Genomic DNA, 72,089 nt, shown 5'->3' with positions numbered 1-72,089 from the left:
GACTGAGGGTAAGGAGAAAGCAGACAGAGGGGAAAGTATAATATTGCACAGTATAAGTAGTATTCCGAGATCTTGTCTTCTATGTATATAGCACTACAAATAACTAAGTGCTGGTATGAGAGAAAAAATATTCTTTCATATATACATGCATGAGAATGTATATATGACAAAGAATGAGAAACAACATATCACCACATAGCACAAAGTAAATTGCAGTTGATACATAGATTTTTTTTTTACAGGGAACAGAGAAAAGACTATGAAGGGACAGACTAAACTGCTTATCATGCTCACCACCTTAACTCTTTATTCCTTTTCTTCTAAATGCACACAGTTTAAGTTGCTATGTGTATTGCTTCATGTACTTTTCACTGGTCATGTTGGCAGGTAAACTTGCCCTGGAATAATTGATTATGTCACCTGTAAGTAGCTCAAAGGCCAATAAAAAGATTTTTGCTCTTTTCAAGCAGTGATAACCAATATGATGGCTTTTTCTAAATCACTGTTTTAATGGTTTAGCCATTTCAAAATATGTTCAACTGTTTTGCTGTCTTGTTTTGAAGCTCGTTATTTCCCAGCTGGGAATATAGCAGGCTGTGGGCTGAGGCAGCTGGCAGATGGACAGAGAGGAAGAACTGCCATCCCTCAACAGGCAACACCCACACTTGCTAGGGAATTGGTTTCCTCAAAGCACAGCCCCAATTTAGGTTAGCTGGCAGCAATTCAGTTTTGAAGAAGTCCTATGATACCCAGTGTTAAAAGAAACAGAATCAAGAGCTCCAAGATGTATTGCTACATCTCACCCACCTTCAGAGCAGCAAAACCGCTACAATACATGATAGATTAACAAAAACTCTACCACAAATGAAGATGCTATTTTCCCTCCTCACACTTCATTTTCTTATGTTTTAAGCTATGCACATTCAGAACTAATGGAAAAACCCACACAGCTAATTTTCATTTTGGCATGATAGCTGCATCAAATGCTTGATACAGTGGAAATACCAGCTACTCCAGTCAAGCTGTTTGTTTGTTGTTTTTTTTTTTTTTTGGGGGGGGGGGGGGGGGGGAGGAGGAGGAAGTCCAGGCACTCTTTTAGAGGTCTAAGAAAAGAAGTAGTCAGAGTGGACTTCTGAGTGATGAAACATGGGGATTCCCAAGGGCTATTTTAATTGGTGCTATCTACAACAGCAGCAATAAAAAGGGCTTATTCTGATCTTCCACTTCAGAAACTGACTACGCAGCTGGGAAAGCGAGTTTCTTGTGCACATGTGCTCTGCGTTCCAAAATACAGAAGAAAGTGCTCACAGTGCACATGGGACTTGACTGTGCAGTTTTCAGAGGCAGCAGAACAAGGGAGCGGACTGGATTTCCCCAAGGCTGGGCCATGGGCACCGCTGCTGGACCAGCACCTTGGTTTTGGCTGGGGTCTGGAGCCCCATCCCCGCTGGCCTCATCCCCTCCAAGTGAGCCCTCGCTCAGCTGGTGTCAAACTGTGTTGACAGTCCAGAGAATGGCAATGGCACTTTTAAAAACAGACAAAAAAATCAGATAGCAAAATTCCCCTTCCGCTATCACCGACCTGTTGGCATAAAAGAAAGAAGAGTGCTGTGCCTTCACCAACATTAGCCACTACGAACGAACAAAATTCATGACTTCTCTTAGAGATTTATCCTGCAGTAAAGTTGGTACTGCTAAATTATGGTAATTATTTCCTAATGACAATTTTTAGACTGCTAGTAAGATCAGTGCTTTAGGGGCTTCTGTCTGTCCAGTCAGAAGGCAGAAATTACAGGCACTTTAGGCAAGTTGTTCATTTCTCTGTACTCTCAGGGTGGTTGCCAGCTGTAAATAACCATTTCCATGTTAAGCAAAAGGCCCAGTATATCCCAGAGACTTTCTGGGATTTACAGGGACTCATCACAACAGTATTCACTTGGCAATCACACTGCATTGTTGGGGCTGCCCTACTCTTCCTCAAGTGAAAGCTGCCTCGACAAGAAAATAAAGCATATTAGCTAAATTAAAAGAAATGAGCACTGGGTCCTCCTAGGCAATTTTCAGTTATGCTCTAGGAATACCATAGTCCTGTGACTAACTGCTCCCATGCAACTGACTGTGTCAGCATTGCGTACAGATTAAGAAATGCACTCATATGCTGTAAGTTACAGGACTAGAGCCTTAGACTTTAAATCCTTCAGGACAGGAGGCCCCTTTGAGCAGAAGTTATATACAATGCATAATAAAAGCCCTATGCACAGCATAATAACAGCCTACTATGTCTACTCATTATTACTGATGATCATATTATAGTATTATTAACAATTTGCTTTATGCCAAAGTTTCCCCAGAAAGCATCTGGACTGTTGAAGACACTAAAGACTTTTCCTTTGCTATCCTAACCTGTGGCAAACACTAAAACACTGTAAAAAAGCAACACACCAGCATTTGTCATCCTCTTATTAAAAGGTACTTTCTTAGGGGGAGGTTAATCATTTAACAAGCAATTTAATTCACCTCATCAACCCATTTTGCTTGGTCTTCTGGCAGCTGGCTGCTCCAGGCTGCTATGCCAGCTCCATGCAGCCTCGGTGTCCCCAGCTGCTAGAGCTGTCACCCGCTTGGCCCTGGGCACCGGCCCTGCCACTGTCCTGCAGAGCACCATCCCCAGCACATCGCTCACCTGCACCAGCAAAAGAGCTCCCAGGCACTGGAGAGGCGAGTGGGAGACTGATCCCATCAACAGCCTGGATGCAGCCACATCGTTTTGGGAGGTGGGAGGGAAGAACTGTATGCACGCACACTGGACTATGTCAGTTAGGCTCAAAAACCAGGACTTGGCCTGTTTTAGTGACTGCCACGGATGTTGCTTGTGGGTCTCGGTGCAGTGCAGTGCTCTCGCCTTCCACCTCTTCACATCTGAGCACACTACCACCCTGACCGGAGCCCTCATCTTCCCAGATGTCCAGACCTGGGACACAAGTCCACATTTCAGCTTTTTATTTCCCCCCACAAGCACAGCAGAGGGAAAGCTTGCATCTGCACTACAACCCCTTGAACAACCTTTCAAGCAAGCTCCTCTGCAGAATTGGGGGAATGGGAACAGGTATGGCTGCATGTCTCTCACCCGAACCTACCACCAGCAGTCCTTGCTGTAACATCACACAAGATGGCTCTAGGGTCCTTAACAGGAATAGATTTAGAGGGATGTAGGGACCCTCACACAGCCAGTTTGGGATTGCATCTGTCCTCATTTAAAAAAAAAAACAAACAAAAACCTCAAGAAAATATGTTTGCATGTAGCAGGAATCTACTTTCAGCAGGTGCCTGAGCCTGGGCTGCCCTTGGAGCAATGCAGGGACACCACATCATACAGGTGATAGTCAGCAAAATGGACAGGTAAAGCAAGAGCATGTTTGGGGGGCACAGAACTGCAGCTCTGCATCCCACCTGCTGACATCTCTCCCATCTGATCCTTCCAGCACCTGCTCTGATTTTAAAACAGTTAAAATTGATCAGAATTTTTTTACCCTCCCAGACCTTTTTCATAAGTCTTCCTTGATCAGCACAAGCAGACCCCTATCTTGTGCCTTTGCTGGGAAAAGACCATTTCTCTAAAATTTAGAGCAACTCTCTTCCCATGGAAGAGCACTGTTGACTCTGTAAGCATCAGTGTTCAAGCCCAACACAGAGTAAAAGGATGGATTAAGCAACAGACTGCCTTTCAAAGAGAAACCTGTGGTTTGAAACAGGTAAGTACTCAGACCCCCAGGAGCAGTTTATACCCAAGCTGGACATAAATGCATTTTCTAATCCAATGCACTGTATTCTACTCCTAAACTTATTTTAAAAATTATAGAAAGGAAAAAATGCTTTAAACAGCCATTATAGACTGTTAAGCATACGTTAGCAAAACAGTATTGTGCCTAAAATACAACCAGAGTCCTATGAAAGAATCAAGGGAAAAGTTAACAGCACCAGAAAGAAAACTCACTGCTGTGGAAATCGGTCATTAGCAATATGGCAGTACTACAGCAGTTCAGCCAGATGTCCAATTTGACTGTCAGCCTGCTGGTTGTGACCATTTTCAGGATGTGGCTGGCTGTAATAAATCACTTTTTTTCTTAACACTGTAGGTTAAATCCTGATCACTCTTAGAATCTGTTACCAGTAAAGAAATAGCATACTTGAACAGTAAAAATAAACTGTTACTCACAAGGTTCAAGATGGACCTATACATTATTTAGTTATCTTTTCAATAGTATCCTGAATTAAGGTTTATATGTTGCTTGTAACTAAGAGCATGTTAACTGCACATGATCAGAACATTTGTTCAAGCTTAGTAAAAAACCAATGGACTTGATTAATAAGTACCTGCTGAAATACTCTCTTTAATCAGAAACCTCATGTCAATTGTTTTAATACATCAAAGATCAGAAGAAACGGAGATTCACCCATTAGCTTATTAGCAGCATTCGAACCTTGTCTGCTTCTGCACTACAAATGTCACTCTGGTAGATTAAAGAATTTCTTGGTTCCTAATCCAGATGTTATTTTTTTCAAGGAGCTTTGAGGAAAGGAGGGCTTGTAGCTAGTGGAAAGGTCTTATCTGTATTTCTAAGTGGATCATAAATATATTGTGTGCCCTGGGGGAGCTCATGCTGTTGGTTGCTTCACTTTCCTCAAAGAAACTGAGTACATCTTATTTACTGTGGGGATTATTTCGTCAATACCTGTAAACAAAAGAAATCTTCAATGGAAGATAAGACCCAAGTACTATTCCTTTCCTCTTTAGAAAATGTTTGGAGCATAATGATACAAAGTTACATTTAAAACAGATAAAATTTTATAATTTTGCTTCTGAGTAAAGTATATTTTCCTGACTTGGCTCCGTTCACTGATGTTGAGCCTATGTGTCAGCCTCAAATTAAAGTAAACTCACTGTACCATTGACGATATGGCCACCTCTATTTTTAGGATCATCACTCTAACGAAGGCCAAACCACTGGGGCTGCTGAGTGGTGGCCCATGTGATGCAATGGGGCCATCTATAGCACATTACATGGGAGGCTACACCTCTGTGTTAGTCTCTCAGCTTGTGCTGTAGTCAGACAAAGGGTGTTTTGAATGCTCTAAGGACTGTTTTTCAGACATACTCTTCTCTGTGCAACTAACAGGCTCAGATGGCTCCATCTGTAATGAGACTATTCTCATTAGAGTATTGTCTCAAGGTAGCACGCTGCAAATTTACTGTTCTGATGCAGTCAAAAATTTGAAGTGAAATCAAAATGTGAAATACCACAGTAATGTTTAATACATTTCTAGTCTGCCACAGGGCTTCCTGATAGCAAGTAACGGGAAGAATCATGGAAGGGTTAAGGTTGGAAGGGACCTCTGGAGATAATCTGGTTCTAGATGATGGGTCGGGTCAAGAGATAGGTGCCTCTGTCCCCTGCAGCAGGGAGTCACCTGTTTGCATGGACTCACCATTTCTTCCAGGTGGTCTTGCATGGTTTAGGATCAGGTGGACCAGATCCTTTGCCTGAGGGCATATCTGGCTCCTCTTCAACTTTGAGGGTGGTGAACATATTTTACAGTTGTAAGCCCTTACATGGGGCAGGAGCCTCTCTCTTGGTGCCAGAGGTCACCAGCTTCCATCCTTCCCATTCCCCAGCAGCTGCACTTACCTTAATACTAGGGGCGGACACTGCCTATTTCTCTGCTGCAGTTGCGGTGTGGGGTTCTTCAAGCTGCTGTGTCTCAGAGAAGACCCCATTTATCTCTCTTTCCATCCTCTCTGATGCTGCACAGCCTGCTCCCTTCCTCCAAGATGGCACGCATCCTGTGGGACATCAGAGAGAAGCCCCAGGTACTCCCTGCAGCCCAGGACTTGGAGGGCTGCATCTGCTGCCCAGACCTCAGCCTGCACCAAAGCCTCTGCCCTAGCAGGGACAGCTGGGCAGACTGCCCCATGGCACGTCACCCCCATAACCAAGACTATCACAACAGCACAAATCCAACCAAGGTCCCCTTCTTCATGCTCTGCTGCAAAACCCACCACCTCTAGGAGCTGTGCTTTGGGCCACGGCTCTTTTATAGTCCTCTCCTGAGCACTGCCTAAAGGGTGCTTCGCCCCACCACTACCCTAATTGGAGGCAGCTGCAACAAGGGCTGCAGGCAGCTAATCATGCTCGTTAGAAGCTGCTAGCGCTTCCTCGGCCCCATACCCTGGTGGTTCCCCTTCCCTGGTCCTTGCCCGGCAGCAGCAGGCACCCTCCGGTTTCTCAGAGGGTTCCCAGGCATACCCAATGGTCCTGCAACCTTGTCCCCCAAAGGTCCAGAAGCTCCCAAAGCAGAACGCAGGGACTGCTGCCCAAACAGCTGCCTCTATGGTCTGCACCCAAGAGTATCTCGCTAAAATCTCCAGGCACTTGTTCCTAGAGACCTTTGTGTGCTCTGTCTTAAGTATGCGTTTAATCTGTGTGAATAACCTAAAAATGTATCATGTATATATATGTAAATGTATTTTTTATATATATATGTAAGTCTAATATATATATATACACACACATTTCAGGCTCCCTTACGTGTTTGAGATGTAGGCAGCCTCAATCACTGATTGGTGTCCCCAATATGTTCAACTGCCCATCGTCAGAGCCGTGCATAAACATTTCAGGAGAGCGTGCTTAAACTCTCTTTGTGTTTGGGACCCAAAAGACAGCTGGGTATGCAAAAGGTGAGACTCTAGGGAGTTTAAACATCGCAGTGTAAGAATAACTGCACTGCGTCAGACCAATGGTCTGTCTGAAAGTGTCCTATAGCAGATGCCTATAGGGGAGTGTGGGGGCAGGGCAAGCAGGTATAGGTATTTCCTCAGCCTCCAGAGGTCTGTACAGCAGAGAGGGTCTCCTTAACTCACTTTATAACCCTTCTGCCCAACCATAGATTCAGGCTGGGATGTGTTAGGATTTATTCACAAATTCAGCTTCTTTGACCACCAGAATCATTCAGGGTTTACTGACAGCCATTAAAACCAAGTGAGCTACATGTTTTCACTTTTAGAGCTATCCTTAGGGTATTTAATTAAGAAGAGGTTCCTGACCAAAAGAATGATCATCAGATTATCTTTCTTGAAAGCACTGCTGTGAAAGAACGTAATTGCTTGCAAAGACTTATCCTGTAACACATTTTTCTATTATAAAAGCCATTTCCCTTCACATTCCAGGTATTCTGCCAAGGAACAAAGGACCATAGCTGTTTATATGGCTTTTTTCCTCTGTATAGTGTTTTAAGATGATTTGACAAAAAACATTTTTTTGCTTCTTCATTAAAGCAGAAATTAAGCTCTTGTCTCTCATGAAAGGCTGTGATGACCAGGTTAATACAGAATTGTCAGTCACTTTCTTGAGGACAGAGTTAAAAAAGGAGAAGACTCAAACTGCTTACATGTGTTAGTTTGTTTGATTTTTATTATGCTTACTTAACTTAAACGTGTAAGGAACACCATGGAGAAATCCCATCATCGTTAGGATCCAATTCAAAAAAATCATGTTTGTAGAAACAGCATTATTGGTGTTCCACTTGCCTTGCAATTCAGTCATTTGTCCGTGATGCTTCCGCATGTCACATTCATTAATGCATTTCTCCTTTAACACATCTGTGAATTGCTATTATTCACTTGTTTATAGCTGGAGAAATGAGGTCCAAAAAGAGCAGGCGATCCACCTATAGCCACACAGAAAGTCTCTGCAGCGTGAACCTCAACCGTGGTCTCAAGCTAATGTGTTAATTAACTGCTGGGACATCCCAACTCACCACCCACCAGCACTGAAAACATGCTCTTACAATGGAAAGCCCAAGCTACTCTCTTCACAGACCTCAACCGAGCTGTCTGACAAATAGAATTTCTGTTCCACAATGAAATTCCGTCATTTTCAACTTTGAGTTTTTATATTACTGTTTAATACATAATACTACTCCTCTTGTTCTCCAGAGTGCGGTACAGTGGCTAGCGGTGTTCCCAGACCTCCCTCCGGTATACATCAGTAGCTGTGCGTTCAGCTAGGTTACATTAACCTTGGCTTAATCCATCACCATCACTTGGGTAACAGCACAGTTATTATCAAATACTCAGTGTGGTCTTCTTTCTCCTGGAAAGAGATTTTTACTTTCTTAGATGGCCCCTTGGCTGATATAATTCTATAGAGCCTGGAACAATATGTTCTTCGCTAAATTTGTTATACAATAACCTCAACTACATTGCATCAGATCAATGTCCAGTTTCCCTCATTTATGCCCCCAAAACAGTGCCTTTGGGTAAACTGTGTCTTTCATCATTCAGCGTTTGACAACGGCAACTTTATTCACCACACTGAGAAGGAAACATTTTGGTTACTCCGTATAGAACAAACATTCTAGAGAATTATTCCTAGATTAAGCATTAGGAAAGCTGGTAATGAAAGGTCTTGTTTCACTGGACAACTAATTACACTTGCTGGGGATGGCAGCTTAAAGAGTAATGTAAACAAACAGCGATGCAGCAATTCCCTTCAGGACACGCCATGTGCAATTCTGTAGTGAACAAAGTCAGCTGAGACCCTCTTGGCCAAAATGTCATTAGTGACATTAAGAAAATGCCAGCGCTTGCTGATTTATGCAAAGTCCAGGGACTCATCAGAACTTGAGAAAATGTTGCCTATAAATTTTAAGCTCACTAAAAATGCAGTTTCATATAGTTTTTGCAAGTATTTTTGTCATTCCCACACTTCAGCCTAAAACAAACAAAAAAATGTCATGATTTCTTACTTGATTCAGCCACTGAACTACAAATACAATTATTTACACTGGAACAGCAGACTTCATGCTGTAAGGGTGCTAGAAGATTAAAAAAATGACCTTTTTTAACAGTTTAAATCCCACGTGCCTCTACAGGGAGTATCTAATTACACCAATCTTTCTCGTTCACTCACAGTTTGCATGCACACACTTTAGCACCTTTTCTCCCTGCCCTTGGATGAATCCTGAATAGTTCAGACCACCAGCAGCCCCCAAATAATTTGTACAAGAAACATGTCATTATCCCTCTTTTGTGCCACTGAGGTCTGCGTCACTGGCAGAGCTGCAATACTCCGGCTAACTGCTATAAAGCTAGGTAGGGTTTTTATTCCTTAATTTTGGGTGGCCACAGTGCAGTACCTCTATCTGGGCCAGGTGTAGGATCCACCTAAAGCCGTCGGTGGAAAGTGGAGTCACACCTAGTCTCCACTGTCCTCACAAGACTCCACGGGCTGTGGCTGGAGCCCACGTAATTCTCTCAGGTGCAGACAGAGGTACCTCATGCCCTTGGGGGACACAGCAGAGCATCCCACCTCCCTCCCAGCTGCTGTTTCGGAATGGCAGGGGTATGCTGGGGGCCCCGTGTTGTATCTGACTACACGTCATCTCAGGTAAAAATCCTAGGCTTCATGCAACGTGGATGTGGGGAGATCATCGCCATTTAGATCACTGGCCTTCTCCTGTCCCAGTGTGAAATCTTTTACTGTAGACACGGCCTATGCTGTTTGCTTCCCTAAAGTTAAATAAAAAGTATCCCATCTGCTTCTGCTCTGTTGATCTTATCAATCATATATAGCCACAAAGTGATCTAGAAAGGTTTTTCACACCTATTGTTGGAGCTGGTTTGTGTGTGCTGTGTAGCAGTAGCAGAAATGCTGCCGATGCCCTACCCTCACTAAAACATGCCTATCTGCAATCAGAGAAAATTGAACCTCAAAGCAAATTTCCAAGTCTTTTTTTTACTCAACATTCGTTGTATTTCTTTTTGACTTCATGTCATGGCTTACTCCATTCTCCTCTACATCCAGATGATTCAGTTCTTCCCAGATTTCTTTACATGCCTCTAAATTGACCACTGGATGTCTGACCATACTGCTCCCACAGTTAACCACACCAGGGACTTGCTGGAGCATCTCTCAACCCCTGGCCTTCGCACTCGTTTCCTTTCTAAAAAAACCCAAAACAGAGTCGAGGAAAAAACTGGTGCATGGCTTAGCCCTGTACTGGAACAGATGGATCATGCACCCAGACCCAAAACTTCAGAACACTTCACCAGACTGAAACTCTCTGCTCTGGTTTTTGGAATGTTTTCCCCCATCAGGCACTAGAGCTGATATTGGAAGATCTTCTTTTAAGCAGAGAAGAGAGAACAGTTCCCTGCTTGGATACACTCCAAAGGTAAATTGCTTTATTCTCACCTATAAACCAGATCTTAAATGGGGATGGTCAAACAACTCTAAGGGCAATCCCTTCTTCTAGGGATCTCAGGCCAACATTAAGGTCCAGTGCACGAAGAACTGGGTACAACAGAGTAGCAACAGAGTAAGCAAACTCCATTTACAGCAGCCTTTCCAAGGAGCACGGTTTCTTCAAACAACTTCATAGCATCTAAATATTAAGAAGGCGCACAACGTAGCTACTCATACATAAATTAAAATAATTTGGAAGACTAGCACCACCAGCCCATATTTGTCTCGACAGTCTTGGGTTCATCTTGTCTGTTCCTGAATCATTTTTCTTTACATCACAAAATCTGGAATGACTGAACATCCTTGCAAAATCTGTGACTATTTCACTAGTTGCTACAGCTTTTCCTTATTTTCAAAAAAATGCCTTTTCTATTCAGCTTCTACAACTTTAAGCAGAGGAACTGCTCTTCTTTTCCTTTTCAATTTTCTTTGAATGTCATTTACCCATGATTCTGTTAGGAATAAAGCATAGTTAAATGAATTTCTTTTGTCTGTGGTTAATATAAGCAGAATTAATATAATTGAGATGGGAGTTCCAAATCCAACGTGCCTTTCAATGCCTTTCAATTATGTTTCATTAAAATTACCCTATGTCATTGGTAACAGTTATGTCAGGTGTATATGCCAAGGAGAGAAGCCAACTTCAAATGACAATTTTCTACCATACCAAAAACATAACATTTCTGTAACTACATTACTGAGCATCTATATTATTATTCATCAGATGCAAATTTCTTTATGTCATTCCAGAGTAACTAAATGCATTATTCCTTAACAAAACTCTCGGTTGCACCTCTCAGTTTGTGCACTATTTGCTTACATTGTTTTAAGTTACAATCAGTAACCCTCTACATCTTCGCATTCAAATGAGAGACTATTTTCGGGACACTGACAGGAATTGCACATCACTTAATTCTGCTCTAGTAATATTTGAATCATTTAGGGGAGTAGTCATCTTGACAAAAACTGTGCAAATCTGATCCAGTCATGGTGCGAGGAATTTCTTTCCAGAGATGTCAAAGCCATCAGAAGCTGTGTAATTAGCAGCATTGATAATTTTTTGATTTCATGTTGCTTACACTTTTATGAAAATCTTTGTAAGAGCTCTCCATAACCTGTTAACCAAAGTTGTAGACAATTAGATTGTATGCATGCAAAATGAGTTGTTCATTCTATTGTTTTCTCTGGTTTTATCACCTGAATCCTATTTCCTCTGAATCTTGTGATTTTCTAATTTTGTTTACTGCTATGGTAAATGTTCTCTTTTAATTACTTTCTCTCTACAAGGCACACAGACATCACTGAAAAGCTCAATACAGAGAAGCTTTGCAAGCTATTCTAAGAAAAAAACCCTGAAGAAGATCCGAAATCCAGTGAAGTCTGTGAAAAACCTCCCTCCCCCTGTCCTTTGGAATGGGTCCTAAATGAGGTGCTGCACTTTTGTGCCAGACTTCCCCTCGCCAAAGGAAAACAACAGTGACCTGCCTCCAGCTTTTGTTCCTTGCAGAAAGCACTGGAGAAGAGATGGTAACACCTCGGCTTCCCCCTCAAACACTCCAAATGATGAGCCCAACACGTTTATGCAGGAATGTACGTGAGCGCTTATACGCCAGCCCTGTTCTTAGAGACTCTCACTGTAGGAAAATGAGAAAATAAACTACTTAACTGTGCAAGTAATTTCAGCTGGAGCCGATTATCCATCTGCTAATACAGTGCAGCCTGGAAGCTTTGCCAATGACAGATTAAGGTCAAACGAATGATCATTCCTACGAGATACACTCCTCTTCCTAAACGTATTTTTCTTTCATTATGTTGCGAAATGCTGATCAAAGAGCCTATAATAATGTTATATAAATTTCTTGTAGTGAAGCTACAGCAAGTTTCTGGAATCACACAGGGGTCCAGACAAGCCAGGCAGTATGTTTAAGACAGAGACTCTGCTCTCAAGAGCTTACAGGCCAAAAAGGCAAACCACAGGAAAGAAAGTGCTACTATTTCATTTTACAGGGGCAGAACTAAAGCAGAGGGCTTGTGGGAATGGGGCAAGCAAGGTTTGCAGACACTGAAATAGCAGTGGCAACTTGAAAGCCTGCATCCAGTGACAGGGTGAGGCTGAAACTCCCCTGTGATATGCCTAAGAATATTTTCCCTGAACTTCAGTTTGTGCTGGCTTGTTTTTTGCAAAAGTACTTTTTCTAAAAGGCTTTTAAAGATCAGCTTGAGACAGCTTTGAAAACCCCAACCTGCATGGCTGTGCACACACACAGACACACACAAACTGCATGCAGCTGAAGAAAAGGTCTTAGCACAGAAAGCGTTAAGCAAACCGAGTGACAGGGACTGCTACTTCTGCAGCCCAAAATAAAAGATGTCAGAGACGGACAGGTGATCAGCAGTATTTAATTTTATGACTGGAAGGTTACACAAAGGTAATTGAGGCATGTTTCAGATTCAGACACAGGTCTTAAGTACTAAATAGGTAAGCCTCGTTCACTCAAGTGCATTGCTCAAGCATTTTAAGTCTTTGCACAAGCTGTCTTGTCTTTTACCACTACTCTGACCACGGGTAAATGCTCTTTCCTCAAAGCCAGCCACAGAATCTGTAAATTGAGGATTCTAACACTGACCTCTTTTTTTTTTTTTTTTGTGTAGAGCACTTTAATACCTACTGATGAGAAATGCTGCCTGGAAGCTGGGTACCGTTACGTAAACCGAGCATCCTCATGCCAGTAATCCGCAGATGTCTCACAAATTCTTGTGTAATGGACTGGCAGGCGTGGTGCGTACGTTGCCTCCTCTTGAAGAAGCTGCTTTGCGCAGAGGATAAGAGCCTACTTAGCCTGTCCGCAGTAGCTGAGCTCCGACGGTGCTCCATCTGTGCCGCACACGGCACAGGTAGGAAAAACAATAGCACGTCACTGCCTAATTAGGGACTGCAGCGCAATGCCAGGCACATGAGGAATCATGATTAAAACCGTTTCGAGCTATGCTTTTGAAGGGGCGGGGGGGCTGGTAAAAATAGGAGTTTGCTGAAAGTGAAGGCAGTTTGGCAGAAATTTGGATTTTTTTAAGGTAGTTCAGAAACTATTTTAGTTCCCATTTCTCCTCAACTTTCATATTTCCCGGTAAAAAAGGGAGAAAAAGGGAATAATAGGAGAAGTGAAGTAAAGTCTGACTTTTTAAAGAGACTGGTTCACTGTGAAACAAATTTTGTCACACACTAAAAAAAACTTTTTCAAAGGAGATGAAGCACAAAGAGACAGGGGTCATGAGCTTAGAGCACACTGCTGGAGGTGCTTAGGACCTGGATTTTGTCAGTGCATATAAGGCAAACAATTTAAATATATCTAGATACCTAACACACATGCCTAATTGCCTTCATCTTTCCCTTAAGAATTTCACAGGATGCTCGCTCTCTGCAGCATAGGTATGTTTCAGTTGCAGCAGTGAATGCTCAGTATTTTTGAAAAAATGGATCAAGGGCTTTGAAAAGAAGTAATCAAGACCCTCTGAAAACCAGGAACACACAGCTAGTGATCACTAGTCAGCTTGGTTCAAAGGGCTGAAAGACAACACTGCTGGGAAAAAGAATTCATCATAATATTTATGGAAAGTCAACTTTCAGAGAGGACACCAGAGTTTTTTAACATGCCAGAACAGCAGACTTGTCCTTTCTTTTTTTCCCTTCTTGAAAGTAGCAAATCAAATTAGGGTAAAAAAAAACCCAAAGTCATAAAAGTAACCTTCCTAAAACCTAAGAAATTTTGCCTGAGCATTTAAAACTTGATGATTTTTTAAGTAACAGAACAGGGTTCCTTATAATGGGCAAGTGTTAAGCTGTCTTCATTACCTCAGGAACCAAGAGGCCGAATCTCTGTTATGGAAGGCTTGATATTGATCTGAAACTGCAGAAACTTCTCCCTTCAAGTCCTGCGCAGATCTACAGCTAATGAAACCTGTTCCCCACTAATGAAAGGCTCATCATATGAAATCACTTTATTATGTCCTTGGGCCACACATGAAAAGCTTGCAATACAGGAACTGAAATTAAGGGTAGATGCAGAAGAGTAGCCAAGAACTTGTTGGGTTATAGATGTTGGACTGCCTATTATTTCTGAAGATTATTCTGCCTATATAGCAGAATAATGGGGCAATACAGTGTGGGAGTGCCTGTTGTACTACTAACCCATAAATATGTTCCTCACCAGAACTGTCAGCCAGGTGTACTTCCAAACCCCTGATTCCTAACCGCTGAATTTCAAAGTATGCAGAATTTTTACTAATTAGTAACTAACTTGTGAACTGTTGTGGTTTAACCCCAGCCAGCAACCAAGCACCACGCAGCCACTCACTCCCTCCTCCCAGTGGGACGGGGAGGAGAATTGAAAAACAGTAGTAAAGCTCGAGGGTTGACATAAGAATGGTTTAAGAACTAAAGTAAAATAAAATATAATAATAACAATATTAATAAATAATAATAATAATAATGGCAATACAACAAAAAAGAGAGAAATAAACCCCAAGAAAAGACAAGTGATGCACAACGCAATTGCTCACCACCCACTGAGCGATGCGGGAGCAGCAATCCGCCCCTCCCGGCCAACTCCCCCCAGTTTCTGTACTGGACATGAGGGTCTGTGGTATGGAATATCCCTTTGGCTGGTTCGGGTCAGCTCTCCTGGCCGTGCTCCTTCCCAGCTCCTTGTGCACCTGCTGCTGGCAGAGCACGGGAAACTGAAAAATCCTTAACTTAGGATAAACGCTACTTAGCAACAACTAAAACATCAGTGCCTTATCAACATTCTTCTCAGACTAACTCCAAAACACCCTGTACCAGCCACTAAGCAGAAAATTAACTCTATCCCAGCCAAAACCAGGACATGAAGTCACTGAGATACTATCACACTGTAACCTTCAGCAAGCACTGGCAAAGTGGGATCTGTATCCCAGATTGCAGCAGAATTAGCTCAGACAGGCTACAAATTTGGGGGCTATTCCCAATCTGTGCATCATTTTGTAGGAAATGTATCACAGTGGATTCACAGATTTCAAGGACCGTCACGGTGAAGCTTTCGAAGATCCTGTACTTGGCAACAGAAATCACCAGATCATCTTCAAAATCATCAGGTATTTAAAATAGCAGACTTATTATTCCTTTTACACACCTTTCTAGTTTAGAAATGTTATTTTGAGATAAGCAGGTGATTTCAGGAGCTGTGACTTTCAGCAAAAAATAGGAGCATCACGAGACCCCACTGGAAACCAAGACAGCTGGTTACGTAGGACCATGGCCTATTCCTATTATTCACAGGGATTTTTCCCACCGGTACATATCTCATTCTCAAAAGTTACTCCCAGTGGATCTCAAAGCTTTTCAAAGCCCATTAATGCATCTTTCAACATCAGCCTTTGCTAAAACCTCTGCTGTAACCCTCCAGTTGTGTCAGCAACCTCCCTGGCCACGTGGACCTGGGCAGTAATCCCTATTTTGGAGTCCCCAGCCTTGGGCACATTATTGGTATGGACACGCAGAAGGCAGTCCTCCTCATCCTCTCCAGAGGAATGAGGAACCTTTGCCGGCATCGCGCCTTGCTTCCCGACCGGACCAGAGGAGCACCACCAGAGAAATGTGCCCCTGCTCCACGTTAGCTCAAATGCTGTAATTTAGAAAGCACATATCTATTGACTTAACGAATGGTTAAAATTCATTTTCTCTCAAATCCCTGCTGACAGGGCAGGTGTACCCTGCTGATTAGCCCCTGCCTGGTGTGGGTTTGAGTTGTGGTACCAGGCTGGAGAGGTCTCGTTACTCAGCCCATCCCACCCGCTCGTCCTCCACCCCAGAGGAAGCAAACCCACCCGTTGCACGAAGCCGGGTGTTTCGTTGATAGGGGGTTCACACCATCCGTGCTGAGCTGACACAGCACCAGGCGGAAAGAGAAACACTACCCATCGCAGCACCGGTGCCGGCGCGCTTGGCACACACAGCCCAAAATGACTCACTCCGAAACATTGAAATGGGGAAATTATGTGTGAATGGAATTTGGCTCTCACAGCCCTCAGCTCCGTGTCTCTCACAACTCTGAAGTGTTTTAAAGTGTTATTAATGCATCTGCCTTACCTGCTAAGGGATTTGCTAGGCGGAGGTAAGCCCAACTGGGGTGAAGAGCACAGAGGATGCCACTAGAAGGAACCTTGAATCCCAGTAAACAGGTACTGCTGTCCCTGTGGAGAGAAGGAGGCTGTAAATAACCTGCTGAGGGGCCAGCCGGGTGACGCAGCTCTCGCCCTGGGTGCACGACGTGTCTGTCTCCTCTCAGTCCCCCTCACCAGGCTGAGCCCCAGCCCTCCTCCCCATCCCCGGAGGGACGGTGCTGGCCTCCCTCCTCGCTCTCCTGGCTGTGAAATCACCTGGAAAGCTCGCTCTGCTCGCTCGGCGAGCGTCGGGAGCCTTCTGACTGTGCCGTTCAGATTCTTAGGAATACCTTCTGTGGTATAAAACCAGTGACACCTGCTGAAAAGACACGTATGATCCAAGGTATACCCATTACCCAAGACTGCCCACTTTACACCGTTGCGTCTTGCTACAGAAGTTGTCCCAACGGCATCAGCAAAGGATTGGCTTCTCAGAAAGACAGTGGTGCTTCGCACGCATATAAACAATGTCTTACAATACAAGCCTCTAGTTAATTGTATGATTGCATACTCCGGTGAAAGGCCAGTTAACACCAGAAAAAACAGTTTTCTCAGGAAGAGGTGGGAGAGGAAGAACAAGAAATCCTCTGAGCATGATCCATTGCATATACAAGGAATCACATTTCCAAATATAGGGTCTTATTATTTTGATGCTGTAGGAAGAAACAAATGCAAACTCTGAAATCTTGTGCTGAAGCAACAAACTGGTCTTGGATCCACGTGGCCTTGCTGGAGACCACTTTGTTTCTCAGTATCCTGGTTTATATTTAAGAATGTAGAAGAAAGAGTTGGAGAAAAATCCAATATACTGCATATAATAACTGTGTTTGTCACAACGTGCCATTTATAGTATTTGCTGGCAGGCATTCATTATGTTCTGGAAAGAGAAATAGTTCCACGATGACCACTTGTAGCCCTGGATGGAGCTACACCATATGCATTTCTCCAATGGTCTCAGTGAGGAGCCATACCCTATTCCCCATCTGCCCAGCTATACAGATTTGGACAAGCCTTTTAAACCATGAGTCATTTATAGCATTTGAGTAGTGCCAAAATGAGACATCTGTATGTTTGACGTTATATTATACAATGCTCTACTGCATTTGAATAGTCTCTTAATTCAATTTCAGCACCTATAAAATGAGCATGGTATTCACCTTTACAACATGAGCTGAGAGGCTTTGCTGAAACTTGCCGCTCAATGCAAGTTATATTCTAAAGCACTCCGAAATTCTCACAGGAGGGCAGATAATAAAATGAGATGCTATATACGAATAAATTATGGCAGCAAAAACTTCTAGATTTCCCCTTTAATTTCTCTACTTGGTGAAGTTATTTCCGTTTCTGCTTTTGTATCACTGTTTCTCCGGTACTGGATTGCATTAGATAGTGGTGTCCAACCCCCAGTTTGAATTAGACGAAACTGAAATAGAAAGAGGATTAAAAACATAATATTTCAGAAATAGAAACTGGGTCACATATTACAGCTTTCTCTGGGGTTTGCCAGAAAAATTAGAATTAGGATGAATTCAGCACTGACTTCTTTACAGTTTACTGATGCGGGGCAACAGTAAGGATAGATGGACACCTATCTGTGGTACTTCCACGGCTTGAAGTCAAATGCCACCTGAACCTCTATAAAACTGTAATGTCCTTAGGTCCCAAACATCCCAGGGGTAGAGAGATGTACCATTGTTGTCACTCAGGAGCAAAACTTCAGGGATGGAAAGGCTTGAAGCTCCCACAGTCATGCAGGAAATCTGTAGAAGCGGAGCAAACTGATCTTAAGCTTCAGAAGTGCAAGGGTAGATGTGCTACATGCTTTCTCCGTATGGAATAGCATCAGCAGGCTTATTCATACCAGTATCAAACCAACCTATTTTTGGTTGCATAATTCGCCAATAAAGGAAGAGGAATAATTTTAGGAAAATGTGAAGCAAACGCATGGTTTATGCCCTGTATGTGGAAAGAAATTCCTTTAGGGAGGAACAAAAGATTTTGGTACAAAGATAACATTAACTATTTATTTTAGATACTCAACTGAGTGACGCATTTTTCACACAGGTATGTGGGGAGTTCTCTGCTACACTAGAGTTCAAAAATGAAATAACAGTTCACAAATAAATTCTCATGCACACTAATCCACACAAAAAACCGTGATCATCCAATAATTATAATCTAGTAATGGAATATATATGGGATTTTTTCCCCTAATCATTTTTATACATGTATTAATTTTTAGTATTGTGTTCTTTTGGTAAAAGATATCAAAATACAGGAAAAGAAAACTAAACTTTCCATTTGAGGAACACTTTGCTCTCCTACTCTCAATCTTTGTTAGCCTTTGCCTAATGAAAAAGAGAGCCATTGACATTTCAAACAATGACTGTTTCCACATTGTTATGTGCTTGTGTAGCATTTTAAGAAATAATATGCAAAGTAAAAATAAAAAAGTATTTTGAAGCGGAGATTTCTGTAATCCACTCTTCGGAGATAGCAGAGCCCTGGACAAAGATTTTATGCAAACTTCTGTTTTCCCCCAGTGTTTTAATAAAGCAACATCTGAACAATAACCATAAATTTTCGTCAGTTGCCTCCTGACAAATTCTCTAAGTCAGAAACGAAGAGAAATATGAAAACATAAGTTCCACGCTGGAGAATTCTTGAGAAGCCTCAAGGATCTTCACTGTCAACAGAGTCTACAGTAGCATATATTTGAAAAGAGCAGCTCTGTGGGAGGTCGAGCTCTATCCCTCTCTCCCCCCTTCACTTGCATTTGCTCCCCCACTGTCAGCCTTCTACCCACCACCTTCAAAAATATCAAAACAACATATAAAAGCACAACATGAGCATATTTGATGTGCCTTACCAATGCTAAAACAGTCATTCTTTACAGTCCTGAGGAAATAATCCAAAAAGAGTTCATTAAGTGGCTTCCAAACTTCCTCCTGTGAAGCTGAGCCCTGCCAACCAGTGCAGAGGTGGTAGGTGCACACCTTCCAGGTGCTCCTGGCAGTCAGGGAACTGCCCTACCTGCTCAGAACTAGCACAATTTACATCTGCCTGCTGCTAACCGCTGGCATCCTCTGGGAGCTCAGCACTGGCAGGGCTTGCAAGGTTCGGCTACAAGCTAAGCCAAGATCAGCTAGACCCAATACCGCGCCTTGAGGAAATAATCTTTTCCTAGACTAGGCCATGCTTTAGATTTCAAGTAGAAACAAAATACAGGTTCATATTAAAAGCAGAACACCAATTATTTTCAGTCATAGCTAGTAAATGAAATTAAATGAACTAGTATCAACTTTTTACACTTAACGTCCCTTCATTGTACGAACTGCACAGAGACACCAACGGGCTGGTATTACAGATACTTTAAACAACATTTAATCTGACTGAGCACCAGCTGGAAAATACCAGCAACTGAGAAAACACTAACATTTAGCAAGACAACTGCTAATATTTCTTATTCTCTGGCTCCACTCTCATCATTCAGCTCAAGCCTTTGGTTTCCAGGAAACATATTGCAACTTCCACCCGTAGCTCCTTAGCAGATGTTACTTCTCAGATCAAGCAGGATTTCACATCAAATCTTGGCCACAGCTTAGGAAAATGGAGGCTCCAACCCTGCTCCTTCCAAAGGACTTTGTAAGTGGGGTGGTCTTAGCCAGTTCTGCTGAATCTGTTTGTTTGTAAATGCTTCCCCCCGCCCCCCAAATCGGGTAAATAAGAAAACAAATGCTGTCTGTCTTTGGCTCTTTCTAATTGATGGGAAACGTTTCCTCAGTGATCTCTTCAACTTAATTCTTAATCTTTACCTGGAATGGCGTCTTCAAACATATCTCGCCAACAGTAAAGCACAAATACAGTACATCACCTGATGTCTTTTGGCTAGGTTAATTGTGCTTTTATGCCTCACAGCAGCTAGCCTGTTTACAGCCCTGCTACAGCCCTAGCAAAGCATCCAAATCAAAAGTACATTATCTGGCATAATAAACAAGGGGTTGGATTTGTTAGTCTGCCAGCCCTGCCAAGAACTCGGCAATTCCAGAAACCAGTTTGCTTACATCTGTGCCTAAATATTGTATTGAGACTGACTTCAAGCAGCCAGTTTTTGAAGCTGCAACCAGTCTCTTTTGAGGACCAATGCCAGGTGTGGAGGCAGTAATGCTGAAAATGCAAATTGCTATCAGTCTGTCCAGAAAAATCCAAAAGATGTTGTCAGTAAAAAGCAATACCCCATCCCTTCTAGTGCCTTGTTTCCCTCAGTGCCCATGTTTCCTCCACGGACCACCTGTTGGGACCCTTGGCACGGACCAGGTTAGTGTTGGGGTGATGCTGGCCTGGGTCACGCCACCAAACCCACTCCCCACATTGGCCTTTTGGGGGTTTCAGCTCCTCTCCCGTCAGTGAAGATGGGCAGATTGCTCAAGGGAGGTTTCCTTGTGCTCTGAATCCTTCCTTTGGTAGCTCTAGTGGAAGTGCTGTGAAAGAGAGGTCCCAGCATGCACAGAGACATCTTCTATGTGTCTCAAAAAAAAAAAAAAAAAAGAAAGAGCTTTTACAAGCTGTTCAACAGAGAAGGAAAGGAAGGGAGTGAGACAGCTCTTATGTTTAATAGCGTGGTGTTGCTACAACTGCTGGTGCTGGCAGGTGACAATACGCTGCTCCATCCTTTCATGTCCTCCCAGCATAAACCTACAAATCAATGGGCGAGAAGCCAAATGGCTGCAGAAAAACCTATCTATCTGAGGCGCAAGCGAGAATTTATAAAACCCTTGAATCACTGAAACTGCTTAAGTTGCCGATTTGTGAGAATACACTGGGAAGGTGCATAAACAGCCTTAATGTCTTACTGACAAATGCTACCTAAGCCTCAGGTTCTTGTCTGGTAGGTTTTTACAGGCAGATAAACTAAGGAAGAGAGAAATACCCTCAGAATTTCAAAGGTGAGTGCATAGATGTCAGATGGGTAAAAATAAAATATAAACAGACTTCTTGTTGATCAGAAATTTCAGATACCTAAACAACGTAAGCAACCAAAACTAAGTAGGTTTATTTTATTTTATTTTATTAAGGAAACCAGTGCTTTTGTTCTGACTAGATTTCATTTTTAAGAATACTGGCAATAAGTTTCAGTGTGTTGTGAATTTTTTCCTCAGGTTAAATCATTGAATGTGAGAAGGACACCTAACGCTCACTGAATCTTTATAGTAATTTTACTATTGCACATGAATCTCATTAAATCTCAGTCTCAGAACTGTTTATAAATGGAATGGCTTACAAACCTTAATGAGGCAAACTGGGGGCACCTGATGCTATAGTCATTCCAAAAATTGATTTCTTCAAGCAAAGCTTTGTCTGTGTAGGGTCAGGTGGGATCTCCTCTGGATATTTTAATTTCCTGCCTTGTTAATTCCCAGCAATAAATTTTGACGAGATACTGCTGATGATAATGACTAATAATTCTGGGCTATTTGCTTTAAGATGATAATGTTTATTTCTTTGTTTTTATTACAAAGTTTATAAATACCAGCATTTAACTTCAGTGATGTTAACTGGTATCTTTTCCAGATGAAAGGTTTGAGGCTGTCCTCTTACAAATGCCACAAAAACGGCTTTTTTTGATAATTTGATAATTTTTGATAATATTCTATGGCCTTTCTTCGCATTGTTTTAATTTGATTTCCACACTGAAGCACAAATGACAAGAAACCCTGTTTGCCACATACAAACTGTGTCACTGAAAGAACCAAGAAACCAGGCATAATCTGTTTTAAATCCATAACCGTGCCCAAGCAGACTAGCCTTGGTGGGAGCCTCTATGCTGAACAGATAAATGGCTGCAGCACCATCTTAGGGAACCACGTCACAGTTTATGTCCAATTAGCTGCACCTTTCTGTGGTAGCTTATTGTCAAGCTGCATGGAGATCAAATAATTTGAACTACAGTCTCAAGAGCAGTTGTAAAAGTGAAAAATTCAATGGCAAACACAGTGTCTGCTCTGTACTAGCCTGACAACTTGCTTTGAAAGCTCAAGCAATATAGCACTATTCTTTCAGAGAAAGGATGAAAGTGTCAGGCTCAGGCAAAAGAAAACAGTTTCCATCTCTGAGGTCTCCACAGAATCACTACAGCTGTGGGAGCAAACTGATTCATTTCTCCCCCATTAATAAGCTGATAAGGTAAACACTGAACACAGGAAAAAACAGGATGAATTTTCATGATCAAAGATTTTTTTCCTATATTGAAATAACTGTTGTTTCCTTCTAATTAGAATTAGGGGTTTTCAGGGGTTTTTTTGCTATTCAAAGTTACTCTGCCTGCATCTTTGTTAACATATCTAATATTAAAAAAAAAATAAAATCCAGTAAATAAAGTAAATCTCTATTCTTGTCAAATTATTTTATAAGACAGAAGCAAAACAAGTATACCTGGTGAATCGGTTCTTACAGGCGAGCTGAATCTTTATCCTCCTCCACCCCCCAATTTTTGCTCCCCTCTAGTTAGAATTAGTTTTTTTTATTTTTCTGCTATTCAAAGTTACTACAAGCCAAAAGACTTCCTGAGCTATTACAATGAGTTCAGGCTGAGAACAACGCAAATGCTCCCCACCAGCTGCAGGGTCTCAAGGAAAAATGAAGTTCTTCCAAAATACAAGTGCTACCCTAAGAAACAGCATCTGTTGAGCAGACCATTGGCCGCACTAACTGAGTAGGAAACAAAAAGTTAACTGAATGAGCCCTTAGGCTTTGTGAATGCAAATATTTAAGAAATTGATAGGCAATAAGAGTAAAAAGTTAATCCTTTGGAGCTCTCATGCTGCGATTAAAGCCAGCTCTGAAGCATTCGATTTGGGAACAGACACATACAGCAGTGTCAGAGTAAGGGCCTCTCTTTACAAAAGGCAAGAAGTGGAGACCGGCAGCATCAGTGTGAACGTGTCTGGTAATATACGTCAGCTATGATCTCAGAGGTGCCTGGAGGTGAGAGAGTAGTTTAATCCCCTTTCTTCCCAGTTTAGCTTCTTTGCAGAAGCAGCCAATCAGGGAGCTATTTATTACTAATTCTGATTTCAGATATCCTTCTGCTGGGTGCTGGGCTAACCCCACCAGTTAGAGATCAGCAAGAAGCCACTGGGCTTTCTATCACCGGTGACGTCTGGTTCACAAGGCGTTTTCTTGAAGGACTGTAAGCACCTGCTCCTCGGGCCCCTTTACTCACAGTTACATTTTACTTTCTGCTCCTTTTAATGTAAAAAAGGGTCTATTGTACTCTGCCTTACCTGATGCAGAAATACCAGCTCGTTTCTCTCCCGTCAGACAGACAGGGACCTGGAGCCTGGACGTTCACCTGCTGAAGCACATCACAGATGTGAGGTTCGCTCCAAAACGCTGTTGAAAAAAACAGAGAGTCCGTTTTGTCGGCCGAAGGGCTTCCCCCACCGTTTCCCTGCCCGTGGACGGTGCTAATCCGTGGCGCTTGAAAGGGAAAAAGGTTTCAGAAGCGCCGTGACGGAGCAGGAGCTCGATTTACGCGCGCGTTATTCCTCTCAACCCCATCTCCAAAGGCCCCCCATAAAAAGCACGTGTGCCTGACACCTCTGCAGCTGGCAGACTGCAGATTTAAATGACTGGCTTGCTCTGAGGCTCTCCCTCGAAGCACAGAAGTGCTGCACCATCACTTCTTCCCTCAGTGTATTTGTCTCGAAAGGTGAATTCTGACCCGCGATGGCGGAGGCCCGGTGCCCGCCTCTGCCCCCACACACCCCCACCCCGGCCCCTCTCCCACCCGCGGCCGGCCATCTCCGTCCCGGCAGAGCTGCGGCCGCCGAGAGAGGCGAAGCCCGCCGCCTGAGGCGGGCAGGAGGCCCGGCGGGTGCCCGCCTGAGGAGCCCGCAGCTCGTCTCTGGGAGCGCAGGTGTTTTCCCGCCCGCCGCGCCTGAGGGGCGGCCGCCCTCCCTCCCGCCCGCCCGCCCCTGATGTCAGCCCCGATCTCCTCCAAAGAGATGCTGAGCGGATTACAGGACAGGAGTTCGGCAACTCTCTCCTCTCCCCGCGTACCGCAGCCGCCGCTCTGCCGGCCGCCCGGTGGTCGACGAGCCCCCACCGCCGTCTCCCGGGGGAGAACCCCGGCGGCAGTATGCCCCGGCCCGGGGGCGGCCGGCCGCCGGGCTGCCTCAGGGCGACCCGCGGGAGGAGCCTGAGCCTTGCCTGAGGGCTGGAGGGGGCTTGAGGGGGGGTGAGGGATTGTTGCCCGCCGCCCGGTTTGTTCGCACGGGGAAGAAGCCGAGGCTCCCCGCGGCCGGCGGGCGAGGGAGGGAGGCCCGGCGGAGCCGCTAAACCGCGGTGCCGGGCAGCCCTCGGGGCGGAGGGGAGCTGCCGGCTCCCGGCCCCGGGGCAGACATGGTGCTGCTGTCGGGGGACGGGGAGCAGCTGGCCGGGGAGAGGGTCTGCCCCGCGCCGGCGGCGGAGAAGGAGATGCCGGGCGCTGAGGCGGAGAGCGGCCCCGAGGAGGGGGCGGCGGGGACTGCCGCCGAGGGGCCGGAGGAGGAGGAGGAGGAGGAGGAAGAGGAGGACTGCGAGGAGTACGAGGACTTCTCCGAGCTGCCCGACACCTGCAGCATCGCCTCGGACGACTCCTTCTACCCGCCGAGGGGGCTGGAGGACGACGAGGAGGAGGAGGAGGACCGCTGGTCCCTGGAGCGGGGGGAGCCCGACAGCCCCGAGGCGCTCAGCCTCTTCCGAGCCTGCTGCACCAACAACGCCGTCGTGCTCAAGGCGCTCATCCGCCAAGGCCCCGAGGAGGACGAGGTGCGGGAGACCGACCGCAACCGCCGGGTGAGCACACCGCGCCCTGCCGGCCCCCCCGGGTCCGGTCCGGTGGAAGGGAGGAGGGAGGGAGCGGCCGAAATTCCCGTTTTCCCGCCGTCAGGTTTGAGCTGGGTCTCGCTCTCCCGCAGGATGCTGGGGAGAGGCAGCGGGCGGCATCGTTCCTCTGCTGGGCTCGGCCGTCCTCCTTGCTGGGCGGTGCATCCCCGGTCAAAGTTTGTGTTTCCCTTCTATTTTTTGGTTTTGGTTTTTTTTTTTTTGTTTAGCACCCCCCCTCCCCCAGAAATGTAAGTTTGCTCCCGGTTCCTAGAACGCCAAGCAGGGCTCCTGTGCTAAAACCAGACTTTTCGGGGTTCTGCTGGTGTTCGGTTTCTTGCTGGTGAACTCTTTGGGTTTTTTTGTGTCAGTAGAAGGTTTGTGGCTCGGGTTTTGCCTGTTCCTTGGTTAATCGCAGGGACAGAAGTGTACTTCACTGAATCAGGTGACAACTTGGGAAAGATTTCCTGCCAAATGTGTAACTAACTGAGATGTTTTAGCAACAATATTGACGATTAGCAAGGGCAACTCCTCTCACTACTATTACTACAACTTACATTAAAACTAAGAAACTTTTACTTGTAGTCTGCATGAACAATCTCCAAAATATGCTCTGTGACTAGTCTGTGACAGGAGCTTTTGGAAAGAAAGCCTGAGTTATTTTAATTGGGCGAATGACGTGACATTCTGGCAACATAAGTGGTCTTTACATCGCAAATAATGCAATAATTTGGGTTTGGTGCTGTTTGGAGAGGGGCTTTTCTTGTGTCTTGGACGTATGTACTTGTAGGATTTTTCCTACAAGTATCTTTGCTTCCCCCCCTCAAAGGATTGTTTTTAATACAGGTTTTTAGTGATCTGATTCACTGTAAATTTCTGCAAAAGATGCAAGTACAAAAAGTTGTATTAACACATCTGAGGGCGACCTATGGCATGGGGGTGGGAACGAGCAGCATAGGCTAGAAATGTTTTAAATCAACTTTTCTGCCCAGGACAACATACGATGTAGTTACCCTCTTGGTCGGTAACATGTGAGATCCGAATGTACATTACAGGAGATTTTTGAAGATCCTGCAGATACATCGATCCTATATATGAGGTCTAGGCCTGAGCTGGAGCCCAAACCCAGCCCTGACATTGCGTGGACACTCGCCCCTGCTGAGGTCCATCGATTCCCTGTGTCTCAAGCGTGTGAGGGTGGGGGAGGTTTGGCCCCACCGTACATGTGGCATAAAAGACCAAGTCCCCCCATGGCTGTCCTTTCTGAAAGGGTGACCTTCCCACCCAGCAGAAGGCACGCAGCTGGCTGTGAAGCTGCCAGTGTCCTCCGTCTCAGGGCTGGGGTCCTGGGGAACTGAGTCAAGGGGTACGAAGAAATTCAGCATAGGCATCAGCCCTCATCCCCCAGCAGCTCTTTCTGCAGTGGTGATCAGATCAGGGTGATGAAAAGAGTGAATTTACCTGGTTGGACAGTCCTCCCTGCACCATCCCACTTGCCCAAAAGCAAGTTACTACTCTTTATCTCTCCAGCTTCACAGAAAAGAAACAAAATTGTAGCTTGAATCCAAACTGAAAGTTCCTCTTATTTGTTCATACTGTTAAAAAAAAAAAAAAATTCTCTGCTTAAGCAAATATTCCATTTGACCTGAAATTAAACTTTGACATCAAATTCTGTTTTCTGCATTTTTTATGAAAACCAAGTAAAAGAAGTTCTGGGATTCAGCAACTTCTGGAAGCCTCATGAATGATGTGGGAAGCATGAGTTCAGTTTCTCTGTCTGCCTCCCTCAGAGAAGTGCCCTAACCACAGTGGTATGGAGCAGGACAATCTATCATTTCCAGACAGATGTGAATGGGATGGAGAAACCTTTCTGCTGGGAAACTGAAACTTTAGGTGTGACTGCAGTCCCCATGTCCCCACAGGGGACATCAAGGCAAATTCACATTATTTTGCAAAGGAAACCCACCTTTTTCAGAGAACTTCACCTGACAAAAGGGAAGTTTTGCTCAGGTCTTTTATTGCCCTTTGTGTGGAATTTTTGTAGCTCTTGAATTTGCCTGTCAAATAAAGTCATTGGACATTATCCATAAACAAAACTTAATTTTATTGCCAAAAAGTAACTGAACGAATTACGTATACCGCTTGTGCTAATGACATTTTTCAGTTGCTAAAACTTGTACTGTTGGCTTTCAGTATCTTCTTTCGCTGGGATAATGTTTTTTTGCAATGCTATCTTGCATGCATTTATTGGAAAGGTTTTTGGTTTTGTGGGTTTTTTTAACACTGTAAACAAATAAGCTGAACTTTTGTTTCCTCTAAGTTTTTGTTTCTTTTCTGTGAGGCAGGAGAGGGAAGGAAGGATAACTTGCTTTTTGAGGAGCGGGATGGTGAAGGGAGGGCTGTCCAACTGACTATATTAACTATTTTCACAATCCTGATCTGATAACCACTGTTAAGTATGTACAGTACAGTTTCATTTTCACAATTTAAAAATTAGTTTTCTTTAAAATAGATGAATGATGTAACAGGTTATGGTAGTAAGACAATACCGTATTTTGATTCTGAAAGTAATTAAACTCAACTCGCAAAACATAACATGAAGAAGAAACTTCCTAACGGTTAAATTCTTTAAATGAATTTGGGCACAAACAGCTGGAGTTTTACCATTGCTTTGTTTTCAGATTTTTGCCTTGTCCCTAAAGTGTAAATGTATAAGTTTGAGATTCAGAAGGAATTATTTCCAAAAATGCTAAGTTCCATAGATGACTTACTTATTTTCCTCCATTCTTTTTATCGAAATTCATCAGTTCTCTCTTTCGAGTCAACTTGCCAAGGCTGGGTAGTGTTTTTTTGTGGGGTTTCTGCAGAAGCGTATTTTTCCCATGGTCTGTTTGTGAGCTGTAGAACCTCCCCGCCAGGCACAGGTTTTCATTAAATTCACCTTCCTGCAGTAAAACAGAATCCACAACATCCGCTTTATTACTCACCACGTGTAGCCTGAAGACCAGTACCTTCCCTGTCTCGTTTTCATTACTGTCGAGACAACAACAGTTTATATATCATTGTCTGCATAGGATCCCCAAAGGGTTGATCCCCGCACCTTCGGTTGCACCGCTGTCTGTATATGGAGTCCCAAAAGGCTGGCTTGGTACTGCTCATTTCCTCTCCTTGCCAAATCTAATACTGAAATATTTGGAAAACAACTATGACAGCATGTAATGTACTAATTGTAGATCATGCAGGGCAGCGTCTCATTCATTAACGTTGATGGATTTACCTGCCTCACGCTGGCAATGAAGAGGGATTTGCAAATATATATGAGAAAATAAAATCATGGCTTCGGTGGAATCTCCTGATCTGGCTGAGATCGGAGTGTGATCCGGAAAACAGATTTTCTACACGTGCTGGAGGGACTGGTTTTGCCTCCTTACTAGCCACATTTCCAGAATTTCAGATATTTGCATCTCATAGGTTTTAACACCTCTTTATATTAGATCTTGCCTGGAGACCAGTATTATATATACTCAGAAAGACAGAGTTTCAAAATCTGGTGTTACCTAACCGCAGAATGAAAGCAAATTTAGAAATTTGCCATGACAATAGAGGAGGCAATAAGGGATGGGAGGGAGAGAGAAGACAGCAAAGCACATTCTCATGCCAGATTGAAAATAATCACTTCAGCTCATCCATAGAGAGGTTTTGCGTTAACCATCCACGTGGTATAGTCTGTATTAGTAGGTATTCTGTAACTCTGTATTTTAGAGTTGATATATGTGCGAAAATACTCTATTGAGTCTTTTGCAGCTTTTCATTTTTTATGTCATTGTTCAACGATTCTTTCATCCGGTTCCATTGGTAGCTAGGAACCAATCTGCAGTTAAACAGTTTATTGTTGCAAGTATGCCATTATATAGTAGAGATCGTACATTTGTGATCTTTGTTTTGCTGCTTTAAAAGGTGTGGAGACAAAATAACCTGTGTGGCTCAGGTTGTAAGCTCTTTCTTCTCCTTCCTGAAAATATTCCTAAGTCCATATATGAGCACAGTTAACTTTTCCCGTTAATGCTTTATACAGGATGCTGATGATCAGTACTGCTCTGGAGTAAGTTTTCCTTTGAGGCAGGTAGTTCTGCAGCTCTGTCACCAAGAGGGCCTGGATTTGTTTGGTTTTTTCTCCTCTCCTTCTTCTGCTGAAGGAAGAAAACAGAGTTTGGAAGGCTATTATTGCTCTTCTTGATCTAAATTTCTTTTGATTTCCCCTCTTGTGTTGCTTAGTACAAAAAACAAATGAAGAATTACCGGGGGAGGGAGAATGATGCATCAAAAGCCTGGAAGTTGCTGCTACTGAATAAACAAAAATAAAGTAGAGATGTCCTGGCTAGAAACCTACTTGAAATGCTTGTGAGAACATAGGGTTCTGTCAGCCGTGGAAGTAAGCCCAGAGAAGCAAGAGCAGGAGGGAAGTTTCCCGGGGGGGCAGTTCACACCGCAGGGTAGTGCATGAATTTAGAAGGTGATTTCCCTGCTCTCCTCCTTTCCTCAGCAGGAGAGTTTTAGGGCTGGACTCCTAAAATTGTGATGGGCTGAGAAGGACAGGGAGCCAGTGGTTCAGTTCCCACTTCCCAGGTGAGGGAACGCTGTGCTGGATAATGCTTTTCTAGAAAGTCACGTATCACAAAAAGCGCCAGAGCTTTTTGTAACACTCCATTAACCTGTTTTTATTATTTTTGTTATCTTCACAATGCTAACTTGTAAAAATAAAGAAGGAGTGCAGCATTTTGTGGTGAGGGATAAAGATCTCCCTGTCACATATTGCTTTTCAGTTGTCATGGCACACAGCTTAAGTCATCCCATGTCAGAAAAAGGATTTGAAGAATGTCATCTGCTACAGTGCTGGGAACTTTTTTCATATTTTCATAGGCAGTTTCAGTTCCCTCATATTCTCTCAGACAAGGAATTCTCACGGGAGGGGTTGTATTGAAACTTAACATCGTGACACTAAAGCATGAAAGGGAATTTTTTAGGGTGGAAATAATTTTAAAAAGACCCTAACAGTAAAAGTAATCTAATTTAAAATCTTCAAAAAAGTACAGAAATACCGAAACGCACTAAAAAAAAAGTCCCTGAAAATACGTATGTTTTTAAAAAGGAAGTGAGCGAGCAAGGCAAGGCAAGGAATAGTAGATGTCAAAATACAGAAGCTGCTAAAAAAAAATTGGGAATCCTTCAAATACTGTAATTACAACTCGAGGGAAGCGACCAGAAAGGAGTAGATAGAGCATGGAAAATATGAAGTCCGTTGGCTAAGAAGGAATTCAGTGAGTTAACCAGAGTGCGGACCAGATTGATACAGATAGGAGCTCGGAGGCGTTGTCAGGAGAGCGTGGGCAGGTTAGCTGTCTGCCTGCCCTTGTCTGTGTTCATCTGAAGTGTTAGGTGAGTAATGCCTTTGTAAATCTGGCACAAGAACATATCCTTTAAAATAGCTTAACTGAAGAAGAAGTATATGCACGGAACGTGATTGCTATGGAATAAAGAGAAAAATTAATAAGGACCATGGGGTGCTTAGACATAAAGAATGGAAATGCAGGTCTGTAGCAGACCCCTGGAAATGCGCGACCAGACCTGCTGCATCCTCTGTGCAGTTGGCAGGTAGCAAGGTATTTGTACTTAGGGTCAAAAGCAGCATTAGTTAACAGATGTAACTCCTACGGAAATTGATAGATACAGATTTGAAGACCTCATCCATATCAGAAAGTTGGACAAGTTTAATCCAGTTTAAAGTGACACAGCTTTTAGAGAAACCAAATGAAGAGCACTTTCCTTGAAGAATTTTGACAAATTGCTTAATGCAAAGTGTACAGAACATAAGGGATGTTTTTAGCCTAACAGTAGCCCAGAAGTAAAGGTCATAGCAATCTTTTGTTCTAGTTTAAGCAGTGTTTCATGTTAGTTTCTTAAATCAAGTGTTTGGACTTGCAGAGCTCCTCAGAGATGCAGCAATGACCCTGGTTACCCAGCTGAGCACAAGTTGACTCCAGATGTAATAAAATGTAGCTGCTTTTAAAAATCTAATGATAGTCTAACAAAACTGGTTGTCTGGTCCATCTGTCATCAATATTTATGACAGATCTGTAATGGTGTCTTTAACAGAACGTGTCTGTAACACAGGTTACAAGAAACATGACCTCAGGATGCCTTACCGCATTCTTCCAGGAGAATCACTGAGGTTTATTTCACAGTGCACAATGTGACATGCTAATTCCTTCATCCCATTACGAAATGCAAATTTATATTCTTGTGGAGGAATTACTCAAGAAGGAATATTGGCACTAATATTCTCCCTTAAAGGTTCCTAAGATCCTTTCCCTGAAATTTTATTGAGGCAGAAATTCAAGATTTACCTAAATTTGGGATTCTTGTAGTTTGGTATTTTAAAAAGGTTATTTGGAAGTAATGAGTAGGCATTGTAGATATGTAGGCAACTTCAGACAAAAGTTTTGCAATTTTTGATGCTGAAGCTGCAAAAAAGAGTAGGTCTAAAAGAACTTAAGAGGGAGAAAGGAGCTTCAGAAAAGTCCATGAAGAGCAATCATCTTTAGAAAAGTCAGGTTTAAATCCTGCAATAAAGGTGGTGGAAGAAGAAAGTGAAAATTACATTGCTCTCCTTATTGCTTATGGTGGGACTGAAGTCTCCCATGCAGAAGGCTTGGGTTTTTAACTGCAGCCAGATTCAGGGTAAGAAAACTCTAGAAACATCTTGGGACATGAAAAATAAGGTTATTTTCCTTTTTTTTTTTTCTGTGGACACCAGTAAGTCATTGCCTGGTACCTTGTCTATCAAGGCTTTAGGTCTCAAGGCAGAAAGAGGAAGAAAGAATAAATGGTCCCATCTCAGGCACTGGGCTCAGAGCAGGGTTTCAGGGGACGTTTCAAAAAGGCTTTTGAGATAGGTTCACATTGGCATGTGCCACAGGAACCACTCGTCGTCTCATTAATTTTAATCACATGGTCTTCTGTGTGTGCTTGGGAATAATGTAAACTACGAAAATAAATACTAACAAAAGTTGAACAAGGAGGAGAAGTAATCAAAGTATCTATTTGGTTCTATCCAGAAATTTCAGCAGGTACTATTGCATTCAAAATCTGTTCTACTACTCAAGAAGATACAGACTGAAAGGTAAAAAGTCCCCAGGCCCTGTTATACATTTTGGTAACAATTACCATGTAATGGAGACCCAACAAAAATCAGGTGATTTTTGTGTTGGTAGTACTTCATTTTCACAGAGAACGATGGTGAAACTAAGTAGTAACTCTTGTATGACTTTACGGGTGTTGGTTGCTTCATGCCAGATGAGCCTAATGTGCATCAGGTTTCTTTTAAATTACATTTCATTAAAACGCGTTTTTCTTCTTCTAAAGAAAAGTGATAGGTGATCACTAAGTAAGACTTACTGTTAATTTTGAAATAAAGATCGATTTGGAAATCATCAGCAACCTTTTACTTGCAGAAGATCCCAGTAGATGAGCACGGGCTGTGTGTGCATTGCCAGGGGAAACCTCCTCTGGCAGGAGAGCACGTCCACCCTACTCGGAGTTATCCTCTCAGGAGTGGACCAACAGTGTCCACACGGCCGGCACGTGGCCCGGGTTTTCTCTGAGTCCCAATTGGTTCTCCTAATTTGCCTTTTTTTTAGGCTTTTCAATTTAAAGTGCCCGAACTAGCATCATTTGAAAGGACAGGCGATATTTCCTGCTGTGTTATAGTTCTGGAAATCATTAACTGCGCCGATACTAACATTGGTATAATACCTATTGGCAAATGCTGTGTGCTTATTTCGGATATGATGAGATAGCTTTCAGGTAGGATGACATAGCTAACATGATGCTCCAGCTTTTCCCAAATTAGTGGTTCTGCATTAATTTCAGTACCTTTTCCAATTCTCATACTCTGTTTATACAAGTCCTTCCGTTCTAGGTAGTTCTTTAGCAATTGACATAAAAAGTACATTTTGTAATGCTAAGGATTTTGCTGCATATTCTTCCTATATTGCCTGTCGTTGCTCTGTGGAACTCGGTTTAACTTTTGTGACTGAGGTATGGTTGAACAAAGGCCACTTACTAAAAACTGCTGGTAGATTTTTTAAATAGAAAAGAAAATCTCTAGAGGATGTGAAAGCAATGTAGAACTCCTGCGGGCTTTATTGGAGACAGGAGTTCACCTTCAATGTTTTCATAAATAAAGTTACTCTCAGAAGGTTACCCTTTTAAATTATCTAAAATGTTATGCCACATAGGTTTGAATTTACCTATTTCTAAGGGTTCTTTCATTAAACACAAAAATGAAAACCCTTGAACCTGGGCTAAATATAATCCTGTAGCATACCCAGTGTGTCACAATAAGAAATAATTAAGTACCGAAGGAAGAGGATGGTTGTCACAGAGTCTGTAGTGGCACATCTGGCAGCGAATTAGCAATTCAAATTGTATCCACTGTGGGAAAAACCCACAATGTGGAAATAGTTCCCGTTTTTCAATTCTATTATTTTCTATTATGTCTGTTAAATTCCACAGGGAGCAATTTGAAAGCAAGCTGATGCAAAATGGGAATGACTCATGGTCAGGCTTTTGTTGCTTCACACATTTCAGATGTATAACATTTTGAGCCTGATCCTGCAATACTCTGTCACATATGTGGGGTTTGGGGTTTGTTTTTTTGTCTTTTGCCTCTTAGTACCTGAGGCCCAATCTTTGGGACAGCCTGTGTGTAGACAGACTGGCCGTTGACCACGAGAGATGCTGCCAGCCACAGCTCAGAACTGGGCTCATGGGGAAGTTTTGTCTCTCACGTAAGCCATTGTTATTAGTTTTCTGAAGTGGAAAAGTGGCAGATAACTGAACGTATTGAACGCGTTCATAAAAGCAGCCTTTCAGGGGCATTTGGCTTTTTTTTTTTTTTTTTTTTTTTTAGAAAACCTAGGTATCTTGCTGTTTGTAGCTCATAGGAAAAAAGGCTCAGCAGACCTGTTTACCATTTGATTGGGATATAGGGGAAGGCTAGCCATGTGTTCATAAAAGTGTCTTTAGGTGTGGGTAAGAGGAAAGGGAAGGCTGTCTTTGGAAGGCGGTAGGGTACTTCTGCGTATGTTGAAGTATTGCATGGGTTTGAAAGGTTTCAAGAGGAGGCAGAGTCAAAGCTCAAGTCCATAAAGGAGTTCATTTAAAATATTTTTCTCTCTACAAAGAAAGACTTTCTATAAAGAGCATGAAACAGCAATAGCTTCTTAGACAAAGAGTATAGAATAATAAGTATTGGTTGGTTTAGGAAAATGAAATACCACAGATATTAATGAAACCATAGTGTTTAGACTTACAAAGCCCCTCCGAGCTCCTAGAAAGTGCGAGCACAATAGAAGAGTTTTCTGGTTGCACTGAGACAAGCAGTGCTGCGTAGTAAATGCCGAGATGTATGGAGCGACGGCACCCAGGGGAAACCTTTGGCTGGGAAGCAAGATATTTTTCCTTGCCATGCTGCAGGCGGTTCGTCACCACCGTGTGAGGCAAATCGTGCCCGGGTGGGAGGCTGAGGAGCGTACCCATGTCAGAGATGATGCCTTGCAGCACGGCTTCAGCAGAACCCCCTGCACCAAAATTCCAGTCCAGAACGAAACCCACGTCGTTCCCGGAGGGCAGCTCGGTCAGTGGTTTGATGGTGAGGTGGCGGTGAAACTGCTTGCCGTTTCATGGGTGACGGAGGAGAAAGCGCTTAATTTCAAGGACCCTGGGAATGGAGCGAAAGCGTCTTCCTCGCACCGCAGGGACAGAAAACCAGGGCAATGCCCCGAGCAGAGACCGTCCTGCAGGCTGCAAGTGGTGGCTGTGCAGAAAGGCTCGGGGTCCCCCATTAACCCCCTGCCAGCACCAGCCAGGGATCCTGCCATCATTTATGCAAGGTGGGACTGAATCTTCCTTGCCAGCTGTTGAAAGGAGGCTGTCGTTGGTTGTGCTTTGTTTTGTTTTTTCTGCTCTGCTGCTGTATGGTCCGCGGGTGTTTCCCAGCCTGGAAAGTTCTTCCTCCAGTGAGGATGCAACAGGGATGCCCACGTGTGAAGATACCCATGAGCAGAACTGCCTGTGGAACCTGAACTGAGTATAGGTACATGATAATCTTGTTAGCACCTTACCTGAATTAAAATAGCATGTATGCAGTTTATTGAAGTCAGGTGTCTCGGTACATTTACAGTGCTTACCTCCATACAAGTTCCCATGAAGTGTATTGGATCCATTACATACATGTGGAAAACTCCCTGCAAAAGCAAGATAACTAAATGTGACAGGTGAGAGCTGCCTCACCAAATTTCACCTGTTGCAATAAATACAGTTGCCTGAAGACTTTGAAAAAGTTGCTTTTGAATGTTAAAAATATAATCAGATATTGCAGTCCTTTCCCACCATCCGTTACCTCCCAATCACCCTGTTAGTGATACGACATGAATCAAACATTGAAATATTTAATACTCAGACGAGATATTTTAGAAGCAGTAAGCAGTATCAGCATCCCAGAACAAAAAGAAAGAAAAAACAAAAGAGACATGGTGAATTAGTGTCAGTCTTCCTCTGAAAATTTATCACCCAAGTTATTTTCCTCTAAGGTGCAAGGTTGTGAGATGTCTTTCACTTACTATTGTCATTTTTTTCTTTCTGTGGGCATTTTTAGCTCGACCTACTTTATGCTTATTACAGTCGGCGCAGTTGATTTATGGGCAGAGGCTCCATTCACAGATGGGTGTGGGTAGAGCTGAGGTATTTTGGTGTACATCTATGGGATTGTTACTGTGCATTTCACAGATGACAAACGTACAGCGAACTGATCATTCTCTGAAGATCTGAGTTCAAGTAAGAAGAAAAAAAAAACCACCTGAAAGATTCTAGTAAGGTGATGCTGTTCCCCAGCGCTTCTCACATCTCAGGTCTAGCACCCTCTTTCCTGCTGTCGTTAAAGCAGTGAAATCCCCTAGCTACCAGGTGTCACAAAAAATACCATGATCTTTCTTTCTTTGGCGTCTCCTTTGGTGTCGGAGGAGCGACCTCACGGCGGGCTGCGTCGGCGCAGGACCCGGGGCACAAAAAGCCCCCGACCCGCGGGCGCCCGCTCGCCTCGCCACGTCCTGCTGGGGTCCCAGGCACCGCATCTGCCGGGGCAGAGGGTCGGGGGCTACGCCTGCTCGTGGGGTCTCGTTCACGGGGGTTATCGCCTGAAAAGTTCACTTCGGCTAGCTTTTGTGCACGTTTGGCTGAAGTGCGTCTCCCCAGCAGGGTGAAATGAGGGCTGCTGGCTTCGTGCGCCTGTAGCTCTCCATGCTGCCATTATTACTTGGGCAAGTTGGGTGTGCAGAAAAGTACAGATCGCAGTTCTGTAATTAATATCCTTTGTAAGCCAGCCTACCGTCATTCATCTGCCAACCTGCAGAGCTTGAAAATTTAGGTCAAATATATCCGTGGAATAAAATTCATGGTTTGAGAACTTAAAAATGAGAAGAATAGATTCATTGTTTTGAGAATTTAAAAAAAACCAGTAATCAGTACTAGTGTTTCTATAATGCAAAATTGTAATTGTAATTGCAGTTGGTGAGTTTAATGTGTATATCGGCCCTTCTCTGTTTACTCCCTGCCATCCACAAATCACGTTCCTCTGGGGAGGAGGTTTTTAAAATAGCGCTTAGGTACCCAGTTCAGACTTGTCTAAAAATACCATATTTTCCACTTCCTCATGTAATAAATACTACAGTGTTTACATCAGTTCTGATTTATCACTAAATTGTTAGCGTGTGTCTTAAAGGAAATAAGAATTAGAGGAAAGCCTATACAATTTGGCAGCTTATCAGTCACAGGGGAAAGGGCAAGTGAGGATTGTTCACGTGATACAGGAACTACCAAAAACATTCAAATGTTGTCATCATTACTTTCACAGACTCACTTCTCTTGTTCCCACAGCTGTCTCCTGTTGTTTCCTTTCAGATTTTAAGGTCTTCAGGTAGTGTATCTGGAAGGAATCTACCTCATTATTGGCGCTACTGCAATCAATAATATAATTCCAAAATACATGATTTTGAAGTCTACCTGTATTGGCTGAACTTTTAAGATCATTGCTACAAAGCGATATCTATTAGTATAATCATGTTATTTACAACAGTTCTACTGTGCAAATATCCAGTATGAGATTTACAAACATTAAGGAGAAGAAGGTGATTTTTGGCTGTAGGATTTTGATACTAATGTTAGTTAGTATCATCAGTTAATTGCAACAAGCCTTCATTTTGGATATTTGCTATTGTTTGTTTCTTTCCAGAGGTGGGTTGAAGGAGTTGGACTCTGAAGGTAACAGGAAACATCCTGCCCATAATTTTCAGGTAGAAATCCAAAGAGCAGACCTTCTGCTCTTAAAAATATTCCATATCGGCAAGTAGCATTCTCTCATTTTGTGGCAGAGAAATAGAAAAACAACTCCAAACACATAGCAAAACTTTTGAAAATGATCTGTTTGGGGGGAAAATCTGTTACTGCTTCCAGGTGCCTGAAAACTGAGGGAGAAAAATGTAAGTTTTACTGTTCTTCCACTGCTGCTCTGTGATCTTTTTAGCTAATAGAGAGAGAGAGTTCTTAGAAAAACTGGGATAAGGAACTGCAACAGTTGGTCAGTAATTGTAAACCTTCTAAATATGTTAGCTTCCACTCCTCACAGAAAAGAAAAGAAGAAAAAAACCCAAGTATCTTCTGAGATAATGAGAAAGATGCTTTGCCTGATGAAGTGTTAAGTGGCAGGTGATCATACTTGTTCATGTTTTTTGGATTTAATTTCACTTCTGTAAATTTTGCCTTTCTCATCGGTGTGAGTGAAGGAAGATCTTAACAAAGCTTCATGGTTTTTTTACTACACTGCAGCTTTTCTGCACAGACCTTAGTCACCTTAATTCCTATTGAATTAAAAATAAAAGCCAGTGGAAACTGTCAGCTTCACAGCCTATCTCCAGATCAAGGCATTTTGAAAGAGTGATGAAAATTTTAGTAGAAGTGATGGGGAAACCAGAAATTACTTAGAAAATCGATTATATATTCTCTGAAAAGATTTTAAATCTCTCTAAGCTTGCTGGAGTTTTTGTCCTTAAGCAAGTATTTAGGCCAGCAATATCTGATGCAGGAAGACACATACTGATTGAGGTTTCTCATGCCACAAATAATTTGATACGAATGAATGAAGATATATGGAAAGTAAAATGCCATTAAATCTAGGTGTAAAAGCTATTCTTGCACATGAACTTAAAAAAGAGAAGGAAATCATAAGTTGTCACTCTTCCAACAGAGGCAAGACCTTGATTTTTCCTCCCTGTGCTTTCTAAATTCCAGGTGAGTAGGATAAACTAGCACACACTTTTTTTAAGGCGGGGGGGGGGGGGGGGGGACGGACGGGACGGGATGGGATGGTACCCCCTGACTCCAAAATAGAAAAGATCATAACCTGAAAGAGTCTTTGAAATCATTAAGGTATACATCATCTTCATTTTACTGCTCCTGTATGAGTCATTGCCTTTGTGTACCAATGCAATTTCATCTGACCTGTATGTCTTTCCTGAGACATAGGAGGGGTTTTTGGCTCTCATTTGGTAGAGTTGGGCACAGTCTGGTGGGCTTTTGTAGCAAGTGGAAAGTTCTCGGTGAAATAAAGGGCTCAGAGAAGAACAGTTTCTGGATTGTTTGACTGAAACTGTTCTATAAAGTGGATATATTGTATTAATGAGTTAGCAGTTTTTTACAAGGGCTGGTCATCTCTAGTAATTCAAGACATTTGAATATAAATGTGAAATTGCTCCTCCCTCTTTTTTCCAGATATTTAGTTCTATCTTCTTTACTTCAAATTAACGGTATATTAATGTTCAATCCCTCCTTATGTTTCTTCATTATTTAGATGAATGGGGTGTATTCATTAGAAGATGAGATTCTTAGATCCAAAGACAGAGGCAGAAGGTGCCTTCCTGCCTTTATTGTATGGAGCTAGACACTCGTCTCAGATAAACAGGGTGGTCACAGGCTCCGTAAAAGAGGAAAGACTACACCAATGGCAGGTAGAGCCTCACTCAGCTCTTGCCACCAGGTAATAACATACAGTACGAGCATGTGATGCATTTGCTTATTAAACTCAAGTTGCAGTACTGTAGTTGACTTGAGACAGATAAGATGGTGATGCTACTGTCTCTCACTTGGACATTCTAAGTATGATTTTCACCTTTGCTGAACTGCCTGCTCATACACTGATACCTGTTACAGCTGCAGTGGATAATGAGTCTGTATTTAGCCAGTAGAGATAACAAAAGAGAGAAATTTAAAATGGGAATGCACACTTTAAAAAAAAGCTGCTTTAGAACCACAGTCTTTGGGATTTTTAAAAAGTTCAATCTACAAAAAACAGTGAGTTACCAGAGGAAAAAAGGTCCCTCCGAACAGATTGATTCCATGTCACAGTGTGTGTTTTCTCAAACAAAAAAACCAGACCGAGCCTCTTGCACATTAACATCGTTGTGGACTAGCCCATTCCCTAAATACAGCACTAAATTAATGTGAGGCTACTCAATAGGACTTGCAAGCCAGCAGCAGCAGTGTTCTTGATTTAGCCAAGTGCTAGTCTTTGATCTTTCAGAAATATAATTCTGCCTTTTTTTAAAACACATGTACTTTTCACAGGGTGATGCTAAACCTTTGGGAAGGAACTATTCTTTAATGGAAAGTCAGAGGCACGCTGGATTTTCTGTCCAGTGGCTGTAGGCAGCCTATCAGTTACTTTATTCCTAAAATAGACAGAACCATAGTTTGATGGGTTTTATAGTAGGAGGTAGTTCTTGCTCTCCAACCAGCCATGAACATTACAGAGTCATTAGTGTAGGTCACAGGAGCGCAGCCCTCTTTGCCCTTGACCAAAGTATATTTACATAAAAACTGGAAAGGTCCTACTAAAACATAATCCACATGTTCTGCTGTAATTTAAAATGTGATCATAGTCATCTGTGTTTCTAACAGTTATAAAAGATGAAAAACTTGGACATAAAATTTATACTCTTTAGTATTAGCAATGCTAGCTCAATATGCATTACTTGAAAATTGCATACTTTGTTTGAAGGTAGTGTTTTTACCCAAAACTGAAAATCTCCAGTGTTCAGGGACTGTGAATTTATCAAGGCTCTGTTTAAAAAATTACAGTTATTACTGCCTCCTCTCTCTTTCTTCATGAAGACCCACTTTTCAGTGCAATCTGTGGAGCACCAATAATAAGCAGCGCATAGGTAGGAGTGAAAGAGTTCTTACAAAGTCATGAACTGTGGCACTTTCTTCCAAGTTTCACAAGCCTGAATCCAAGGTGTAATACAAAAATCCAGTTTTTGGCCTCCAGCATGGTCTTCTGTGATATTCCACAGTAGCTGCATTGCATGGAGGTGGGGGATTACAGGATTGCAACCCTTTAGGAACACTAGAGTTGACACTAATCCCTACATAGCAAAATCCACTCTAGGCCTCTGAGTGAAAAACAGACACCTCCCATCCATTCACCACAGATGCACCTATTGCTCAAAAAGTTTGTTTTCTAAGGAAAAGCAGGAGACCTGTTTCATATTTATGCACAAAGAAATCTTTTGCCTTGTTAGAGCTGGGGAAAAAACAGGAAGGGGCATAACTGAGGTGAAAACTAGTCTAGGTAAAACCAGATGCATATCCTAGATAAAGGAAGCTCCTTGTGGAAAGCATAATGATAAGGGCTTTCAAGAACCTTTTTGCTCTTACAGCTTCTGTAGCTCAAAGGGGGAGGAAATAGGCTGGTACTTTTGTGTGTGGTATTATGCCGCGTTGTGCGTAGCGTGCAGGCAGTCCCCCATCTCTGGTGTCCCAAGAAGGGTAAGCGGTTGCTCTTCTTGGTGACCATAGGGCCTCTGCAAGGAAGAGCTTTCACCCTGATGGTTTTTTTTGTTCATCAAGGTGATTTCCTTTTGAGGAAAGAGACTTTTTTTTTTTTTTTTTTCAGTGGCAGATGAGCCACTGATGGACAGACCTCTTCCTGGGCTCACTCTTTACAAGGTTTGGGTCTGGTGTGATTCCTCAACCGAGACGCTCAGAGAAAGACAAGCAAAATGAATGTACAGAAGTTGGAGGAAAGGAACTGAAACTTCTTGGGAAGGTCTTTCCTGCTGTCACTGCAGGAGCTGATTGCCACAGGAGGTGCTTGCAAGCTCAGCACTGGCCGTGTCTCTTCGGAGACCTCCGCAGTGAAAATGCAGCAGGGCCTTTACAATACTCTTTATAGAAGAGGCAGATTAGATACAACAATAGATTATGACGGAGTAGAAGGTTGTACATTTATCTTTTAGCCAGTGTCAAATTGAAATTTATTGCTTACAAAGATTTTGTAAGTCATTACTTTTGGAGGGGTCTCCTGAAAAAAACCTATGCATTCAAACGCTCTCTCTGGCCTCTTGCAACAGATCTAAGCTACGGTCAGTCTATTAAGCACATAGAGAAGGGTTGAATCATATGCCTTAAAGCCAAAGGGAGTACTTTTTGGCAGAGTTATGTCAGTGCACAAAATGCATTTCACATGGCTTCTGACTGCACTACAAAATATGTTTTTAAAATGCTGCAAACTCTCCCTTTTATCTTAAATGTCTGTGAATATATGTATGTATTTAGAGACCAGGAGAGAAGTTAATGGTAGTGTCTCTCTAGCTCAGGACTTGGAGTTCAGCTCTAAACTGGTTTCCGAATGTTCCTAAAGGTTTTACGTGGCGAGAGTGTGCTGGATCCAAGTCACATCAGGTTTGTCTTAAGCTGTTATATGATCCACCTTTGACTATCATTTTGTTTAGCTCTTAGGGGTTTTCCCTTCTGAAAAAAAAAATCAACCCCAAAATGCTCCAATGATATAATTGATAGGAAGACTGTTACTGTAACATTGGATTTTGAAGTGATCTGGGAATTGAGGGATTCTCCAAAATGTTTTCCATATAATTATTTCCACAAAAGGTACAGTTTGAACCTTGTTACAAACTCTTTCTTTCAGTGGTTCTCAAACCCATTGCAACTTTGTACAGCAATTGGCTGGAGCAGCAGGAGCTCCCAGCCTCATGTACTCACAGGAGGAAGCAGTCAGCGCTTTGCTGTTTTAAATCTATTGCTAGCTGGAAACACCTGTTCCAAGCAAAGCGTAATAATATGCTGTTCACTTAAGGCTCCGGAAATACCTTATCCTTGTTCACAGGATGGTTTACAACCCTTGGAAGCCTTGCTGAACATTGCATAGCAAGCCAGTGAAAGACAAAGAAATGAAATTAAAATGAACTCACCGTTTGCTGGGGCAGGATCCTGATGTTGGTGGGAGTCTGTCATGTTGTCTCCCCCAGCCCTCTTAAGTGCAGACATGGGATTTGTGGTAGAAATGCCTTCAGGGTTTACATCAGGCTCCCCCCATTAAAGTTCAGTACATCATTTACATTGTTTTCTGAAGTCAGACCTCTCACTTCTTTCTTATAAATATCTCTTCCCTTACTTTTAAGCCAGAGTGACCTGCATCTAGCACAGATATCATAAAACAGGCATAGCAAAGAGGGATCTATAAACTTGGCTGCCATGTATCATGTGTTATTACTGTCAACACTATCAAAACTTAGCACTAACATTTGACAGTATTAACACTGATTAGTATGTGCTATACAAACAGGAAAGCTAGGATTAGTAAGGCTGCATTATTTGTCAGGGATCATCACTATTTAGTATTTGTACCTAACATGACAGTCTAATAAACTGAAAATGTGAAACTTAACCTGATAAAAATTGTGTTATTTCTCCTACCACCTTCCCACAGTATTTTCTCTCCTTTACAGCCAGGCATCCCATAAACAGAACACAAAACCTTTCCCTGAAAATGGAATCCTGGGCTGATTTGCCATGTTACTGAATCCTGAGATAACTTCCATTTAACGTATGGATAATGATGATAAGCGCAACTAGGTGACCTGTCAGTTCATTTTATGTGTTATTTTTATTAAACAATATTTCCTTAAAGCTTCCTTACATATTCCTGTTCTAAACTTATACCTCATTCACTTCTGTTGTGACCAGAGATCTCACATACATTGCAAAGCTTAATTTTGGACTGATTGGACTACATCAAATGTCACTTCTGTTTTCAGTGGTAGTGAAATGATCCCAGTTTCCTCTCTTTCCCTACAAACTTCTTCATTCTGTATGTTGCTTTGTTGCACAACAGTCTGCTGTCACTAACAAAGGCACTTCTACCTGATAAAACTTCAGATGAGTGCATTCCTAATAAAGTCTTACCAGCTGTCACTGCAAAATGATACATTATTTTAACAAAATTGATCTTGAGCATGAATGTGTATACCTGCTAACATCCTGAGCACATGTTTTTAAAGATATATACCTATATTCCAATGGAATCGCATTAAATTTCCTAACTCAAGTGCCTCAATGTTAAAATATGCCTGTTTGTTAGTTGTACCTGCTACTAGCTCTTGTTCACACGTTCAGGTCTTCAGTTCTTTGTTTCAAGCTGAGGTTCAGAGAGGAAAGAACAATAAAAGATTTTTTTCCTGTGACAAGTCCAGTTGCTGCTGTTTTTAGAAGCATCACCTAGCGTCATCTTAACTCATAGCAAAACAGCTGGCAGTGCAGCCCAGGCCTCCTACAACTCAGTCGACGCAGTGTCCCTCTGCTCGTGTTTTTTTGCAGGGCTGTTTCCACTGCTAGATGTAATTAATCCTGAGTGCCCTCCGCTTCTGGCCTCCTCCTGCAGCGAAAAGGGCGGCCGCGAGGACGCGATACAGCGAGGAAACGGAGCGGCCCTTTTCTCTGGTGGGTGGTTGGGAGAGGAGGTGCCAGCAAGCCTTGGCTGTGGGTCAGGCTATACAGTCAAAAAAAGGTCTTTCGTACTTCGGCAGCCCTCCAGCCCTTTGGACACAGCGTGATTTGGGGGGAGGCACGTGCGGGGGATGCTGTGGGTGAGAGAGGAGCTGCCTTCTGCGGCCCCTGCAGCATCCCTGGGGGAAGGAGGCGTGATGAAGGGATCCTGAGCCCTTCTGGCTCTTCAGTCGTCCTCTACCCCCAGCTTTGGTTGAGGGAGCCCATCTCTCAGTATTGCCATATGATAAAAAAATCTGTTTCCTATATATCCCACCCACTGGAATGTCTCTGGTTACATGGCGCGTGTTTATTTGCCTTCTGGCCCCTGGCAGTAGCTTCCCAAGATTTCTGCCAGCTGCTTACATCACTAGCGATGCTGAAACCGATTCAGACAACGTACTTGTTAGTAAATAAGGAAAGTCACACTAATGTTATTAACTTTTCTTGTTGGCTGATTTATTACACAAGTGGCCCTGGTTTTCTTTGTTGTGTAACGCGAGCTTTTGCAGGCAGAATAAAATGAACTTCCCTGGGACTATCTTTAGAGGTGATCACGGAGATTTGGATTAGAATAGATTAAGTAAGGACTTCTGCAGAGATGATACATATACTAAGCTATACCTTTACTTAAAAGACATGTGGCCTCACTGGTACAAGAGGCATTTACGAAATAAGAGAAGTCGAACACATCCCACAAAATATGGGGGGGAGAAGACGGGGGGTTGTCACCTGCGTGCCCACGGACTGGCCCGTGTTTTTAGCTAGCAGAGTGCAATTCCCGCTGTGAAACGAATCTGTGAGCGCTCATAACGCTGTGAAGCGAAGGTGGCAATTTTGTGCCTTCAGTATCGAGGCCCTGGAAGGGGCAGTGCCGTTTAAGCTTGCTTTTGGATACAGGATGGTGCTTCAGGCTACTGCGCAGAGGAGGCAAAGAGGTTTTCGCACGCCGCTGCTCCATCCCTGCTCAAATACTCTCTTGTCCTTGTCTGATTGCTTCTCCCGGCAAAATCAGCATCTCCCCCTTGCTCCCCTCCCAGGCATGCAGGGTTTTGTCCAAGCAACAGTCGGACAAAATTAATCTAAATTTCCAGCTCTTTTTTTGTCGCTTTCCCAATATAAATTTGTATGTGACTAAGCTGTTGCAGCCCTTTCTCTAAAAGGTCAGCCTAAATTATTTTGTGCAGATAACATTAAAGCTTATGTGCTTGATGGATTTCTGTAGCACATAAACACCACTTTTCACGGGACTGATGACCTGAATAATTACCTCATCTCAGTCGCCGTTGATCTAATCAGCTAAACCAATTATAATATAAGCTCAAGCCATTTATGAAAGTTTCTCAGATTGCTTTATGCAGACCGGAAGGTTTTGTGCATTATACACAAACTTGTATATAGCAGACAGTGATGCTCAGCGCTAAATGTTGCTCTTTTTTAGTACAGTGTATATTTAGAATCCCTGTTAACCGAAGTTTCACAGAGTTGCAGAGTTTTTAGTGGAGATCAGAATTTCCCTCAAATAATTTTGGGAGATTTATTTTGAAATACTTGACATGTTGGTGTTTTTTGTTTTTTTTTGCTTTATATGTGAATTATACTATAGTGAGTGATAGTTATATATAGTTCTAATAGTGAGTTACATATAACACAAAATAATAAATGTATGAATTATTGTTTTAGTAAATCAACAAGTTTGAACACAGCTTTGTATTCCTTTATGTTTTATTGGTCTTCCATTTCTATTACTCATGATATTGTTTTTGTAATATGCTTTTAACTTAGACATAATTTTCATAGCTGTCCCTGCATGTGATTATGGATTGCAATGAATTGTTATCTCATTTAATTCAATTGCATGCAGTTTTAATCATTGCTGTTAAACCTATCTTGCAGAATTGTCATTAATACTTAGACATGCGTGCAAAGCAAACTGGACAGTTGTTTATCACGATGCTTATGAAAAGCAATGGGTAATGTCAATTTAGTCTTTTGCCAGCCCCATTTTTGTCTGGGATAATAGGCGAAAAGCTATAATGAGCTGTTTTCATTCTCAGCATCTTGGTGGAAAACAAGTTGCCTGAAGAGATCTTTTTAAAAGCTAAAATAATTGCATGCTGTATGTGATTTGCTCTGCTGTTCAGCTTGAGTTAGTTATTGATCCTCTAGTATTTCTTGTGATCTCTATTATCTGTAACGATCTGGTGTACAAATAGCCTTACATCTGTAATTTTGTCATAACATCTGATTTATAAAATTGTCTCCTGAGATTTCCGTGACCTCACTTAATCAAACACATTGTTATGTCATTAGCCAACAGAGCTGAGCAAAAAGTTTATTTTTATAGTGGCAGCATTATTCCAGGTTTACATGAAATCAAAGGCACATGAAGAAATATCAGTTTAGAATGAATAAAGAGTTTCCCAAGACTATTTTACTCTATTTCAAACACGCAAATTTCAAGTTTATGCTTTTGTAGGGAATTTTAATACAATACTTTTACTCTGATTATAGAAGAGCACTGTGAAACTCTGACAATTTGTAAACACTGCTTGAGGAAGATGTTACTACATCTCATTAACTTCAGGTAGTTCCATGCCTGAAATGTCCATTTAAGTACACTGGGATGAAATTAAGAAAATTAGTTATACTTTATTTAGATACTTTATTTAGAATATACAGAAAATAAGTAATTTATCCCAGACTGACTGTTTTGCCGTATACTCTAAATAAAGTATTGTTAAACTTGCTCTTCCATTTCAAAACAAAGGGAGATCTTTCAAAACTGTCCTGGTTACATAAAAATAAGATATGATGTCATATACTGTAGAAAAACTGTGGGGAAGCTCTGTGAAATGCCAATTATTCCACAGAGGAAAGACAGATTTCTCAACACCTGTCAGTCTTATGGCTTCTACTTGGAAAAAAAACTGTTACTGAGCTGAATTTCAACCCCCTCCCCCTCTTATGCGGAAAAATCTGTAGTAAATGTTAATGTAGTTGATGTGATGGATGACCCATGTTTTCTTGTTTGTCAGGCAGAGTCTGTATGTGATACTCGAAAAATGAAATAGGATCTGTTGCAAAACCCAGAGAAACCAGCAGCCCCGGTCTCCTGTAATGAAGAAATCCCTTTTCCTACAGTCCAAAGACATCAGTGCCGTTTGATGTTTAAGGTCTCTTCCACGCAGAGGATCAAAGCAGATTTTTTTTGCTTGTTCTGTTTCACTGGGCTGGCAGAACCAGACAGGGAGCAGCCCTGGCCACGGATGGGGAGAGAGCAGGTCTTAGCTAACACAACAGCCCTTGGAAAGCAGGGATACTGTGCTTGCATGCTGTGATGTACGTACAGTTATTCCTTCTAACAATTGATTATTATTAGATATTAATGGGAACAGTTTGAGTTGTTACTATGATTTAAAGTAAGTTGTGGTTTAGGACATATGAAAAGGAAGAGAGGGAAAGGGATGTGGTTGAAGGAGAAGGGTTGAAGTCTTAGGGAAAGTACATGCATTTAAGAATTATCAGTCTTCCTTCTAAAGCTTTCACATATAGTAAATATGTCTGAGAACTGATCTTACTGACAAAATTCAGTAAGATTCAATTAAAAAAATATTTTTTTTTTTTCCAAATACACTGAGCACTTCACCATAGCACTATGACCCTTCATATGAGGAACAGAATAACTGATGCCTTGGTGGAACACTAATGAGATGAAATGTCCTCTCTTTTCTGAGGATAACCAGATTAATCAGGTTCAGAATATTCTTGCTAAAATTCATTTACACTGCTTTACTTTTATCTTTTAAAAAACAATAACGCGCACAGCTGTATTTTCCTGCAGACTGCTGTGATACTTCAAAAAGCAGTTTGCTGAAGGCAGTTTTACATCAGTTATATTTATTAATTGAGATTATTGAAAGAGTTTGTAATATATTGTGGCTATGGGTAATAATATTTATTAGTACATGGAGTTAAAGATTCCAGACTAATAACTCATGTTGCGATTGATTGATTGTGCATCCTGGCTAATCTGCTTGTACTAACTTTCAGCAAGCAGAATACAGACAGGGCCAGAAATGGATGCAAAAAAAAAAAAAAAAGGCAACCTGAAACCACAATTTATCATGGTATCATTGGGAAATAACTGTCGAATCCAGGGGTGTATTGCAATTTTCATTCTAAAGCTGTAGCCTCCTGCACCTCATTTCAATATCTGATGCATTTGGAGGAGTTACGCAGAGGAAAGCTGTCCCTCGGCGAGTGGCCTGTCTCACCCACCTCCCTAAGAAACACACATAACTGGTGAAGGTAACCAGAGAGCGCTTGCATGGGTTTTACAGCCCTGGACGGTGTTGGGAACCATGTGGCGGTGAAACGGTTTGGTTTTATGTCCTTGTGCGATTGCTCATTTTGCTTTTCAACCAGGGAGTGCTGGGCACGCTCCATCAAACGCCAGGTTCTCACACATCTTATCTGACCCACTTCAGATTCATACAACTGTCCTTCAAAAATGATTTTCCATGCTTCTGCATCATGTAATCCCTCAGAAAACTCCTGCTCTCCGTTGCGTTTCCTTATCCTTAAGCAAGCAGTTTTTAATAGCATCTTTGGAAAACAAACTTCAGAAAATATTGATACCTAAGTAATCCTTCTGCTTTCTAAACTCCAAACGGTGAAGGAGGTTGGCTGATTTTGAAGTCATTTGTGTCTCATATCTGCAGAAATCAGAATGCCAGTGTGTGTTGGATGCGTTAGATCCCATCTGATGGAGGTTGCCACTAAAAATAGGACAGAAGTCCCTAAATACTGTAATGCAAAAGCCTATCGCAAAAAAGAGCTAATGTTTGTTTTTTGTTTTACTGTTTTACTGTTTTTCTTTTAAAGAGAGCAAAAAATGAACTTTTTTTAAAGCATCTGGTAAATATTTTTAGAATACAAAAATGTCCTGTGAAAATATCTTTCAGATACTGAGTGAAACAGTTCTTCCATTAGAGATAACTACTTTAAGTTATTCTTAAGGCTTTTTGAAAATACCACTCTCTTGAAAAATGCTAGTTTTTTCAGTGAACAATAGGATCCCCCTTCTTATTGTCAAGAATTTTAGGTCTCCAAACTATTGTATACTTAGTTTTCTGCTGTCATTAGTAACTGACATTTTACTGACTGATGGGGTGATGTGTTAAATCTGCAGCATTTTTGGACTTGTAAAGACCTATATCCTGAACATCAGGTGAAAAATGGAATTATTAAAGAACTAAAATAATGCTCAAGTCCTTACCAAGTGGACACTGACACAATTTTTTTTAAAGCTAAGAATGATTACATTGTAGTAAAACTTGGATTAACCTGAACAATCCCACCAGGAGAGTATGTACGTTTTAGTCAGTATTGTTTCAGGTCATACAGACACACACACACACACATATATATATATATATATATATGACTTTAAGCAGAATACTCTGTAGAACTTCAATAGAATGGTTTGAAGTATTACAGGTTCTTCACAAGGAAATGGAGATGCTCTTCATAAATCAGTGGTGGGTGCTGCTTCATACTGAGGACAAGAGTGAATTGAGAATAAAACAAATCAGAGTAATAATTTTATCAAAAGTTGTAATTGAGAAATACCCTACATAGGCTGTGAGCATCTCAAAGAGTTGGCGTTGCCTCTGTATCTCAGTGAAGCTGTTTGCCACCTCAGCCAAAAGAACTATCTGGAATTACGATGACACAGGACACTGAAATATTAACTAAGTAGTTATAATGACAATAAATCAGAAGCCACATTTGTCATTTGGCGAACGTCTCTGTCTCAGTAGTGTCCATGGGGAAAAGAAATAAAGAGAATGTTTAGGCAAGAGCCGCATAGAAAGATGATGGAGAAGTCAGGGCGGGCCATTCAGTTTTCATAACCAGGTTCTCCTTCTTGCTAGTCTTTTGTGGTTATGAACTTGCAGCATGTCCGTGTGAGTGCGTTTTAGGCAGGCAGGGTTAGCAGAGAGGCTGAGATTTGTGTCTCTGCCCTTATCTTTTCCACGGTCAGGTGCTGATGCTGCGCTCAAGAAAAGCGAGTCATGCGTTGTCGGTGAAGAGGGAGCGCAGGGAGCACTGATTTATCTGCACTTGCCCTCCTCTACACCCATCAGCTTCCTGCACAGGAACACTGGGCTGCCCAAGTAATCCTGAAGACCGGAGATAATGGTTTTAATCCTAGTGATCAAGTGAGCAGCCAGGATTAAGTACTGTAGTTCCATTTAATTAATGGCAAGTGTATTTTGCTGTATTTTAGGGAAGCTGTCAGTTTGCCGCTGTGGAGTGAAACACTGTCTGGGTACCAAGCGGAGTTATAACGTTTACCTCCTGGCTTGGCTTCCTCCTGGAAGTTTTACAGCTTCCAGCTGTCATAAAGCACATTAAACAGGAACTCCAAAAGCAATTTCATTTTATTTATGATTATAAAAAAGGTCTAGTTCTAATGGGAAACCTGAAGTATTTAAAGATAGCAACAGGCAGCATGAACACAACTCCTGCCTACCACTTCCCCTTCAGAGAACAAGTAGTTGTCTTCCAGAGAATTAATATTCAGAGCAGTTCCAGTTCCTCTTACCTGCCAGGTTCATTTTATTATATAATAAAATCTGATTTATTCTCATTTGGATATAGAGTATATAGCCATATAAGCATAAGCCATTTATAAACAGTTACTTTCCAAGTAGCGTAATATAATACCTACTCTCCTAGGTATTTCTGAGGAATACCAAATATTACTTGCCAAAGGGCAGAGATAAAAAGCGGTGTTTTGGATCTGAACATTGTGCCTGGAGCTAATCCCTAGTTATGCTGATATCTTTTCAGTTCTTCAGTCTGAAAAAAGGATAAATAAAAAAGCAGACTAGTGTGCTCCTCAGTGAACTTTTCTGAGTCTGGTAAACCTAACTCTCTCTTTATATTTTACTTACAGAATGGTCTTATTGTTGCCTGTTACCAAGGTTACGTGGATATTGTAATAGCCTTAGCACAATGCCCTCACCTTGATGTGAACTGGCAGGACAACGAAGGGAACACTGCTCTCATTACAGCTGCACAGGCAGGTAAGGCTCTTTGTTTCACCTCTTACATACAGGGTCTTAGGAAGAATGTGTGTTGTGGCTATTATTTTAGGATTTTTTCAGAGCCCTAAAAGAAATTGGTCTGCGTAAAATAATCCTGGCCAAGCCTGCTCCCAAGTAAGTTTGTCATGATTTTCTTTGAACTAATTAATCTACAGTAATATTTATCCAATGGATTAAGACAGAAAAAGCTATACATTTCTAGTAGATGCCATTAACTATTTTAACTTAAAGAAAATCTTGCCCCAAGTGCGCAGTACTATACTGCTTTGTTCCTTTAAGCTTATTTTCCTGTGTTTGCTCTGGCAAGCAACCAGTGAACATCGTGCTCATGTAATGTGCTGTATTAATGCTGGTAGCATCTCTTTTGTCATGCTTGTTGCACCTACCTCAGTGGGTCTGTAGTAATTGCTGACTGTAGGAAAATGTATCATCGTCAAGAAATATCTTAGCTTCTAAGACATCCTTCAACCACTCCATACTTAAAAGCCACATTGATAACAAAGTCATGAGTACAGTAGCTTTCCAAAGAAAGTAGAGAAGGCTCCAAAACTCTAACCTACTTTTATTTATCTTCCCTAATATAAATTTGGACTATAAAAGGTTTAACTCTGACTCCTTCCTGACCTTTATAACTCATGATAATGAGCTCAGAGTTAATCCAGAGGGCTGACATTGACTTGACACTCTCTGCCAGTACTTGCTATTGATCCCCAAAGCAACTGGAAACGCCTGTAGTCAGCAGAAGCTTATACGAACTCCTAACAACTTGGATGTTTTCCCCCATCCATGATAATCCTGAGCTACAGTGTTGACACCAGTTATTCAATTCATTAGCACAAGATACTGCTGTAGTGTTAATAGAGATTACTGTGAGGTTAACATTGCAACCAGAGGAGCTACAGTGCAATAGATGCTGCTTAATTATTGCTGAACGTTAAGTAATAACACTGAGCAGTGTATTACAAAGAACTGAAAGCAAAGCTTATGTGAGCTTTCTTTTAGTGAAGGATTTATTTGTTGTTTTTTTTTTTAACTTTAGGCCATGAAAATAATAATATTTTTGCAAAATCAATTATTCTGAGACATCGCTGTTATTTATACCAAAAGTACTGATTTTCCCGTGGAAAGTCTAATAGCAAATCCGCAGTATTTCAGTTAATTGTAAAGTGATATCAGAAGGTGCTGCCATTTTTGTTATGACCCGGTGACCAGGTAGGCCATCACATATGGCCAGAACCTGAAGAGGAGCTGGATGGGAAAGAGGCTGCGGTCCTGAGGGATCCTTCCTTGTATTTCAGAGGCTGCGTCTGTAACACGAGGTACAGATACTAAGGGAGATGACAGGGAGGCCTCTTTACTTTTGCTAGAGGAGTTTAAAATCCACACTTGCCTATGCCGTTTCATGACTGCCCAGACATAATGCTCAAATTGAGCATCAGCTTGAATTAAATAGAACTATCTTAAAGACCAGCTAGAGTCTCAGAAGATAAGTGAATTCAGTTCCTCATATTGCTTTTGATAATTTAAGATTCTCATCCTTCAAAGAAAGTATCTAAAGCTGAGTTTGTTTGCATGGGCTGACCTGAGAAAGATAGGCTGTAGGGATCAGTGAAAAGTAGTACTAACAAGCTTATTAGTATAGAAAAATAATCACAAAGAAGTGCTCTGCTTAGTGTGTTTCAGGTTTGAAATTGGTCTGTTCACTTGCTCTCTCAGTATTTCTTACAGATGTGGGATCCCTTCTCAAAGAGAGCTTGCTTTCCAAAACTGTAAATTTGTTGCAGCCTGCAGCAGGTAGTGCCCAGAAATGGGTGGCAATGCTTTAGAAGCAGAAGCAAAATCATTAATCTGCAGTACAAGGACAATGCAGAAAAAAATGGGAGTTGGATTCAAACAAGAGACTGAAATAACAAGTGGAAAGAAAGGAAGGAAGGAAGGAACAAGAGTGGTTTCAAAAAAAAAAGGAGGAAAATTGCATTAATTTTTTTTTCTCAGTTCTGCTGCTGCTGAGGACGTAGCTACATCAGTGGCACTGTACGGTAACTGGCATACACTGGTGTTAAGAGGGAGTCGTATTTGCTCACAAAATATAGGTGGTTTATGTTACAGAGACCAGCTTGGGACAAGGCTGTAGAGCTGGGAACACAAAATCAGAAGTTACCCCAGTTTCTGTTTATTATGGGAGACACAAGAACACAAACACCTAAAGCATCCAGAGGATAAAAGGTTCTGGGTGTCTTCAGTTCCATCCATCCATCAGAAAGCATTCACCTCCCATAGACCAAACACAGACTTTTTTCAGGTACAATTCAAAACTGTGATGTTATATGACAGAGCATCTTCCTTAATATGCAGCTTATCCTTCTGCCTGTATTACATAGATTATTAGCTAATATTGTCATCATTATAGGCGTTTCCTCTGTGGCAGCAATTAAGTGAATTAAGCTATTACAGACATCTGTGCTGATCTTTAAATATGGCTCACAAGGCGAAGAAGTGTACCCTTAGCATGCCAGTTCTGGTAGCAGATAGATCTGGCTTACAAACAGCAAGAGCCTGATACGAATTCAGTATCTCCAAACTGGCTGAGGCCAGGCTAATTTATTTTAGAGCTGCATACAGCTTTCATAGCAAACTTTAAATCATGGAAGACTCACCTGGTTTACAATTTAGATACATGCTTCTAGTTCACTCAGATGAAGGAGAACTGCAGCAAACTTTATGGCCTTAAATCAAAAGCGTATGACAGGGTTTGAACAAAAACTTGGCAGCTCTGAGTTTTGCTTTGAATTTGATATCTGTTTGAACTAGAAATTTGAAGCAAACCTCAGAGGAGAGAAGCTCCTGCAGATTAAAACTGAAGTGGTTTTCAGGAATCCATGAGACACAAAACTTCTGACAATCACAAACCTCCTCGTTTTCTTTGTTACTTTTTTGCTGGTATTTTTTGTGTCTCATTTGAGGCCGTCTGCAGTCCCCTGGAGAGTTTTGGCTGAGCAAGGTCTTTCAGGATTGACTCTTAGGATCATCCCAGATTTGCAAAATATCTCTTACTGCAGCTATACTTTTGGCAAAGGGAAGAACATCTTTAGTAATGTAATAACTGCTGAAAAATCTTCCATCTTACTATTTCTCCTTGTTTCAGTTCCTGTCTCTGGTTTCTGTGGTCAAAAAGCAGTATTTCAGCTGTTCCAAAACCTTCATGAAGACGCACACTGTACATCAGTGAAACAGAGCATGTCCTGCAAAACAAGTTGGGCACAAAGATTCTCCCAGTAGTAACTGATACCCTGCTACGATTTGATATTATGCCATGGAGTCAGCGAAGCTGAAGCCTCTATATTGAGTAAGCAGGACCAGGTCACTTGAGCGTGCCCTGAACCCAGTTCCCTTTTGCTTTGTTCAGCTTGTTGCAGTTTGCCGTATCTTTGTATTTCATTTGCATCAGACTGTGCAAGGTACAAGGAGCTCCTTACTTGGTTTTCTCTGACTCTGGCATTGTTAAGCTGATCTGCGCTATCTCTATATCTGCTCAGGTTTCAGAAGAGTTTCCAGTTATGCAGCAAGGTAGCAGAGTCCAGCAAATTCTCAGAGATAAAGAGTAACACCTAGAAAACATCTTAAATAACTGGTAGAAGTTCTATTAACTTGCTTGCCAAAGTGAATGCAGGACTGTGTTGGTACAAAGCGACTGCTGATGAAATCTGCACCAGATGTGACACTATAGACTTTTAAAATTGTCCCGTATGAATTATAATCTGCTTCAGTAACATTTCTAGGTGAATTTGAATGACATGCATCACAGAATATTCAGCTGGACTGCAGAGTGAGATGAGAGAATATTTTTACAGCTCCTAGTAATTAAATTGTGATTGTTGCAGCTGCCTGACAGACTGCATTATTTTATAAAGCGTCAAGGCATCATAAAATGAATGACAAGTGAAGGGAAAACTGTTTTGAATGAGTCATAATGGCACTAGATATTTGTCTTGTTCTGATAGTCCAATTATAAAGACATGATGTTTTAATTGGTCTTCCAACCATTTAGCCAGAGTTGTCTCTAACTACTCAGTATGCCCTTGGTGACACCAGTTATCCTGGCATACAAGGCGCACAAATGGCAACAACAGTTGCCTTTAGAAACAGAACTTAAGTCATTAATTTTACTACCAAAACTGAACATCAGCCCCATTTTCCTATCGCTGGAGAGTAGACAAGTGGCTTTACACTATCAGATGTAAAAATAAAAATGTGGGCTTCTACACAAAACACTCCTTTGTCTCGTATCAGGCCTGGCATGGTTCATGCGTATTATTGGCTGGAGTGTAATCACTTTTAGTGTAATCACTTTTTAATGAAGCACCATGATTGTAAGGCTCAAATTTACCAGGGGAGGGAAAAAGCTGAACCTTTGCAGTCAGTTTCCCCCAGTGACGAGCCTTCCTTCCATAAGCTGTAGGAATTCCCTTTGCAGTGCTGCTTACTGAGTCAAGAAACTGTGGCCCTTTGCAGCCTCAGAGTGACCATCTCTGGTCTTCAGTTATTGCCTTATCTTAAAGTGGCTTTTCAGAGAGGACAGCAACTTGAGAGAAGGTGGGAACCCAGGTTTCCAGTTTCCTATCCCAAGACTCTGGTCACAAGTCAGTGCCACTTAACCCTAAGGGTGATGACTGCAATGAGCAGGAGAAGATACAAGGAAAAGAGATCTTATTAATTATTGGCATTTTTCCAGTTATCAAGCCTGCAGGAGTAATTTTTGGTTTAACCTTGAGTCAGCGCTTTAATTCTGTGACATATTTTCTCTGCTTTTTCATTTCTTCAAAGGGCACATAACCATTACAAACTATTTGTTGAACTATTTTCCTGGGCTTGATATTGAGAAGAGGAATGCGTTTGGATTCACAGCACTGATGAAATCTGCGATGCAGGGCCGAACTGAATGCGTGAAAGCCTTGATGTTGGCAGGTAGGCAAAATGCTTTGCTGCTTCTTCGTCATCACCTAACTGTAAATACTAGACAGCCACGCGCAAACACCAAGAAGAAAATTGGCTCTTGTTTACTCTGAGAGGTGTGGTGCAGCCTCTCCTGGAAATGGGTGCAGCTTTTAAATAAGTCATAGACAAGGCAGTGAAGCCACGTGCTGCAGGTGCAGGAGCGCTTAGTTTGCCTGATGCTGGCAGATGCTAGTTCAGAATTTTCCAGTGCCCATTATAAAGTATCACTTAAAATGAAACTTCAATCCCAAGACCTTATGATTTGTCAAATTGACCTTACAGTGTCATGGCTTTCTATTATTATCCCTGGAGATCTGATGGAAGCTTGTTCTTTCTGTTTTGGTCACTAGAAGCTATTTCATAACCTTTCCATCTTTGTAGATAACTCAGTCCTTGTTATTCTACTTCTTGTACAAAAAGTATTGCTATCAAAGTTCACTATGTGGTTGCTGCCTCTGGTATCTGAATAGCCACCTTCTCGTTTTCATGATTCATAAGAAAACGGAATAGTGGGGAAAACAAACCTTTAGCCAGCCAGAAAATGGCTTTGTTAGCCTCCATATCGAATTTACCTACAGAAAGTTGTATCACCCTGTTTGTGCATCAGAGATAGTGAGGATACCAAGGATTATCCATTGGCTAAGAAGGTGTAGAGTTAATATACTCTGCATTTCTGAATTGCAGTTTATATACATGTTTTGGTGAGTATTTTGCAGGTCCTCACATTTTCAGCTCAAAATAGGGGCCACAGAGGAAGTGTGGTAAATTGCCTGCATCCATTTTAATATCTGATTATTTTTTAGCACTGTACAGTCTGGTGATATGTAGAGGGAGGGGGAGCTGTTCATTCAGAATGGATTTAGAAGTAGTTTGGGGCTTAAGGGATACTGAGTGACTGCAGACAATACAGTGCTAGTTTGCTGAAGAAGGTGAAAGAAATTGCTATGAAAAGATTTGGTGAACAAATCAATTTCACAAATAAACCAGCAAAATTCTATGTTAAAACATAAGACTGTATCGAAATACAGGGGGAAAACACCCATAATCAGCTGTGGGTCTGCTTGCATAGCTACAAAGCAGGTATGTGTCTTTAGAAAAGAGTTACAGCCGGGAGGTTTTTAAACCCAGTATCTGTTTAGTGGCTTGGATAAGACCTCTATTGACAGGCACCTACTTACAGCAGTGCAGGAGGTTAGTAAAGGAAAATAACTCACCTTTCTAGCCGCCTAAGCATGGATTTAACACAGTCAGATGGGGAAGAGGTAACGGCAACGTGTGACAGATGGTTGGAGCTGGATTGTCAAAGTGACTGCTCTTTCTGAAATTTGAGTTCCTGGAGGGTGGCCAAGGTCAATCACTACAAGATTAAGGCGCTCTGAGACACTTGGCCATAATGTTGCTCTTTCAAAGTGAGTCTTTGGAACATGTGAATTTGCTATTCCTGAGCGCACAGCGAGTAAGGGGGCAACCCGGTCGCTCATCGGCAGTTTGTCACAGGCTGCTGCGCTGCCAGGACCGCGCTGCTGCCAGCATTCAGCAAGCAAGCCAGCCCGAGCGGGAGCACAGAAATGCCGGTTGTAATTCACGTGTCAAGCCCTGCTGTAATCTCCAGTGTAAACTCAGCGCTGCTTTAGTAAAGGCGTCGGAGTGGCTGTGGATCTGGAGACTGGGCTTTAAATACTGCGTATAAAACAGGTTGGTAACAGCTGCCTGAGCTCTTTCACTCCCTGTCTTTAAACTCTGGATGTCAGTTTTGCATCTTGAGGGACATTAAACCTTCTTAATCAAATAGGATATTGATAACCCAAAGGAGCATGTGCATTCGAACTAGTTGTACTGAAAATGATCTTCAGGGCAACTTTTGCAGGCAAATCAAGGCATGTGGCAAATTCAGTTTTCTTAAAAGAAAACCTGTAGGCTACACTTACACTGAAATGACAGTTGGTTCAATAAGACTGCTATTGCATTTAAAAAGGGACATGACTATTCATGTCTCTTCCAGATGAGGCATTCTGCTGAATGACAAGTTTGTTCAGAAATGTCTCCTGATTTGTACAGAAAATCAATACCACTATAGTACATCACGCCTTAGAAGAGACTTTGTGATACAAGGCACAAAGTCAGCATCGATTTCTGTTGAAAGATCAGGATTTCAATACTCTGTAGTATTGTTTTCTGAGATAAAGTTTCCGAAACACCTGGGGATTCATCTGTCCGGGAGCAGCAGGAGTGGGCTTCTCCTCAAAAGGAGGTGAGCCAAGGGTGACAGCAAGGCACACAGAGGCACTGGCCTCACCAACAAAGTCGCTCCTCGAAGAAACGGAGTAGGGCTGGTGACAATAACCAGGATCAGCCGGTACTGCAGTGATTGCCAGGCAAGTCTGTGGTGACAAGGCAAGTCCATAGCGGCAAGGTAGGTCTGAGGTCAAAACAAGAAATTAAGTCTGTGGGTAAGGGTCCAAATCAGCAAGGCGCGTGGCCAGGCGCAGGCATAGCTGCAACATAGCTCGGGCAAGGACCAGAGCTGAGTGTCTGAGCTTCAGTGCAGCCCCCAAGCAAAGTGGGGGAGTCCCCAGTGAGCGCTTTCTCACACAGCTCTTTTTGCACAACTCTGATCCAGGGTCTCACAGCTGCACCCTATCAGAGCTGGCATGTCTTTTTCTTGAAGAAAACAGTAAGCAGCTGTCTATACCTCTCCCTTGTTTACAAGCAGAGCATGCTGTTCATTAAAATTTATATTTGGGGACAATTCCATTAGCTGCTGTTCTTCCTGTGGTAAACCCTTGCCTGTTACATGTACAACAAAGAAACAACTTCCACGTAATCTGCCACGTTCCCAGTCAGCTCTAGTGGGAAGGCATGCAGACCCAGGCAAGTGTTAAGAAGGGGACAGGACAAGAGGCTAGCCTGAGATGGGAGAGATTGAGGGGTGGGAAGTTTGGGTAGGATGGTTCAAAACCAGGCTGGTGGAGCAGGAGGACATGTCTTTGTATGTCTTTGTTCCTCCCCTCACTGGTGTGTCTGTAGCTTCTGCAATCATGAACTTCATCAAGCCCTGCTGCCTTTGAGATCTCGTAATCCTTTCTTCAGTCCACAGCTAACGAACTCTGATTTGCTTTGCTCTTCCTCCTCTTGGCCTCCTCTCTGCCTTCCAGTCTGGGCCCTGTGCTTGACTCCCTGCAGTGCCCCTGTGCTTTCTCTCTGAGTGGTCCTTTCTGCAATATCACTTAAATTACGCTTAAACTGAGATCAGCTCTTTTGCTTAGGGTGTCTCCATCCACATTCACTCTTGGTCTCTGTCTTTAACATCCTCTTTTTAGGGATTTTCTCAGAGACTTAGGAATCAACTAGTACTTAATAGAGTTAAAACTGAGCTTTTGATCACTTTCCCCATGCTCTCCTTTTTCCTCTGTTTTTCTGTAATGGCAAAACATCCTTTGTGGGGAAGGTCATACTGGACCCATTGCAAACTGGTTCGCGGTTACCATTCCTTATATCTAGTCCCCCTTATGCTAGTTTGAAATGCTGTCACCGAGATAATCCACCCTGAAAAAAATAATTTGTTATGATGTTTCTCCAGCCTTTTCCTCAGGTCTCGGTCTCTGGACATCTCCCTCTTCCAAAGCAATGGGAGAGAATGTCTTTTCTTTTGTGACAAGACCTGTGTAGGTCAGTTTTTTGTTGGCTGATGGAAAATGGTGCTTCAGCTGACAGAGAAGCCCTTCAAGAAGTCAAATGTTGTAGCCTGTTCATATCCCAGCTTGCAACTCTTTCAAGAAACCCAGAAATTATCTACAGGGCAAGTGATAACGTGTAAACCACAACTGAATGTTAAAGAGCTCAGTTATGTTGAAAGCAGCTGGGCAAAGTGCCTGTGCCTGTCCCAGGGAATGTGCTGCAGAGCTGCTGAACAAAGTCTACATTCTGGAGAGTGCAAAGCTCCCTCTGAGACCAGCTGAAGTTTAAAGGCAGAATACAAAACAAAGGATTTGCAGCTTAAGAACGTGACTGCCTGAAACCAGAGAGTATTCACTCATTCTCCTATGGATTTCATTCACTCACCCACATACCCAAATACTCTAAAACATGAAGATGTGTGCCCAGGTGGTATGTCCAGGATCACTTGGGTGTGATGCAGAGGATATGATGCTGGCTGTCAAGTCCTCGACACGTCTCCGAGTGTCTTTTTGATTGGCGACACCAAGCTAGTTTTTGGACAGATCTTTTGTACCCTTTAGCATTCACCAGCTGTAATGTGTTGGGTGTTTGCAACAGTGTCTTGCTGACTTCAGCTTCCAAAAACACTTGCTGCTCGTTGTTCTGCAGCGATTCTTCCAAAGGTGTACTCTGTATTGAGCTTCCTCTGTCCTTTACAGAGCTCTTCTATGTGAGCAGAACTAGGCACGTGCCATCCTCATTGACAAATGCCCATGCTCCCACCCTAATACCAGAACTGAGAGGAATTCCCAGCAATTTTCTGGTTGCCAGGGAATGTGACAGCATTGGATATAGTACTACAGAAGTTGTAAAGGATACAGTAGAGCAGACTAGGATGCTTGCTCCTCCTGTTACTCTTGTACCCTCTCTTCAGGCAGCCAGGTGCCCTGAAGGGGAACTGTGTAACCCCACTCGAAAGCAAAAGAGTGAAGAACAAGGGCAGAAGCCCATGTGAGGGAGTTTATAGGAACAGGGAGAGATCAAAAGGAAGGCAGAGCTGGAAAAGGATGCAGAAATGTATGAGAGGAAAGAATGGTGAAGGGGACAGATGTCAGAATTGGATGGGTAAAAATCATAAATTGGGCATGGGGACACACAGGCTGAAGGATAATAACCACTAGAAATCATTTCCTTCCAGGACCTAACACTGTACTTCAAATTACAACGCCTCTGCCGTCTAGTGTGTGTCCCAGTCGCCTCTCATGGCTGGTCCACTTGGCGATAATAGCATGTTTTTGCTAACAGGTATTTCATTTCCTCAGGGGTGGTTCTCTAAGGTAGATGAGAACAGCTGTTCTGGGCTCAGACTGAAGGTCCATCTCACCCATTATCTACTCTCTGACTTGTAGGGAAACTTTCCTTATATTTAATCACTCTTGTCACCATCCTCTCGACTTTCCCTAATTCTGCAGTGTCCTTTCAAAGATAAGAGATCCTTAATTGTACACCTAATGTTTTCTTTATTTTTTCCTTTTTTTCCCTACTTTTTCCTCTATTTTTTAATGCTTTTCTAGAAATTCCTTGTATTTTATTTGCTATTTTCACCCCTAGTAAGCACTGCATTGATATTTTCATGGACCTTCTGATGATTAGCTCAAGATCTCTCTTCTGAGTGGCAGCAATCAGTGCAAAGCCCATTATTCTGTATGGGAAGGATTTTTGGGTACAGAATTGTTTCTTTCCATGTTCATCACTCTTTTCTTGCGAGCTCAAGTGAATGGATTTTAAAATGGCAGGCAACATTCAACACAGTTGAAATTCATTATGTCATTCTTTGCATTGTTTTCAGAGAATTTCATACATGCAGCCTGAATTTCTTTTTATTTTTTTTTTTAAATAAATCAGGAGTTTAGAAAGTCAGGAACCTGATCTCTCCTTATTCCTTGTTCATTTCAACACAAATATTATTGTGTGGCTGTCCTGCTTCCGGCAGGGATAGAGTTAATATTTGTTCTAGTAGCTGGTATAGTGTTATGTCTTGGATTTAGGATAAGAATGTTGATAACACACTGATGTTTTCAGTTGTCACCAAGTAGTGTTTATACCATGTCAAGTATTTTTCAGCTTCTCCTGCCCAGCCAGCAAGAAGGCTGGAGGGGCACAAGGAGTTGGGAGGGGACACAGCCAGGACAGCTGACCCCAACTGGCCAAGGGGGTATTCCATACCGTGTGACGTCATGCCCAGTATATAAACTGGGGGGAGTTGGCCTGGGGGGATCGCTGCTCGGGAACTAACTGGGCATCGGTTGGTGGGTGGTGAGTAATTGCATTGTGCATCACTTGTTTTGTATATTCCAATTCTTTTATTATTATTGTCATTTTATTATTGTTCTTATTATCATTATTATTTTCTTCCTTTCTGTCCTATTAAACTGTGTTTATCTCAAGTTTTACCTTTTTCCTTCTGATTCTCTCCCCCATCCCACTGGGTGGAGGGGGAAGTGAGTTTGTGGCTGTGTGGTGCCGAGTTGCTGGCTGGGGTTAAACCACAACAGTGTCGTATGTGACATTTTCTTGCAGGGATCTGCCTGATTCAACTCTGATCATAGCAACAAAAGTGCGGGCAGTTTCATTAAGTAACACTAATTATTTTTCTTTTCTTTGAGGGGCAAATGTTCACGCAACTGACCCAAGCCGTGGACTGACTTCATGGGAATGGGCTTGTTACACAGGAAGATCGGAGTCTGCCTTCATCATGCAAAAGCTGATGGACAGGCCATGCCCGGAACAGTTTTGTGATCAATATAAACCAGAATGGCCAAAGATGAAGGAACTTCTTGCCAAGGCTGCAGAGCCAAAAAGCTGTTTGCAGAGGATTTCTGAGTGCATGAGGGCAGCTTTCCCATTCCGGTCTTTCTACGGCCCAGAAGAAGATGGGGTCCTCGACCACATGGTGAAGGTGACAACAAGCTTGGGCAGTCCTTTCATTGCTCTGTCATGCCGGACTGTGTGCCCAGGGAGCCCGCCTTCTGTGGGGAAACGCAGACTGGCTGTGCAAGAAATCCTTAGGAAGCAGAGAGCCGAGGAGATCCGATCTCAAGACAAAGATCACTTTAGCAGCTACGAGAAGCTATTTCAGAACTCCAAGGTCACACTGATCCCCAAGAAGAAGGACCGGCGAGCCAGCTTGCAGCCCATCAGCCTTGCAGTCTCTCAAGTGAACACCATAGCTACTAGGAAAGCCAGCCTCTTGCCGCTCCACCTACTTAGACGGAGCAGCGTCAGGCCAGGATTTGTCATCCCCAAAGTCCGTATCAGCAAAGCTCCTCCACCCACCTTCCAGCCAGAAAAGGCGAGAAGGAGGAGCAGTGCGAAGGATGACCCTTATTTGCAGATTCCCAAATGGAGATACAAGGAGCTGAAAGAGGAGCGGAAGAAGGTGGAGGAACAGGAGAAGAAAAAAGCAGCAGAGGCTCAAAAGCAGAAGCAGGTGTCTCCTGCCAGATGCAGGACCTGATTTAAGGGCAATTGCTTGGAAGGTTTTAGAGCCGTTAGTCTTGTTATCTGAGCAAGATAACAGACTGAATGCCTTCGTGCATGCCCACAGCTCACGGAGCTGGAATACTGAGTAATGGCCTTTAAAGTGCAGAAACAGGGCAAGGGCTATGCCACAGTGTGTCTGATGGTGGAGCAGGAAAGTATTTTCAGGTGGAGGACTTAATAAGTTTACCTGTCTGCTGTTGATGGGAAGTTTTAAGCGGTGCAGTCCTTTTGCAGTTTCCTTTTTTTCCAGTTCCAGGTGAATGACTGAGAAACAGCTTGAAAAACCAACATGGGTGTGAAAGGACCATATTTTGTGTTTGTTCGTTTTGTAAGGGACAAAATTAAGGAGTTGTGCTTTTGACACTAGACATTCCTCCTTCTCCTTGCTTAGGTAGACGTATTACAAGGTTTTATAGTAATAATGTGAAGTTTAAAACATACCACAGTGCTGGTGGGCAGTGAAAATCCAGGTCTACAATTGCTTTGAATATACTAAGCACTTTAATTCCAGTAATCAAAGTTTAAGGCAGGATAGCTATGAAACTGTACAGCTCCATACAGTCTGTATGGATACAGTTCTTAATGCTATTATCTGTTCTGTTGAATATAAAAAGGGCCGCATATGAAATATTTCTGTAGTTGAGGTATTCGCATCCTCTGCAGGTATAAATCAGGGGCAGGGACTGATTTCTTTGGAGCAACAGAGAAGCTGAGCTAATTTTTGCATGCTACCATCACCTAAGATTTGCTTCCCCCATTAAGTTTCCCTGTATCTGCTATCTGTTGTCTCCTCTTTAGTCTCAGGGAATTTTTTGTCATTGCGTTTAACTGTGAAATAAGGGAGGTGGTGAGCCACAGGTGGGCTTTTTTTTTTTAGGTTGATTTTTAAGTTCCTGTGAAAAAAACACACCAGGTTTATTGTGAGCCTTTCCAGATTATAGCCAGGACAGGAAAATTATGCAGCTTCCAGAAGTTCAAGCAATTTTCCCAGGTATTAAGTCCAGCCATATACTATGAACATCCAGTCAGAGATGCAGTATCAGGCAGCTTGGCCACTAACGTTTGGAAACGGTGGCCAGATGTTGTTGGGAGCTGTGGTAGTACGCCTCTGGGTGCCCAGAGAGGGCAGTACCTCACCCCTCTGTCTCAACACTGGGAGAAAACCTTCCCTAGTACATGAGTGCATCTCAAAGTGGCAGTTCCCACAGGTTGCTGCAGGTTCTTGTGGTCGCCCTTAAGGCTTCGTTTGGTTTGACCAGCAGTCAGTCTGAATAGCATGCCAAACCCCGGCAAATTCTGATAAGGGCAGGCTGTAAACCTGCTGCTTGCTGAAGAAAGACCACATTCATAAAAGTAGAGGTCAAACGCAAACAGCAAGTCACACAGCACGTGCTCAGGCTATGTTTTTGCTCAGGCTTTGCTCCCGTTTGAAATGAAACGTGCTGCGGTGTGTTCTCCTGAGGGTGTTGCTCTGCCAGAGCCCAGGCAGACCCCAGCTGCTGCTGTCACCAGCTTCTCCCTTCAATTAAAGAGAGGGAAGATTTCTCCATCCTTTACTCCCACAGCGCAAAGGCTGGCCACAGTCTCACTGAACTTGTAATGAAACTGTGCGTGTCATGGGAGAAATAAATTCAGTTGACTGAAAACTAGCACCCAGATTTGTATTGCTAGCCAGCGTCTGCGGGGTCAGGGTTATGGCAGACGTGTGAAACAAGGATTTTTCCACACAGCCTGTTCTTTGTACCTCTTGCTGGAGTAGCTGTGCTGGCTAGGCTCAGTTGCCAGGTAGCCCCCCAGGTCAGAGTTGGAGGAATATGCACCCTGCTAATAAACCTCCCCAGCCCTGTGGATATAAAGAGGATTTTAGTCTGTGACTGCATCAGCGCTGTGCAGTTCATAGGCACCAATTTTGTAATGGATTTGGTGTGACCAGAGTATAAGCTGAACTAATTTCTTTGGAGAGTAGGAAGACAATCTTTTCGCTGTCTGTGGCAAAGATATCAGGATGGATTTTGAATTGGTACACTGGATTGAATGGCTTAACTATTAATTTTTGTTTACTGCCAACCCAGTGTACTGAAGATTTAGCATTCAGATTCAGTACCTGAAAAGCGACCTGTGCTGCAGGTGAACACTTGAATTTGCACTCTCAGTATCCCTTGCAGGAGACATACAATTGATAGGTGCTCTCAGGGATTAACGTACAGTATGTTAGAATTAGGGGCTGAAAATGAAGCCTGTTTTCTAACCCTTTGTACTTTACTGTGCATATATGTATAAACATGTGATATTTCCATTAAAAGAGGCACAAGCTGTTAAACTTATTTGGCAACCTTATTCTTCAGAGTGGTTTGGGGATGCTGCCTTTTGCTTTTCAGTAGACCAAAAAGCCCACCCACTTTCACCAGTGGACTAATCAGCACCATCTGAAAGCAGTTTGGTTTCCCTGGAAGGAGCGATTGTGGGTTAACTTCCACTCCTTGTGAATTTTTCCCTAGGAGTAAAAGAAAACCACTACATTTGTCCCGACATAGGGCTTTGGCTGGCCATCTCGGTGGGGAGAGAAGCCGTTGCTTTGATGACCCGTGGCCACATTGCTCTGCTGCAAGCAGGCAGTCCCCCAGCATCCTTACGACTGCGTGGCTCCGTTTTGTGCATCTCTGTAAAGGTTTGCACTTGCTAGGTTAGGAAGTCCAGGCACAGGACCATGTCTCCTCATTGCCTTCCTCCTCTGCTGCCTCACTGCCCCCCGCTCCGGCCATCTTACTCCTCCTCTTCATCACCATCCTCATCCAAAGTGCTGTGCCTCTCGTTTGTATTTTTTTATTGTCTGTCTGAAGGGTCTGCAGATTGCAGTGGGCAAAGCTCCCGCAAAATGTGCTTCTAGAAACCTGCAGCAAATGGACTATAGCAGGGCAGGAGGCACGCCTGGCTCTCCTCCAGCCGTCCATCCCCCTCGAGCTGCTGCCGCTGCTGAGGATTTGATTTCTGTTTGATTTCAGCACAAATGGAGAGGTTTGTTTTGTGTTTTGTTGTTTTTTTGGTTTTTTCCCAAGACAGCCGTAACTGTGAAATGCCAAGCAATACCTGCTGTACTTCACATGGCTCCTGGTCACTCTAACAAGACAGTTTACCTCCTAAAAAACCAGCACGGGAACCCTTGGCAGCACCTCCTGGCAGCTGGAGCCCCTGAGGGAAGGCAGAGGTGCTGCTGCGGGAGGATGTTCCCGCAGAGGGGAAGGGGACACCGATTCCTGGGGCGGAGGAAGGTTTTCGACCTGCCTTCCTCCAGCGCCAGGCTGCAGTCCGGCACGTTAGCGGGAACGGTGCTCCTGAGCGTTGTGCGTGAAGCTGGAGCACAGGCTGCGTCTGCCTTCACGGCCACTGCTTGTCTCGGTTCGCTGCGAGCTTTGGCGTGACGGCCAGCCTCTCGTCGCCTGACGCTCACTCTCCGGGAAGCACCCAGCCTGACGGGCTGACTTACTTCTGCGGTAAGCCACAGGGATTTAATATAGCGATGGTGGAAAGTAAAATCCCAAGCGCTTCCCGACGCTCTCTAGAACGATATTGTGCTCTTCTCTCTGGAGAGCAATGGTGTTGCAAGGAGAAGACCACGCAAGTTTTTTCAGGTGGGAACGCAGAATTACATGCAATTGGCTCCTCGCGTCGCTATGTATTAGTCATTTGGGTTTTCTTTATGGCAATGAAAACTGTTCCTTAAGCCTTGACAAAAATCCTCACTGGGCCTCTTCAATGAATGCCTTTTTCTTAATAGTCCTGAATGCTCTTGCTCTCCTGCTAAGGGACAGATATTAAAGCAGCCGGTAAAAAAACACCCTGAATAGAAAAATGGCAACATTCTTTGAGGGTATTTCTTTTTTAAACACCCGCATTTCAGCAGGAAACTTCTAAAAGCTGTGACTGAAATCGGGACCCGCTATGCAGGATATGCCACTTTGCAAACAGTCTGAACTGAAGCCTGCTCTTTTTTTGCCGTAATTCATGCGATGCAGCCTGGTTTTGCTAGGTCTGCTCGTTGTGCCTCATGACAAAAGACTCCCCAGTTTGGTTAGACACCCAGAGGCCGTAGGTGGGCAACAAGCTGGGACGGGCAGTTGGGTCCCTCCGTCCTGCCCATGCATTCCGGCGTTTTGCTGGATTAGTATTCTGCCAATTTAATGAGCTAGACAGAATGATGGGAGCCGGCGTGGGGGGAGCAGGGAAGGGAAGGGGCAAGATGTCGTCGCGCGGAGCCAGCGCTCGCCCCAGGGTGAGGAAGATCTCCCCGCTGCAGGCTGGGCCGCTCCAGAAAACATCCCACCGTGTGACACACTCTTCATTTGTTATCTCTTCCGAACCCCGAAGAAAGGGGCTTGGACTGGTTTGCAGATGGTGAGGAAAGTTACAGCCTATAAGTAGGGCAGAAAGATTTGTAGGAAATGGGAATTATCCTCACATTTTTCTTCCCTTTAAATTATCACAGGTAGAATTACAAACCCATATGGCCATTTGGTTCATTTAAAGAGCTGCTTCATTACTTAGATAATTACTCACCCAGGGAGTGTATTCAGCAGAGACAGCAGCTGAGCAGCCAGGCCACCATCTTCTTGAGGCAGGCGAAAACTGGGCTGACAGTTCCGCACACTCTCCATATACAGTAAATTTTGCAACTAAATTTTTGAATTCCAAGTCACTGAAAACTGCTAAACTAGTGTTATCAGAGATAACAGTGGGCAGAGATAATCCTTGGAACAGTGGACAAGAGGTAATGTAGGCAGTGAGGGGGAAAGAAAATATGTCAATGTCTACGGTGTGACTCTGATTTAAAACAAGATTGGCTTTTTGACCCATTTTTTTCTGACTGTAGTGTAGACAAGAGTTAAAAGCAGCCACAAAAGCTGCTCTGGTCTGCTAAGGAATATAGTATTTAAAAAGAAAGTGATTCAATGTAAGCCTCCTTCAGTGTCTCCTCCGTTTTTGGCAAGTTACCTTGCGCTCAGGGAGTGCAAAGGTGTTGAAAACGGGTGCTCAAAGCAACGAGGAAAGCCAGTTTCCCAGCATTCTCTTTTGACCCTTTTTATTCAGCAATGACTTTGGACAGAGTTATAAAAGACTTGCTCTGAGGTTGGGGAAAATGTCTCCAACAGCATCTTGAAAATAAGAAAGTCAGATAAACGTGTCACCCAGCAGGCTGGCCACCGGGACCCTCTCTAGACAGTAGAGTAACCCATCTACCAACACCTTATGAGTCAAGGTGAGTACAAAAATCAAAATAACAACCAATAATGGGGAACATCATTTAGGTCCTTCTCTGCGTACCTGTGCTAAATATGTTCAAGGTGCCTGCCCATTGGAGAAGCAACGCTGGCCGGGGGAGCTGAAGACCAGAGGCAGAGTGGTGGCAGGCTGGCTGTAGGACACACACAGATCAAATAGCGAAAACCCGAAATGGGCTCGTTCAGAATAGGAAACATCAAGCAATTGTTTTCATTATAGACGTATTCCTTAAGTGAGTCCCAAGATTGCTCCTCTCTGTTAATAGGGAGGCCAAGAGGTCATTTCTAGGGTGGTAAACACAAACCAGGGCTTCAAATATGCTGTGAGGCAAAGGCTTGCTCAGAAATAAACCTCAGAAATAAAACTCCTCAGCTGCATAACTAACTCACACAGGGATAGTCCTGTATCAGCTCAGTTTGACTGGATCCCCCCCAGGAGCTGTAAAGGTTGTCTACCTGATGGTCCTGGAGACACCCTTTCTCGAGGATCTCCCCCCAGCCCAAATGAAAAAAAAAAAAGCAAAAGTGCTCCTCGTGCCCAGGTACCGTGTCTCTCACACCACCTCTGCTTGTGGAAGGTCAAGGGGGGATTATTTCCAGGGAAAGCCAGTTTGGAAAGTCCACCAAGGAACAAGACAGGGAAATTGAATTCGTAGTCATAGTGTTTGAAGTGTTTCTGACCACAGCTCTCAAGTCATCCAAGTAAACAAAAAATATAATATATTCATAGATACCTCCAAAGGTATTACAGGCTGTCACAGTATTACAAAGGAGGCCTGGCAAATGCCACGTGGCAAATGAGAAGGGCCAACTCCTCTTGCTTTGGAGAACAGGAATTTTCTTCTGCCTGGAGAATTCTGATGTACAGCTAAATACAGCATTAAGGAAAAAAACCTCATAAACTCTGGACTCTTTTTACTTTGGCTGTGGAGCTGCTGACCACTGAGAAGCATAAATGATGTCAGTCAGAGCTATGCTTAGACCAAGATGTGTTTTATAGTGCTAAATACACTAAATAAGGACATCCCAAACTTGGCAAACTGAATGCCCCAAATCAGTTCCCTACCTATAAAATACCTATATAATTAAGTTATATTAATTATACATGGTACTAAATTAAACCACACCCACAAAACCACCTATTGGTAACATAGTCATACATATATGTCATTCAGAGATAAAGTAATAGATACTATATGTATATAACATCTATATATATTCATATATGTTTAGAAATTTTAAAAATATATACATATAAAAAGCCTCTCACCTCCCAGTGATAATGTGAAGCACTCAAATACGTTAACGATGGCTGTCTCTAAGAAAGCTAGCGTTAAATAATTGTTCTGTAAGGGGAACAAATCATTCAGGGTATAATATGGAGGCTACAAAGAGAAAACAGACCAGCTGCCTTTTCATTGAACACTGTGGAGCGCTTGCATGGGAAGAGGCAGGGAATTCTGTGAAAAATCGTACTTCATTGGGTAATTAAAGTTATTATGCATATTAATTTTGCCTAGTCAGGTTTAAATCTGGCACTTCTCTCAGCACATTTGAATTTAAAATGTTTGTAGCATTCTTTTATGGCTGTAATACTGTGCAGAGGTTTGTGGATAATTAGTGGGTCAAATGCTGCTGTTTCAGTCCACTCCTGGGAAAACAAGAGGCTGGGAAAATGGGTTCAGGTGGTTCCTTTTCCCCTTCCCGTCATCACAGCTTCCCCCATGAATGACAGCCTGCTACTTCGCCCAAGCCCTTCCTCCCAAACAAATAAAAAATAAACAGAAACCCTCAAGAGGCAGATGTGAAAAATCCTGGATGCATTCAGTGATTTCTCGTAAGGCACCGATCAAACAGCGAGCTCTTGTAAATGTGGATCAAGGAAGGGGCACAGGAACATCCCTGCTCCACGTGCGTGCCTACGGTGTTCTTACTTTTGCTGCCACAGTAACCGAAATCTGCTCAGGGCAGTGTTAACCACCAAAGGTGCTTTCTGAATCTCGCTACGCAGCCTTCTACTGACAGCGCTGATAAAATATTTACTTTCCAACTGCATCCGGCAACGGGAGCTAAGGTTTCCTCGTGCTTGCTGCCATCAAACCGAAGGCGGCTTCTCGCAGGAGCCGGTAGCGTGGGGATGCTCTGCGTTCTTGTGTGGCAGTGTTAATGGGACACAAATCAATAAGCGGTGCTGTTACCCAACGGCCCCACTAACAGTTCTGTTCCAAACCAAGGTGAAACAGCGTTTCAAAAGAATATACAAACGTAGTTGTATTGAAAGCAGGCGTGCTGTATTATCAGCTTGGCTGCTTTCCCAGGGAAGCGTAGCGGAATAGTTGTCACTCAGGATTCACCCAGTTTCCATGCAAGGGATATGTGGTCTTTGACCACCCGGTATCCTTTTCCAAAAGCTGCAGTCGCAGCCTCCTGAAGTGTATCATTGTAAGTGAAATAAGCCAATATTTGTTTGGTAAGCAATAGAATGGAACAGACCAGTCATGTTAAACTAAATTTTGCTTTGTTTTGCTCTCAAAAGTTTGTTGAGCAAACTCAAATCTGACTAACATGCTCAGTTAAAAAAATACTTTGTGGATGTTTTACATGGTCACTTTTTCACCTGTGGTTTGTGAAAACCATGGGTTTTATTCTTCATATGATTGACTGGATTAGCCTTTTTTTGGGGGGTTGGCTTTAATCAGGCCAGTATTCACTTGACTTAGTCAGAACCAGCTTGAGGTTAAAGCGATGTAAATCATCCATCCCGAAATCGGAGTTTCCACCCAGAGAGCCGTGGCAGTTTAACTAACCGGTTTTCAGCGGGGAGCGCTGCCCTGCCGCTGGGCCCTATCCTGAACCGGGGAGGGCTCTGCCCTGAGCTCTCTGCCGACCCATTCTGGTTTCCTTCCACCTTTCATTTTCCCAACAGGACAGTCTGGTACTTCTTTCTCTTCTCCAGCTCGTCGTTAACGAGCTCTCGCATACACAGCAGAGCCAATGGCACCTCCTGGGGCAGTTCAGTGCCTCTTGCTCACCTTCGGCTAATTACCAGTCTCACTTTCATTAACGTGGCTCGCAACCGCCGGAGACCCTTCCCCTCGCACAGTCCCAGCACCACGCTGCAGCTTCGCTCCACCGTTTGGATTTGGGAAACTTTACAGCCCTGCACGCGGCGCTGGGTGAGA

The 72,089-nt window shown here is 42.8% G+C and overlaps 1 protein-coding gene and 1 long non-coding RNA gene across 2 annotated transcripts in view; one reads left to right on the top strand and one right to left on the bottom strand.

The window, feature by feature from the left end:
- LOC142042293 (uncharacterized) overlaps positions 1-23,894 on the bottom strand; it is a 28,815-nt gene extending 4,921 nt beyond the window's left edge. Inside the window, exons 1-2 of the long non-coding RNA XR_012653690.1 lie at positions 23,783-23,894; positions 16,426-16,529 (exon numbers count right to left, since the gene is read on the bottom strand). This is a non-coding gene — a long non-coding RNA (uncharacterized LOC142042293). The remainder of the gene's footprint in view (positions 1-16,425; positions 16,530-23,782) is intronic.
- Positions 23,895-24,902: 1,008 nt separating this feature from the next.
- Positions 24,903-63,605, top strand: ANKRD33B (ankyrin repeat domain 33B). The gene is made up of 4 exons (XM_075052057.1): positions 24,903-25,337; positions 51,286-51,415; positions 56,261-56,401; positions 62,755-63,605. The coding sequence occupies exons 1-4, from the start codon at positions 24,903-24,905 to the stop codon at positions 63,603-63,605; spliced, it is 1,557 nt and encodes a 518-aa protein (XP_074908158.1).
- Positions 63,606-72,089: the final 8,484 nt, after the last annotated feature.

The sequence above is a fragment of the Buteo buteo genome, chromosome 20 (assembly GCF_964188355.1).
Source record: "Buteo buteo chromosome 20, bButBut1.hap1.1, whole genome shotgun sequence".
Lineage (NCBI taxonomy): Eukaryota > Metazoa > Chordata > Aves > Accipitriformes > Accipitridae > Buteo > Buteo buteo.
This window is presented reverse-complemented; position numbering and strand designations above follow the sequence as displayed.

Bases quoted from the DNA above. Each gene is read 5' to 3' on its own strand.
- ANKRD33B (XM_075052057.1), top strand. From the start codon at position 24,903: ATGGTGCTGCTGTCGGGGGACGGGGAGCAGCTGGCCGGGGAGAGGGTC. The intron at 25,338-51,285 runs GTGAGCACACCG...TTTTACTTACAG, and splicing joins AGACCGACCGCAACCGCCGG to AATGGTCTTATTGTTGCCTG. The intron at 51,416-56,260 runs GTAAGGCTCTTT...ATTTCTTCAAAG, and splicing joins CATTACAGCTGCACAGGCAG to GGCACATAACCATTACAAAC.